We start from the raw sequence: 50,986 nt of genomic DNA on the forward strand, positions 1-50,986 counted from the left end.
CCTCAAGCTCTCCTGCTCAGATGCCTACCTCAGGGAAGTTGGGCTTCTTGTGGTTAGTGTCTGTTTAGGATTTGGGTGTTTTGTTTTCATTGTGGTGTCCTATGTGCAGATCTTCAGGGCTGTGCTGAGGATCCCCTCTGAGCAGGGACGGCACAAAGCCTTTTCCACGTGCCTCCCTCACCTGGCCGTGGTCTCTCTGTTTTTGAGCACTGCCACATTTGCCTACCTGAAGCCCCATTCCATCTCCTCCCCATCCCTTGATCTGGTGGTGGCAGTTCTGTACTCAGTGGTGTCTCCAACCGTGAACCCCCTCATCTACAGCATGAGGAACCAGGAGCTCAAGAATGCCCTGAGGAGAGTGATTCAATGGGTTCACCTTCAGACGCAGTAAGCTGACCAAATTTCCTCACAGGCTGTTCCTAGCTTTTCTCAGGGAAGGCTCGTGGTTTATTTGCTTTTCATCTGTGATGTTCATGTTCATACAAGATATTTAAGTATCCACAATTGAACAAGGGCTCTGCCAACCCAGGGGAGGCTGTGGGGACACAGCAAGTCATGAAAAGGAGACTGGAAGGTGATTCACATCTCCTTCAGTAAAAGCCCATGGATGGTTCAACGTGCACACTGGAAAACATCTTGAGCCATGAGAAATGCCATGAGCTCCTTCCACAGCCTTCAACCCCTGGGAAGGAGCTCCGGGGCAGTGCTGCCCATCCAGCTGTATCTGCTTTCCCTCCTGACCAGCACAGACAGGGTGGAGTCACACCATGATCCCAGAGCTGACTTGCTCTGCAGAGCACCACTGCCAGCTTGGGGCCCTGTGAGGAGCACATGGAAGGGGTCAGGAGCACCAGGCCGTCTCAGAGGAGAGAGGATGGAGAGAAATCAGACAGGAGCTAACCAGGGCTGCAACTTGCCTTTGGAGAGAAAAATGCCAGCGTTCAGCTAATTCAAGACAATTCCCAGACTGAGGGTACTCTAAAGCATGCTCATGGTGCAGAGGCATGAGTCTTCCTGTGTTGGTGCTCCACCAAGCCTGGGAAGTTTTTGGAGAAGGATTGCTGTCCACCACTTGCCATCTCCTAGTGCCATCGTCCCTCCTGAAGGTTGGCACCCAGTGCTCCTGGCAGCCCCCCTGCAGCCAGAACAGCTCTCCACAGTCAGGGCAACACTCACTGCTTCTCGTGGGGTCAGGGGTCTCTTCAGGGCTGCAGCCACTGGCACTGCCTGTTGGCAACTCCCAGACTGAGGGCTGAGCTTCCCGAAGTGCCACAGTTCGTGGTACCTCCTGCTGGGCTTTGTGCCACTGGTCACAACCCCCTGAGCTTGGCTGTTCAATCAGTTCTCAATCCACTTCTCTTTCCACTTATCTAACCTATACTTCATCGGCGTGTTTAGGAGGATGCTAGAGGAGACAGGCTGAAAGCACCCCAGATCCTCCTTCTTGCCCTTCTTTGAGATAGGACTGACATTGGCTTCCTTCCAGTCCTCAGAAACCTCTCCCAGTAACCATGACCTTTACAAGACAATCCAGAGTGGCCTTGCAGTGACATCAGCCAGCTCCCTCAGCTCTCGTGGGTGCAAGCCCTCAGTTCCCATAGACTTAGCTATGTCCCGCTTGTTTAAATGTTTCCTAACTTGAGACTCCTGCATCAAGGGTAGGTCCTCCATGCTCCTGCCTTCCCTCTGGTCTCAGGGTCCTGAGGTGCCTGAAGCCAGTCCTAGCAGTAAGGACTGAGCTGAGGAAGACATTGACTAGCTCAGGCTTTTCCATATCCCGGAATATATACCATGTACATTTTCCTTAGTCTTCCTTTTGCTCTTTATGCAGATGTAGACACAATTTTTGTTGTCCTTCAAGTCACTAGCCAGATTCAAACTGGGCTTTGGCTTTCCTAACCCCATCTCTGCATGCTTGGGAAGTCCTCATTGATGTCCTCCAGAAGCCTTCTGGATGGTTTGTGCCCTGCTATATTGCCCCTCAGGCAGCTACCATGGTGGTTCAATTCCAAGACCAGGAGGACCAGGGTGTGAGAACATGAGACTTCTTCCAGTGGCCTGAAGAAGGTCTCATCCACAGCTTCCTGATCAAGCAGTCAATAACAGATATGCACAAAAAGATCATCCATGTCGGTGTTGTGGTTTAACGCGGACGGCAGCTAAAACAACCACACACTCCGTCGCCCTCCCCGAGTAGGATGGGGAACAGAATTGAAAAGGAAAGAAAAGTAGAGCTTGTGGATTGAGATAAAGACAGTTTAATAGGACAGAAAAGGAAAATAATAGTAGTAGTAGTAGTAGTAATAGTAGTAGTAGTAGTAATAATAATAATAAAGAATATAAAAAACAAGTGATGAACAGCACAATTTCTCACCAGCTGAAGCAGATGTTCAGCAAGTTCCCCACCTCCCGGACAACCCTCCAGTTTGATACGGAGCATGATGTCATAGGGTACGGAATACCCCTTTGGTCAGTTTGGGTCAGCTGTCCTGGCTGTGTCCCCCCCCACCTTCTCGTTGTCAGGCCAGTATAAGAAGCTGAGAAGTCCTTGACTGCTTGGCGGCAACTAAAACCATCCGTGTGTTACCAACATTGTTCTCATCCTAAATCCATAACACAGCACTATCCCAGCTGCTAGGAAGAAAATTAACTCCATCCCTGCCGAAACCAAGGCAGTTGGTCTGCCTGGCTAATCCTCACCCACAAACTCTCAACAGGCTCATCATCAATCCCAAGGCAGAGCTCCAAGCTTTCCCACTGCAATTGCATATAATTAGTGTCTCCTCTTTATTCATTATCTGTCATGTCCTTTAATTCTTCTTGCTGTGATCTTCTCAGAGGTACCACAAGTCAGGTGAGCCATCTGCACGCACACAGTAACTGCAGAAACAATGAAGCTTCACTCCAAATGGACCTTGAGAAACTCTGGGATTTGACTAACAAAAACCTCAAGAACTTTTCCAAAGAGAAGGGATCTTCTCCTTCTGATCAGGTTGAGGGAGGTGATTGTCCCCCGTTACTCAGCTCTGGTGAGACCCCACCTGGAGTACTGTGTCCAGCTCTGGGGTCCCAAGTACAGGAAAGACACGGAGCTGTTGGAGCAAGTCCAGAGGAGGGCCACAAAGATGATCAGAGGGCTGAAGCACCTCTCCTTTGAGGACAGGCTGAGAGAAGACCTCAAAGGTCATCTAGTTCCAACCCCCCTGCCATGGGCAGGGACACCCTCCACTAGACCAGGTTGCCCAAAGCCTCATCCAACCTGGCCTTGAACACTTCCAGGGAGGGGGCCTCCACAACTTTTCTGGGCAGCCTGGTCCAGTGCCTCACTACCTTCACAGTAAAGAATTTCTTTCTAATATCTAATCTAAATCTCCCCTCTTTTAGTTTAAACCCATTGCCCCTTGTCCTGTCACTACACTCCCTGATAAACAGTCCCTCTCCAGCTTTCCTGTAGGCCCCTTTGGGTACTGAAAGGCCACAATTAGGTCTCCTTGGAGCCTTCTCTTCTCCAGGCTGAACAATCCCAACTCTCTCAGCCTGTCCTCATAGGAAAGGTGCTCCAGCCCTCTGATCATCTTCATGGACCTCCTCTGGACTCTCTCCAACAGCTCCATGTCTTTCTTGTCCTGAGGACCCCAGAGCTGGATGCGGTACTCCAGGTGGGGTCTCACAAGAGCGGAGTAGAAGGGCAGAATCACCTCCTGCTGGCCACGCTATATTTTGATGCAGCCTAGGACACGGTTGCTTTCTCTGTCGCAAGCGCACATTGCCAGCTCATGTTGAGCTTCTCATCAATCAACACTCCCAAGTCCTTCTCCTCAGGGCTGCTCTCAACCCATTCTCTGCCCAGCCTGCAGTTGTGGTTGGGATTGCACTGACCCACGTGCAGGACCTTGCACTTGGCCTTGTTGAACGTCATGCGGTTCACATGGGCCCATCTCTCCTGCCTGTCAAGGTCCCTCTGGATGGCATCCCTTCCCTCCAGTGTGTCGACCACACCACACAGCTTGGTGTCATCGGCAAACTTGCTGAGGCTACACTCGATCCCGCTGTCCATGTCGCCAACAAAGATGTTAAACAGTGCTGGTCCCAGTACCGACCCCTGAGGAACGCCACTTGTCACTGATCTCCACTTGGATATCGACCCATTGACCACAACTCTTTGAGTGTGATCGTCCAGCCAATTCCTTATCCACCGAGTAGTCCATCCATCGAATCCACGTCTCTCCAATTTAGAGACAAGGATGTCGTGCAGGACAGTGTCAAATGCTTTGCACATATCCACGTAGATGACGTCACTCTCTCTTCCCTTATCCACCAATGCTGTAACCCCATCATAGAAGGTCACCAAGTTTGTCAGGCACGATTTGCCCTTAGTAAAGCCATGTTGGCTGTCACCAATCACCTCCTTATTTTCCATGTGCCTGAGCACAGTCTCCAGGAGGATCTGCTCCATGATCTTGCCAGGCACAGAGATGAGACTGACCGGCCTGTAGTTCCCTGGGTCTGTCTTTTTTGCCTTTTTAAAAACGGGGGTTATGGTTCCCCTTTTCCCCTTTTCCAGCCAGTGGGAACTGCACCGGACTTCTCAAATATGATGGAGAGTGGCTTAGCCATTTAATCTGCCAGTTTCCTCAGGACCCATGGATGCATCTCATCAGGTCCTATGGACTTGTGCACCTTCATGTTCCTTAGATATTCTCGAACCTGATGTTCTCCTACAGTGGGCGGTTCTTCATTCTCCCAGTCCCTGCCTTTGCCTTGTGTGACCTGGCCAGCATGGCTCGAGCCCTTGCTGGTGAAGACTGAGGCAAAAAATTTGTTGAGTACCTCAGCCTTCTCCATATCCTGGCTAACCAGGCCTCCTGTTTCATTCTGGAAGGGGCCCACATTTTCCCTCGTCTTCCTTTTATCGCTAATGTACCTACAGCAACTTTTCTTGTTGTCCTTGATGTCCTTGGCCAGATTTAATTCTACCAGGGCTTTATGTTTCCTAAGCTGTTCCCTGGCTGCTTAGTTTCTCTGTATTCCTCCCAGGCTACCTGCCCTTGCTTCCACCCTCTGTAGGCTTCCTTTTTGTGTTTCACTTTGCCCAGGAGCTCCATGTTCCTCCATGCAGGCCTCTTGGGCTTTTTTGCCTGACTTCCTCTTTGTTGGGATGCATCGCTCCTGAGCTTGGAGGAGGTGACCCTTGAATACTAGCCAGCTCTCCTGGGCCCCTCTTCCCTCCAGGGCTTTGTCCCATGGCACTCTACCAAGCAGGTCCCTGAAGAGGCCAAAGTCTGCTCTCCTGAAGTCCAGGGGAGTGAGCTGGCTGTGCGCCCTCCTCGCCGCCCTGAGGATCTTGAACTCCACCATTTCATGGTCACGATTGGGTGTTCACTTTGCAGCGCCTCTCTGCCTGCAGTCATTTGCGCAGTGGGAAGGGGGGACGGGGGGTTAATGCAGCCCCTGCCCACCCCACGGGTACCTGAGTTGGGCTGGGGATGGCCACCGAGAGGATGGGGAGATGGGGCATCCCTCCAGCTGGTGAGTGCCTGTGGGAGATACCACCTTGATTAGCATGTAGATTTTATTCTGTCACTGCCATCAGAAATTGTACTACTTGAGGCACTTTTCATGTAAAACCAAGGAAGCTGCACTCAGAAGGCAAAGACCCCTCTTCATGGAACTGAGCATCTGTGACTACAATACACCTTCCCCCTCATGTAAACACAACAGCAGAGTAAAAACAGCGTTTAATATCCAAGCGGAGAGATTCAAAGTTTCCGAACTACAGGACATTCTCATTTTAGCACCAAATCATCAATTTCTCTTCACTTCTCTGCCAAACTTACCCCGGTGTTTCTTACTTGTCATGCTGCAGCACAGAAAGCCCGTGGAGTGGGTGGGGGGTCTCAGTGCAGCTACCGGAGCGAGTAGGGGTCTCGGCCCCCAGGCACTGGGGCGGGAATGGTGGGTGTCCTGAAAACAACCTGCTGGGGGGACCAGCAGCTTCTCGGGGGTGGTGGCATCCCTCTTGCAGGATGCCAAGGGGAAGCAGGGCAGGGTGGCAGCGATCCTCCCCACCTGGCTGCCAGTGAGTCCCATGGAGACTGCTGTGGAGAGTGCCTTGAAGGGTCATCCAGAGGGTCTTCCAGGGAGTGCCCTCAAGGGTCTTCTGGAGGTCATCTGCTAAGCCCCCCCGGCTCCCTCCAGCCTCATCCACCCCACATAGCCCCACTGGGCATCTGATGATGACAATGTGCCCACCAAGCGAGCCAGAACCCTGGGGGATGCTGCGGGTCAAAGTGCCCTATGCACCCCCGACTGCTGTCAATAGGTTATAGAGAAGGTGTGGAGCACGGATCCCTGCGACATGCGACCTGCACCTGCCCACTGCAGCCCCAGCCCTCTCCCATCTCTCTGTTTCTTAATTCATTAAAGGTTTGGTGTTCATTTCACAGCACCTCTGCCTGCCGTCATTTGTGCAGCGAGAGGCAGGGGCATTAACACAGCCCCTGCCGCATGTGTATATCTGACCCTCCACCTCTTCCCCAGTCCATGAGGAACCCCCCATGATTCTGGATGGAGACATTTAATCAGAACCTTAATTCCCAGATTCAGGGTAAACGAACTAGAAAGAGCTCGGTTGTGATTAACGGCTGCATGTGCATGGATCCTGGGGTAAGATCGGAATCTGCCACCAATTCATGACTGGGGAGAAATTGGAAAGGTAAAAGTGAGAAACCTCGTGGATCGAGATAAAGACAGTTTAACAGGTAAAGCAAAATCTGTGCATGCAAATAAAGCAAACCAAGGAATTCATTCACCACTTCCCATCAGCAGGCAGGTGTTCAGCCATCTCCAGGAAAGCAGGGCTCCATCATATGTAATGGTTACTTGGGAAGACAAACACCATCTCTCCAAAAGTCTCTCCCTTCCTTTTTCTTCCCCTAGCTTTATGTGCTGTGTATGATGTCATATGGTATGGAATATCCCTTTGGTCAGGTGGGGTCAGCTGTCCCAGCCACATCCCCTCCCAACTTGTTGTTCACACGCAACCTACTCGCTGGTGGGGTGGTGTCAGGATCAGGAAAGGCCTTGACTCCATGTAAGCCCTGCTCAGCAATAACAGATCCATCTCTGTATCATCAACACTGTCTTCAGCACAAATCCAAAACCCAGCCCCATCCTAGCTACTCTGAAGAAAATGAACTCTATCCCAGCCAAGACCAGCACAGGCAGCTTCCCCAGGCTGTCCAGTGACCACGGGCACAGGCCAGACCCTGCTCTGCTGGGCCTTCACGTCTGTCCCAGGAGGACTGGCTGTGCGAGGACACTGCTGTGTGCCCCCACCCTGCACACTCACACACTTTAGCTGCTCACTGGTGTTTTCATCTGTGGGCCACATTCCTGGGCATGTTCTTGAGAGTGACTTTGAAAGAAGACCAAAGCCTTCATGCACTGCCCTGAGGAGATCCCCTTTCATGATGGAACCACTCCCACGGAGGCCAGCTCTGTCACAGAAGTGCCCGTTGCCTGTCCCTGCCTGCGGTCACAGGACGACCACGCAGCAGGACTGTGACCGAGCTGCAGAGCAATCAGGCCTTCCACCAAAGCCAAGGGATCAGAAAGAGAGTGTGGAAGTGAAAAGAGAACAGCTCTGGGAGATCAAGTGCTTCCTGGCAGTGCTGCCACGCCAGGACTCTCTTCCCTGCCACCTCTGCACACAGAAACTGTCCCTGCACCTCAATAAAGCTCTTGGAGGAAGGATCTCAGAAAAAAACCCCACCTTGCTGCAAGGCCCTTTATTTTACTTAAACACACAGAGAGCATGGCTCCTCGTTTACACAGCCACTCGGTCAGAAAAGAAAAGCAGAGACTGAATTAGAGAGGGGATGACAACATCATTACAAGTAAAGCGCAACAACCACCAACAAAAAAATCCAGACAGGCTGGGCCTGTAATGAGTTAATTAATAGCTGTTATGCAGCAGAAGATGGGCAGTTTAGTGCTTCCGAATATCATGCAGTGATCAGTTTCCACACTGCATCCTTGAGCTCATGCTGTAGATGAGGGGGTTCATGGCTGGAGGTACCACCGAGTACAGAACTGACACCACGAGATCCAGGGTTGCATAGGAGACAGAGGGGGGCTTCAGGTCAGCAAACATGGCAGTGCTGATAAACAAGGAGACCACGGCCAGGTGAGGGAGGCACGTGGAAAAGGCTTTGTGCCATCCCTGCTCAGAGGGGATCCTCAGCACGGCCCTGAAGATCTGCACATAGGACACCACAATGAAAACAAAACACCCAAATCCTAAACAGACACTAACCACAAGAAGCCCAACTTCCCTGAGGTAGGCATCTGAGCAGGAGAGCTTGAGGATCTGGGGGATTTCACAGAAGAACTGGTCCCAGGATATATCCTTGGCAGAGAGGTATTAAAAATGTATTGGCCGTGTGCACACTGGCATAGAGAAACCCACTGCCCCAGGCAGCTGCTGCCATGTGGGCACAAGCTCTGCTGCCCAGGAGGGTCCCGTAGTGCAGGGGTTTGCAGATGGCAACGTAGCGGTCGTAGGCCATGATGGTGAGAAGACAATACTCCCCTATAATAAAGAAGAGAAAGAAAAAGAGCTGTGCAGCACATCCTGTGTAGGAGATGGCCCTGGTGTCCCAGAGGGAGTTGGCCATGGCTTTGGGGAGAGTGGTGGAGATGGATCCCAGGTCGAGGAGGGAGAGGTTGAGGAGGAAGAAGTACATGGGGGTGTGGAGGTGGTGGTCACAGGCTACGGCGGTGATGATGAGGCCGTTTCCCAGGAGGGCAGCCAGGTAGATGCCCAGGAAGAGCCAGAAGTGCAAGAGCTGCAGCTCCCGTGTGTCTGCGAATGCCAGGAGGAGGAACTCAGTGATGATGGAGCTGCTGTTGGACATTTCCTTCCTCTGGGCATGGGGACCTTTTCAAGGAGGAAAAGGCAGTGACAAGTTAGAGCACTCTTCTCTAGGAAAAATCCAAGCCATTTGTCATACACCCTTCCCCTTCTAGACAAACACACACAGTCTTGTTGTGTTCTAGGAGGTACTTCTGCAGCTCTATTGGTGGAACTCTGCTTGCTGCTGGCTGAATGTGCTGTGGGAGAAGGGCCTCTGCTTGCTGGCTGCCCAGGAGTCAGCCCTGCTCTGCAGCAGTGGGTTCATGGGAGCCATGGGGCCAGACCAGGTGTTTGTCAGATGAAACCTCTCCTCATGCAGAAGTGCTTGTCAGCATCTACACTCTCAGTGCTAAGGAACAGGGAAGGCAGATGGCAGTGTGAGAGGTCTGGGTTTTTTCATGGCACCCCTTATCTCCCCCGGGCAGCGTTCTTTGATGTCAGAAACCCTCAGCATTTCTGCTGCACTCAGGGAGAACAGAGTGAGACCTGCAAGGCAATTGCCGAATTGCCTGAGGCACAGTGCAGAGTCAGGGGAGTGGTCTGTCCCTCCATCTTGTTTGCAGCTAATTGCCTTGGGGGGGGGTTTGGGGGTGCTTTGCAAAGCTGCTGTAGCGGGGGGGCTGAGGGGTGGCTTCTGTGAGAAGCTGCCAGAAGCTCCCCCTGTGTCTATAGAGCCAATGCCAGCCCTCCAAGACATACCCCGCTGGCCAGAAAAACACTGGAAAGAGAGCTTTTGCACGGGAAGAAGAGAGAACTTAGAAAGAAACGAAAAACCACCAGTCAAGAAGAGAAGCTGTAAGAAAGCTCTAAGGCCAGCACAGAGATCCCTGCAGCCCGGAGGAAAGCTCCAAGCAGCTGTCCCCCTGCAGCCCATGGAGCCATGGTGAAGCATGTCCGATTTCCAGCCCGTGAAGGATAGGGGATGGGGGGTTCGATTCCCTGCAGCCCGTGGAGCCCCCCAGCCTGGGCCTGAAAGGAGGCCAGTGGGAAGGACTCCCCCCGCAAGGAGCTCACCCCCACCTGGAAGCTGCTCCAGGACAAGCTGACCCCTGGGGACCCCACCAGCGACTTTGACCCTGATGGGGACCACACGCTGAGCAGGCACTTTGCTCCTGAAGCTCCACCCCCCGTGATGAGAATCCTCCCCCGAGGATGAAAAGCGGCAGAAACAAACACTGTGAACTGACCACCCCCACTCCCCGTCCCCCCTGTGCCGCTGAGGGGGAAGGTTGAAGGCGGGCGAAGTTGAGCCCGAGAAGATGAGGGTGGGAGGGGTGGTTTAAAGAGTCGATTTAATTTTTATTTTCTCATTCCTCTCCTCTTTTTTAATAGTAATAAATTGATTCCCTCTCTAAGTAAGTTCTGTTTTGCTCGTGACAACAATTAGTGAGTGATCTCTCCCTGTCCTTATCTCGACCTACAAGCATTTCGTTATGCCTTTTCTCCCCTGTTTAGTGAATGAGGGCAGTGAGAGAGCGGCTCTGGTGGGCACCTGGCCCCCAGCCAGGCTCAACCCACCACAGCACCTTTCTGACATGGAGGGCGATCACGCTCCCATGTTACCCTTAAAAGCAGCTAGACACTGCTGGGAGCAGAGGGTACCACTGCAGGACACTAAATCTCTCACCTGTTCTCAAGGTATCTTCACCCCACTTCTAGCCCGGGACACTCATGCCTCTTTTCATTAACCCAACAGCATTTCCACGGTCATAGAGTCTTAGTATTCTGCACGGGCCTGTCAGATAAAACAGAGGTGCTATGCGACATCCTTGAGGACAACTCAAAGCTTGGAAGGACACCTCAAATATATAGCCCTAAATAAGTAAGTGCCCTAAAGATGGCGTCTCAGTAAGTAAGAGTCAGCTCATACTTGGGCTCTACAGGCTGCATTAAGCAGAGCTCCACAGGCGAGATGAAAGCTGGGACACTTGTTCCCACGGACACATTTGCGTGAATGGACCCACAAGATCAGCCCGTGACTCTGCAGCTGAACCTCCCATCCCCAGAGAGTCTGACAGCACCACCAGCATAACAACAGCAAGAACACAGACAAGTGGAGAAAGAAGGCAAAATACAGGGAGGGTCTGGCGCAGAGAGGCCAGGGCAGAGGCAGCCGGGCACTCAGGACAGCGTTACCCTGACCCAGCTGTGCACGCCACCTCCCAGACACCAACATTGCCGGGCAGCTGCTCTCAGCCCCGGTGCTCTGCAGAGGGAACTGGGCACGTGGCTGGAGAGCTGCCCCACGGCTCTGCTGAGCTCTGGCTGCAGAGGAGCTGGGTCATGCCTTGGAGCCCACGGCCCTGAGGGCAGAGGCTTTGCTGGGTGGGAGAGGAGGCAAGGGGGCTTGCTCAGAGGAAGGGGTCTGCATTGGAGGAGATGACACACCAGCCTTCACACCCTGCAGCCGTCCCCAAAACACTGGAGATGCCATGCCCTGTCCCTCTGATGGCTTGGCACAGAATTACTGCTCTGGAGAACATCCCACTCCTTTTCACCAGCCATGGGATATGCCAGCCCTAGGAGATCTCTCCAGAATACCCACGTGCATTGCCCTGCAGCCAAAGACTTACCATGTAAATTGGTGTGAAGGCTTCTCCTCCAGTGAGCTCTATACATCTTGCCATTGCTGACCGCCCTACACCTCTCTTCTCCTCGCTCCTCTGCCCTCGCTGCCTGCAGGCAGTGCCCTCAGCCCTGCTGCGCTTTGCAGAGGAGCTGCTCCTGGGCAGAGCTGTCTCTCTGCAGCGCTGCCCGCTTGCCATGAGCTCCCTCCATCCCAGGAGCCCAGCCCAGCTCAGCAGCAGAGGACCAGCCCAAGGCAGCACTTTCTCTGCCCCCTCTGGGCTCCCTCAGAGAATGTCCCTGGGTCTCCAGAGGAACCTGCTGTGAAACAGGCTGAAGGAATCACTGATGTTCCCTCCCTCGGCTGGGGAAGGACACCTCTTTCCAGCAGTGGCTTTTCTGTCAGAGACACACTTAGGTCTCAGCATCGCCTTTTTTTGTTCCGGTGTTAGAGCGGTCACCCAGACAGGGCCAGGGCAGCTGCTCAGCTTTATGGCCAAGCACAGGCCTGTCGTGCTACCTCAGATGCCAAAGCTGCCCAGCACAAGGGCGGCTGAGAAGGGCGTTTGAGGATCTCTCGCACAGCGATCCCCGTTCAGAGCTGGTAAATAACAGACACCTCTAACGGCATCTCAGACAGATTTGCTGCTGCTGAGCAAGTTACCGAACGCCAGCACTGCAGTGAGGCAATGTCTGTCCCGTGTCTACCCAGCAGATGCATGAGGCAGTGCAGGAGTACGGGGCACACCACGGCAGGGTCTCCGCTCCTGTGCCAACACTTTCAAATGCTGCTGGTTCTTCTCACCCCCATCCTTTGTTCACCTCCTTGATGATACAGGCACAGAACAGGTAAATGACTTTCACATGACTGCCCAGATGACAGGGTGTCCATAGGCAAGGACATGTTCAGCAGCAACTTGTCCTTCTTGGAGACCGTCTCCCCCTCCACCACAGGCCCTGGGGGCTGCAGAGACACTGCAGACGGGAAAGCCCTCTCCTGCCAGGACCGCACAGTCCAAACCTGTTTCTCTGTGGCACTGGGGAGCACAGGGTTTGCACTCTTTGTGGGCCCCTCATTTCAGCCTTACATTGCCACCTGCCATCCACACCAGCATGTCTCTGCTCTGAAGCAAAGTCTTTGCTTGCACAGGATCTTGGGCGCCAGAGCTGGTACAAGTCTGAGGTTGGCCCTGGTGGCACCAAGCTGAGGGGCTGCAGCCCCAGTGTGCACCAATGGCCTCAGCCTGGAGAACAGACAGGAGGAGCTGGAGCCCTGTGCGCTGTCACAGAGCTCTGAAATCAATGTAATACCTGCTGAGGTGTGGTGGCACAGGTCAGAACCCTTGAGGTGCTGCGATGGATGGATGCAGGCTCCTCAGAAGGGATGAGTTGGAAAGATCAGGAGGGGGATGCCCTCAGTGTGAGGGAGCTGCCTGGATGTGTGGCGGTCCTCCATGGGATGGGCAGCATATTGGGTGAGCTCTTGTGGGTGGGGGTCACAGGAGAGACCAGTTAGGGAGGCATTGTGGTGGGAGATTAACACCTGGAATCAGGTGAGGAAGAGGACAAAGCCTTATTTAAGAAATGTGAGGAAGTCCATTGACCCCACATCACCCCTGGGGACTCGACTCCCCCTGACACTCACGGGAAGGGGAAACTGCAGGGTGCAAACAGTCCCGGAGGTTTCTTCTGGTTCCTGGGGCCAGCTTCTTAGCACAGCTGCCAGGTGTGCCAACAGAGGTGATGCTCACCTGCACGTGGTACCTGCAAAGAGGGAAAAGTGGATCTGGGATGTGAAATGCAGTGTCAGTCTGAGCTGAGCTACGCTGTGGGCATACTGGTCTCCAGCCACAGCCATGGGCACAGCCATGCCTGGCCATGGACCTCCTTGGTTCTGACTCACAGACTCGCTTCCCAGCTTGATCCATTATGGATGCACAACAGCACAAGACCCTGTCCCTCAAGTGCCAGGCTCCGGCCGATACACAAAGGCCCAGCACAGCCATGTCACTGCAGTGCTTGTACAGCCGGGCCCTGGAGGTGCTCAGCATGCCAGGGCCAAACACTTTCAATCGAGTTTTGGGGTAAAATTGACTTGAATTGCACCTGTGAAATTCAGCCATATATGGACTGAAACAGTGGGAATGACCTCCTCCTCTCTCCTTCTTCTTCCTTTCTTCCCATCCCTCGGTCATATTTCAGAGGAGAGCAAATTAAAGGGGGTGATGCTTCTGGGTGCCAATGACTGAAAGCAGGGGAGTGAGGGAACGCATGGAAAAGGAACTAAAAGTTTTGCTAGTTCAAAGCTGTTGTTTTCAGATCCTACCCCTGAAGACTTGAATCTGCAGCAGAGAACCTCTCTTTCAGCAGTTAAGTTGAGATTCCCCCAGCTGTCCTGGCTGTGTCCCCTCCCAACATCTCGCCCACCCCCAGCCTACTCACTGGCGGGGCAGCCTGACAAACAGAAAAGGCCTGGACACTGAATAAACACAGTTCAGCAATAGCTAACACATCATTGTGTTGTCAAGGCTGTTTTCATCGCACATCCAAAACATACAACCATACGAGCTACCACCTACCCGTGGTCAGGCTGGTGGCACTTTTGGGGAGGATAGCTGAAAACCTCCCAGGATGGGGATCACAGAGACACGCTGGGTGTCCTGCTGCAGTGCAGCACACGCTCCTACGTTTTAGTAATTTTCCTGTTGCCCTGTGTGAAGCTCCCAAGAGGCCCCTCACACCTTTGTTGCCCTTGTCTGGATAACCAGTGGGGAAAGGGTTAAGAGAGGATGCTGTTCTTCTTGGAGAGTATGAGGAGGGTAAAAAAGATGAACTGGATGGCATCCACTGCTGTCCCTTCACTCGGAAAGACAATCCTTTCATCTCAGAAAGCAGCGCAGATGGTCAGGCATGATGTACCTGAGTAAATGCAGTCACCCTCTCCTTCAGAAACACAGAAATGGGATCCAAGAGGACACACTCTGGGACGCATTCCTCAACCAAAAGGAGGGTGAGAAGCCTTCAGGTCCCCAGCTCATCCCTGGGGCCTTTTTGGAAGATGCATGCAATGTTTGCTTTTTGCAAGTCCTCAGGGAGTTCCCCGGATGACCTGTCCAAAGTGACAGAGAGCAGTGTCACTGTGACTTCCTGGCCAGCACCCTTGGATGGAGTCCCTCTGGTCCCATGGACTGGTAAAGAGCTGAGTGTGCTCAGGTGAGCCCTGACTTGATCCCCACCCACTGCAGGTTGTTCTCCATGTGCCTCAAGGCACAAAGGCCTGGGATGATGAAGGCAGAGCCAAAGGCAGCATATTGTACCTCAGACATATTGACACTTGCCCTTGGTAAATTCTGCAGTGGCCCCACATGGTCTTTCTTTCTTCTTTAACTGTAACTTCAGTAGTAACAGCTCATCTTGGTGCCATTGAATTCCTTTATGAGAGTCAACTGACTATCTGTATGCACCACTGCTGTCCTTGCAGGAGGTTGTCCTGAAACACCAGCTGTGCTGGGCTCTGCTGCCTATCAGTACTGCTGCTCATGAGATCCCTCCTGAAGGTCCCCAGTCTGCCCTTCTGATGTCCCAAGGGCCCATATATGCAAAGGCTTTTGTTCATAGCAGAGACGCGCTAGGACTATGTGGTAGATGGCAATGTCAATGATGATATGAGCTGTAGACGTAGATGATGAGGTAGCTGACATGAGGTGCCCACAGAGCCAGCAAAACCTGCTGTCCTCACCAATGCCCGAGATAAGCAGGGCTGTGCTGTGCAGCCCTGACAGGAGACCATGAGATGTTATAGTCAGGGCAGACCTGGGAAATACAGCTGATGGGGAAGAGAAGGAGACATAGCCGTCCCTATGGCACATGCCTCCATTTGGTCAGAGGAACACCTCTATAGATTGCTCTGAACATAGAGATCATGGGACAGGATTGTTTGTACTGAATGTCAGCATCTGCTGTCATGTCTGTTGGCCAAAGGAATTCCCCAACAGCCTCCAAGGCGATGCCCTCACATGCCGCCCTGTCCCTCACAATTGTTCCATTACAGCTTGCTGCCACCTGCACGTGCCTTGGACCACCTGTGGCACCTCAAATGGCACCAGGTTTTAGCATCAGAAAAGTTCACTCCTGGCCTCTCTCTCCATTATTAACATGGCAGCTTAGATAAGGAGCTCAGACCTATTTGACTGAAAAAGGGGAAACATCAAATGCATTTTTAACAAGGGAAAAAAGGAAGACTCAGAGAACTACAGGCTGGTCAGTCTCACCTCTGTGCCTGGCAAGATCATGGAGCTGCCAAGGAGGTGACTGGTGACAGCCAACATGTCTTCACTAAGGGCAAATCGTGACTGACAGATTTGGTGGCATTCTGTGATGGGGTTACAGCATTGGTGGATAAGGGAAGAGTGGCTGACATCATCTACCTGGAACTGTGCAAGGCATTTGACACTATCCTGCACGACATCCTTGTCTCTACATTGGAGAGACATGGATTTGACAGGTGGACCACTCAGTGGATAAAGAGCTGGCTGGACGGTCGCACTCAAAGAGTTGTGGTCAATGGCTCAATGTCCAGGTGGAGATCAGCTACGAGTGGCATTCCTCAGGGGTCGGTACTGGGACCGGCACTGTTTAACATCTTTGTTGGCGACATGGATGGTGAGATCGAGTGCACCCTCAGAGAGTTTATTGACAACACCAAGCTGTGTGGTGTGGTCAACACGCTGGAGGGAAGGGATTCCATCCAGAGGGACCTTGACAGGCTTGAGAGGTGGTCCCATGAAAAACTCATGAAGTTCAACAAGGCCAAGTGCAAGGTCCTGCATGTGGGTCAGGGCAATTCCAAGCACAGCTACAGGCTGGGCAGGGAATGGATTGAGAGCAGCCCTGAGGAGAAGGACTTGGGAGTGTTGATTGATGAGAAGCTCAACATGAGCTGGCAGTGTGCGCTAGCAGCCCAGAAAGCCAACTGTGTCCTGGGCTGCATCACCAGCAGCGTGACCAGCAGGTCAAGGGAGGTGATTCGGCCCCGCTACTCTATTCTTGTGAGACCCCACCGGCAGTACTGTGTCCAGCTCTGGGGTCCTCAGTACAGGAAAAACATGAAGCTGTTGGAGTGAGTCCAGAGGAGGCCATGAAGATGATCAGAGAGCTACCTAAAGGGGCTACAGGAAAGCTGGAGAGGGACTGTTTATCAGGGAGTGTAGTGACAGGACAAGGGGTAATGGGTTTAAACTAAAAGAGGGGAGATTTACATTAGATATTAGGAAGAAATTCTTCACTGTAGAGGGTGGAGAGGCCCTGGAAGAGGTTGCCCAGAGAAGCTGTGGAAACCCCCTCCCTGGAAATGTTCAAGGCCAGGTTGCATGGGGCTTTGGGCAACCTGGCCTAGTGGAGGGTGTGCCTGCCCATGGCAGGGGGCTTGGAACTAGATGCTCTTTCAGGTCCCTTCTGACCAAAGCCATTCTGTTATTCCATGATTTTTTTGCAGCTGAGCTGAGGCAAGAGGAATCCCACCTCCAGTGGGTCTGTGGGTTGCACTGGAGAAGCTGAATCCCCTCTGGCCTCAGGAATACTGATGAGAGCTGAGATGCCTTCATTGACTTGGTTCCATCCCTGCCCTGCACAGAAGGAAATGATCCCCTGCCTGTCACTGCCTGTGTGTCCTGCCTGACAATGGGGCAGGAATGGGGGTTTCCAGAGGGGAACATTGACACCTCCTGCAGATCTGCACACCCCGGAAGAGCAATTCCCACCGCAGGAATCAGCCTGTCCAGTGCTTAGGGAGGGACACTGGGTGATTACTTCAGTCTGCTTCAAATTCTGCTCCCCAGGAGAGACCCTGCTGCCTTTCATGAGCTGTCAGCCCTGGAGGCCCAGGGACACCTCGAGGGAGTCGGGGAGGGTGGGGAGGGGGCAGAGAAAGTGACACCTTGGGCTGTTGTGCTGCTGCTGAGCTGGGCTGGGCTCCTGGGATGGAGGGAGCTCATGGCAAGCGGGCAGCGCTGCAGAGAGACAGCTCTGCCCAGGAGCAGCTCCTCTGCAAAGCGCAGCAGGGCTGAGGGCACTGCCGGCAGGCAGCGAGGGCAGAGGAGTGAGGAGAAGAGAGGAAAGAGGCAGTCTGGGGTGTGAGAATGTTGCGAAGTAACAGGAGGAGAAATCTCCACAGCACTTGGCACGGTAGGTCTGTGGCAGCAGGACAAAGCAGCTGCAGTTCCTGGAGAGACCTCCAAAAGCTGGCACATGCCACAGCCTGTGGGATCTATCAGGAGGACGCTCACAACGTCTCTGGTGTGGAGGAGGAGGAGGACGTGCTGCAGAGCAGGGCTTCCCTGCCACAGCGTCAGAGGCACAGGGCATGACGGCTGCCTTCTGCCAGGAACGGCCGCAGGGGTGTGCAGGTGGGTGTGCAGCCAGGGGTGCCCAGGGCTGTCCTTCCGAGCAGGGTCCCTGCACCCCAGGGGCTGTGTGCTGGCACAGGGACTCTGCCGCCTGCCAGGGTCACCCTCAGCCTGCCCGGGGAGCTCCCCATGGCGCTGTGGGGAGCAGCTGTGGGTGGAAGGAGCGACCTCTGTCAGGGCAGGGTCCTTCTGCTGTCGAGAGGGTGCTGCGTGGGTCAGGGTTGCTCACAGCTCCAGGGTAGCCCTGGGGATTTCCAAGGGGTCTTTTCAAGATGGTTTTCCCTGTAAGGGAAGGTGTCTGTCTTTTGAGGTTTCTCATCTTGGTCGGCTGGTTGGGCAGTGGGACATTTCCAAGGGGGCTTTTGAATCCAGAGGTCAAAGGAGGGTCTCCTGTATGGCTAAGGAGCTTTCCTCATCTGTGATTCAGTGTGCAGCTGTGGGGGCTACAGACAGCACCAGCATCACCTTTCCAGTCTCATCAGGCTTTGTGTGACCTTCTCTGTAGCCCCTGCACACACAGAGAGGCTGCAGGGCAGAGCTGGGCACACAGGGGCTGGCATGGGGTCTGTGAGCAGAGAAGAGATGTGGGGCCAGAGAAAGAGCTCCTGGCAGGGACAGCTCCAGGCAGGAGAGATGGGCAGGAAAGGAAGGAACTGCTCATGGAAACCCTGTTGCAGGGGAGACAGGGGCACCTCCCGGCCACCCCTTGCAGTGCAGATGCCTTCCCTGAGAAACCCCCTTCATCCCTCCCACCCAGCACATCCTTGGCCCTCATGGACATTGGGGTCTAGGGTGGGAGTCACCTCTCTGTCCAGCAGACCAGCAGAAGAGGCGAAGGGCATCCCTCCTGCCACATATTTATTTCCCGCTGACCAGCAATCGGATGGAAGGCAACTGTCCTGCAGTATCAGTCTCTGGGAGGTGACATGCACAGCTGGGTCAGGGTAACGCTTTCCCGAGTGCCCGGCTGTCTCTGCCCTGGCCTCTCTCAGCCAGACCCTCCCTGTGCTTTTCCTTGTTTCTCCCTGTGATTGTTTTAAAGTTACCTTTTTATTGCGGTCAGACTCCCTGGGGGTGGGAGGTTCAGCTGCAGAGTCACGGGCTGATCTTGTTCATCCATTCATGTGGGCATGTCCTTGGGAACAAGTGTCCCAGCTTTCCTCTGACGTCTGGGGCTGTGGGCAATGGAGTCTGTGGGGCTGGAGAATGAGCTGGATTTCCCTTAATCAGATGCTGTCGTTAGGACACTTGGCTAAGTCCTTGGGGGGTCCCTCCAAGGTGTGAGCTGCCCTCCAGGATGCAAGCCTGCCCCATAGCACCTTTGTGTTATCTGAAAGCCCCATGGAGAAATGCCGAGATGCTACAACCAAGGAAAAGCTGTTGGGTTGGTGAAATGAGCCGCGTTTCTTCTTGTCTAGAAGTGGGGTGCTGAGACCTTGAGAAAGGGTGAGACAATTTGTGGTCTGCGCTGGATGCCTCTGCTCTCAGCAGTGTCTGGTTGTATGACATAACCTAAGAGTGTGGTCACTCTCCACCTCATGAAGGTACAAGCTGGGAACAAGACGGAGGGACAGACCAGCTCCCCTCACTCTGCTCTAAGCCACAGGCAATCCTCTTGCCTCGCACGACTCACTCTGTGCTCCCTGAGTGCAGCAGAAATGCTGAGGGTTTCTGACATCCCAGAACACCTCCCGAATGTCTCAAACTGCCTTCTGCCATCCTAGTTCCTTAGTCCGCAGAGTGCAGATGCTGACGGGCCCTTTTTCGTTAGGAGTGGATTCACCTGACAAAGCCAAACACCAGGACTGGCCCCTGTCCCCACCGTTCCCATGAACCCACTGCTGCAGAGCAGGGCTGACTCCTCGGCAGCCAGCGGGCAGAGGCTCTGCTCCTCACAGCAAAATCAGGCAGCACCAACCAGAGCTGCACCCATGGAAGTGTAGGAGGTCTCCTGGGAAATGAGAAGGGCTGTATGCAGTAGGGGCAGAGTCTATGGGTAATGGATTTCATTTTGCTCAGAGAAGTCTCCGCTAACTGACTGTGTTTTCCTCCTTGAACAGTTCCCCATGCCCAGAGTGAACAAATGTCCAACAGCAGCTCCATCACCCAGTTCCTCCTCCTGTCATTTGGAGACACACGGGAGCTGCAGCTCTTGCACTTCTGGCTCTTCCTGGGCATCTACCTGGCTGCCCTCCTGGGAAACGGCCTCATCATCACTGCCATAGCCTGTGACCACCACCTCCACACCCCCATGTACTTCTTCCTCCTCAACCTCTCCCTCCTCGACCTGGGATCCATCTCCACCACTCTCCCCAAAGCCATGGCCAATTCCCTCTGGGACACCAGGACCATTTCCTTCTCAGGATGTGCTGCACAGCTCTTTCTGTTTCTTTTTTTCACTTCAGCAGAGTATTTTCTCCTCACCGTCATGGCCTATGACCGCTACGTGGCCATCTGCAAACCCCTGCACTACGGGACCCTCCTGGGCAGCAGAGCTTGTGCCCACATGGCAGCAGCTGCCTGGGGCAGTGGGTTTCTCTATGCTCTGCTGCACACAGCCAATACATTTTCCCCACCCCTCTGCCACGGCAATGCTGTGGACCAGTTCTTCTGTGAAATCCCCCAGATCCTCAAGCTCTCCTGCTCAGATGCCTACCTCAGGGAAGCTGGGCTTCTTGTGGTTAGCGTCTGTTTAGCATTTGGGTGTTTTGTTTTCATTGTGGTGTCCTATGTTCAGATCTTCAGGGCTGTGCTGAGGATCCCCTCTGAGCAGGGACAGCACAAAGCCTTTTCCACGTGCCTCCCTCACCTGGCCGTGGTCTCCCTGTTTATCAGCACTGGATCATTTGCCCACCTGAAGCCCCTGTCTGTCTCCTCCACAACCCTGGATCTCGTGGTGGCAGTTCTGTACTCGGTGGTACCTCCATCTGTGAACCCCCTCATCTACAGCATGAGGAACAAGGAGCTCAAGGATGCAGTGTGGAAACTGATGACCGGATGTTATTCAAAAGCAAAAAACTGCCCCTCTTCTGCACAGCATTTATTTATGATGTAACTTATTACAGGTCCAGTCTGTTGTCTGCATTTTTTGCTTTTTGGGGTGGTGTTTTACTTGTAATGATGTTGTCATCCCCTCTCTAATTCACTGTCTGCTTTCTTTTCTGACTGAGTGGCTGTGTATATGGAGAGCCTTGCTCTCTCTGTGTTACAATTAAAAAAAAAAAAATAAAAGGGTCCTGCAGTGCCTTTCTGAGATCCTTCCACAAACGAGAAAATTTTGACCATTAACTTCATTGTGCAGGTAGGATTTCAGGAAAGGCAAAGGTCACCTGGGAAAGTCAAGAGTGAAAAGATGAGCTTTGATCACCTGTTAGAGACCCGTTAGAGATGACCTTTAGGCTGAACAACTGAAATGCCAGCCTGCTGCTGCTGCTGAACAGGGAGGGTGATTTAATAACAGCAGGCACAGGTGGGGCTGAGGGACTCAATGCCTTCTGTGCCTGAGTCTTTACTGAAAAGGTCTCCAGGCCTCTGTGCTCAGGGAAATGGTTCAAGGAGGAGAAGAGCATCTATGGGCAAGAACCTCCTGAACTCCAGCAAGGGCAAGTGGCAGTTTCTGCCCCTGCAGGGGACTCACCCTGGCAATGGCACAGCCTGGGGGCTGCCTGGCTGGGAGCAGCCCTGTGGGAAAGGTCTCGGTGGGCAGGGAGCTGGACGGGAGGCGGCCGTGTGCCCTGGCAGCAAGGGAGGCCACCAGCATCCTGGGCTGTCAGAGCAGGAGCACGGCCAGGAAATTGGGGGAAGGGATTTTCCAGGTTACTGCATCCCGATTTCAGATCCCCAGTAGAGGAAGGACGTTGGCAAGCTGTAGCAGGTTGAGCAAAGGGCCCTCAAGAATGTCAGGACGCTGCCTATGAGGAGAGGTTGAGGGAGCTGGGCTTGTCCTGCCTGGAGAAGGGAAGTTCTTGCAGAAGCATTGCACCATTCCCAGGAAGTCCGATTCGGGCTTATGTGCGTGGTACGAGACGTAAGGACAAGAGGCAATGGCCCGAAACAAGAGAGGGTCAGGCTGCATATAGGGAGAGAGTTTTCCAGCATGAGGATAGTCAAATGCTGGAAGCCATTTCCCAGGGAGTGTGCACCGTCTCTGCCCCAGAAAGCAAACAGGATGTGTTTCGATAAAGCTGTGAGTAGTTTGGTCTGAACCTTCTTTGAGCAGGAGGTTCAGACACCTCCCGAGGTGCCTTCCAGCATGAATGAGACACCTGAAGGAGGCTGTGACCCCATGGGAAGCCTGCGCTGGAGTAGGCTCCTGGCAGAACCTGTGACCCCATGGAGAGAGGAGCCCACGTTGTAGCAGTTTTTCTGGCAGGACTTGTGACCCCACGGGGGACCCATGCTGGAGCAGTCTGCTCCTGAAGGACTGCACCCTGATGAAGGCACCCACGCTGGAGCAGGTCATGAAGAAATGCGGCCCATGGGAAGGACCCACATTGGAGAAGTTCATGAAGGACTGTCCCTCGTGGGAAGGACCCCCCGTTGGAGCAGGGGAAAAATGTGAGGAGGATGGAGCAGCAGAGACAACGTGCAATGAACTGACTGCAACCCCCATTCCCTATCCCCCCGTGCCACTTGGAGAGAGAAGGCAGAGAAATCAGGAGTGAAGTCGAGCCCAGGAAGGGGGGAGGGCTGGGGGGAAGTGTTCTGAGATTTGGTTTTGTTTCTCATTATCCCACTCTGATCTGATTGGTAATAAATGACATTAATTCTCTGAGTTGAGTCTCTTTTGCCTGTGATGGTAATTGGTGAGTGATCTCCCTGTCCTCATCTTCACCCACGAGGAGGGGGAGTGATAGAGGGGCTTGGTGGGCAGGTGCCTTCCAGCCAGGGTCAGCGCACCACAGAAGCAGAACATTTCCTTCTCTTTAAATTGTTTCCTTAGTTTCTTTGTTGCTTCATTTTAATTTTGGACATTTTCTGAACCGTTCTGCCATAATCAGGCCTCTAACATTAACAACAATATATCTGTGTCTCATGTGGAGTTCAGTGCCCTAAAACCTCCCTGCCCAGGACTCTCCTTGCCACTGCTCGCCCTTTCACACAGCCAGTCACACTCTGAGGGGCTGAGCTCTCTCGACTGTTACAGAGAAGAACGGTGACCATCTTCAGTGAAACGCTCTGCTTCTCCATGGCCAACATATCTGTGTTTCCAGCACTTCTGGAAGGAGTCCCTAAATCAGCAAGACCCACTGCCTTCACATTCCCTCGGGGGTATGTGGATTGGCGCTCTATTTTAGGTGAAGAAAGGGACGAGGTTGTCCTTACCCAACACCAGGCACCTCAATGCAGATGTCTAGACTTGCCTTTGGAGTAAATGGAGAGAAAGAAGTTGTCTCAGCCGAGATGCCTGGAGATTTCCTGGTGACCAGCTAATGCTCCAGAAGGGAGCCCTGGGTCACATTTCCAAGCACCTTATGGGCACTTCTGTAAGCCAGGGCAGCTCAGACAGCAACGGCCTCTCTATGTGGGCAAATGAATCCAGACCTGAATGTAGGTCTTAGTCTCAAGTTGAAACCTACTTAAAAATTATTCTAAAAATACCTGAAAACAATCTTCCTTTTCAGAATGTCAGCTATTTGGGCTCAGTTCTTTTTTCTTTTCTTTTTTTTTTTTTTAATTTAGGAGGACCACATGAGTACACTACAGTAATTTCCCTCTGCCAGCATATTCATATGCAGTTGTTTATCAAAATACTTTTCCTACCAGTGCTCTGAGTGGAGAAATTTTGTTCTGAAAATATACTATATCTATATCGACATATTTCCCATCTCTTCTTCAGCCTCTCTGCCCTCTCTCTTTCCTCTACCTGTTTTGTCTTTATAGAGAACTCCAGGTAAAGATTTATTGAGTAATTAAATGTGGGAGATATTTCTGGGCATCATCTAGTTCCCCTCCACACCCCTTACTCAATGGAGGGCTCCCACCACTTCAGTGTCATCCACGAACATGCTGAGACTGAACTCTGTCCCATTGTCCAGGCCATCACTAAAGGGGTCAGACAGCATTGCCCCCGGCACTTCTCAGTGAGGGATGCCTCTAGAAACTGGCCATTGGTTGGACTTTCTAACAATGATTGTTATGTCATTCCCCCCCGCCATTGCCATGACATTTCAAAGACAAAGGACAGCGGCCTTGCGATGACACCAGCCATTTCCCCCAGACCCCTCGGGTGCATCCCCTCTGGTCCCATGCACTCGCCTGTGTCCAACTGGCACTAGTGCTCCCCAGCTGCATCTTGCTCTCACATGGGTGAAGCTTTGCTGCCACAGAGGCTGCTAGGAGACTCAAGGACCAGGGAGACCTGGGGAAAGATCCTACCAGGAAAGGAGTAGGGACGTGTGGCAATGTGATCCTCAGCCTCTTCCATGTCTCTGCAAGGCCTTTTTGGACTCACTGGAGGTTAAAGTAATTGAGTCTTGCTTGGATGTATCTGCACCTCACTGTCGGGAGGGTATCTCGGGCCAAGTTAGCCTCAGAACCCCACTTGGGACTTCATCTTGGAGGGGGTTTCGTTTGGAAGGCAGAGCCCAGGAGTGAGGAGTTCACCCTCATGGTGAAATCTTTGTCTTTATCTCCAGGCTGAACGCTCATTGGTTTTTTCCTCCCAACATGCACCATCATTAAGAGCCTGGCTCCGCATTCTGCATGACCTAATTGTAGGTACGAGCAGGCTGGGATGAGGGCCCTCCCAGCCTTCCCTGCTCTGGGCTGGACAAGCCCAGTTCCCTCAGCCTCTCCTCACAGCAAAGTGCTTCAGGCCCGGGTTGTCCTGAGGGCCCTTTGCTAAACCCACTCCAGCTTGGCAATATCGTTCCTGAATTGGGGGTCTGAAATGTGGATGGAGTATTCCAGAGAATTCTTTGCCCTCAGTCTTCTGGCCATGCTCCTGGTTGTACAGCTGGTGGCCTCCCTTGCTGCCAGGGCACAACGGCTGCCTTCTGTCCAGCTCGCTGACCACCAAGAGCTTTCCCACAGGGCTGGTCTCATCCAGGCAGGTCCCAGGCTGTGCCATTGCCAGGGTGAGTCCCCTGCAGGGGCAGAAACTGGCATTTGTCCTTCTGGGATCTCATGAGGCTCCTGCCAATACGTGCCGTCCTTCTCCATGAACCCCTTCATTGAGCACAGAGACCTTGACAGTAAAAACTCAAGCAAAAAAGGCATTGAGTCCCTGAACCCCATCCGTGTCTCCTCTTCATGAGATCACTGTCCTCGTTCAGCAGTGGGCTGAACTACTCTCCTACTTGAGACAGCCTCTTCCAGGTCCTGGAACCTACCCAACCCTGTCCGCATCCCATGTGAGGTTTAGCAGACATCCCTGCTCCAGGTCTGCCAGGGTCTGGACAAGGAGAGATGTCAAGCAGGTCTGGTTATTCCCCCCGTACAGGCACTGAGCCCAGCAGGAGGAAGGAAATGGCCGTGCAGCACAACTCACCCATAGACCTGTGCAGAGCGGGCAGTGCTGGAAGTGGCCGATTGCGGTTTAACCTGGCAGGCAGCTAAAGACACAACACAGCTGTTTGCTCACTGCCCCCACCCAGTGGGATGGGGGAGAGAATCAGGAAAAAAAGGTAAAATTTCTGGGTTGGATAAAGACAGTTTAATATGACAGAAAAAGTAAGCAAATAATAACAACAACAACAACAATAAAAAACAATATACAAACCAAGTGATGTGCAGCACAATTGCGCACAAGCCCCAGACCACAGAGGCCCAGCTAGTTCCCGAGCCGTGGTCCCAGCTGTCGGCCAGCTTCCCCCATTTATAAAATAAGCATGATGTCACATGGTATGGAATATCCCTTTGGCCAGTTTGGGTCAGCTGTCCTGGCCATGTCCCCTTCCCAGCTCCTTGGGCACCACCAGCCTCCTCACTGGCAGGCCAGTATGGGAAGCTGAAAAGTCCTTGCCTTGGTGTAAACATTGCCTAGCAACAACCAAAACATGTGTGTCTTATTAGCATTATTCTCATCCTAAATCCCAAACACAGTACTATGCCAGCTACTAGAAAGAAAATTAATTCCATGCTAGCCGACTCCAGGACACAGATTAGTGAGGCCACCAGTGAAAGCTCACTCTGGTCGCATTCTCTAACACATCGCCACATGCCCACCTCCCCTCAGCCCATGGAGAAACCAAGCACAGCAGCACGGGCTCGTGGGGGCAATTTCTTCAGCCTGTTCCTGACCTCAGCTTTGGAAGAAGAACCCAGCCTCCAGACCCTGGCGTTGAGAAAATGCCTTTTTATTACAGAGACGTGAGAAGGGAGGCCCGCTGGGCCATTGTGCCAGACACATGTGCAAAGACATGTGGGTCAGAAAGACTGCGTTTCTGCCTCTGGAGAAGTGGCATAGATGCATACGTTCCTTGGAAAATATAATTATCCTAGATAAAACAACCAAAGCACAGTGGGTTCCCCCGATATATTGGAAATACCTTGTGAAGACACACAGGCAGCTTATTGCTTCTGAAAGACTACTGATTGAAACAGCTTCTTCAGTGCGTCTTTGAGTTGCTGGTTCCTCATGCTGTAGATGAGGGGGTTCACAGATGGAGGTAAAACCGAGTACAGAAGTGACACCATGAGATTCAGGATCGCAGAGGAGACAGACGGGGGCTTCAGGTAGGTGAATATGCCAGTGCTGACATACAAGGAAACCACGGCCAGGTGACGGAGGCACATGGAAAAGGCTTTGTGCCGTCCCTGCTCAGAGGGGATCCTCAGCACGGCCCTGAAGATCTGCACATAGGACACCACAATGAAAACAAAACACCCAAAGGCTAAACAGACACTAACCACAAGAAGCCCAGCTTCCCTGAGGTAGGCATCTGAGCAGGAGAGCTTGAGGATCTGGGGGATTTCACAGAAGAACTGGTCCACAGCATTGCCATGGCAGAGGGGTGGGGAAAATGTATTGGCTGTGTGCAGCAGAGCAGTGAGAAACCCACTGCCCCAGGCAGCTGCTGCCATGTGGGCACAAGCTCTGCTGCCCAGGAGGGTCCCGTAGTGCAGGGGTTTGCAGATGGCAACGTAGCGGTCATAGGCCATGATGGTGAGGAGACAATACTCTGCTGAAACGAAAAAAACAAACAGAAAGAGCTGTGCAGCACATCCTGCGTAGGAGATGGTCCTGGTGTCCCAGAGGGAATTGGCCATGGCTTTGGGGAGAGTGGTGGAGATGGAGCCCAGGTCAAGGAGGGAGAGGTTGAGGAGGAAGAAGTACATGGGGGTGCGGAGGCGGTGGTCACAGGCTATGGCGGTGATGATGAGGCCGTTTCCCAGGAGGGCAGCCAGGTAGATGCCCAGGAAGAGCCCGAAGTGCAAGAGCTGCAGCTCCCGTGTGTCTGCGAATGCCAGCAGGAGGAACTCAGTGATGGAGCTATGGTTGAACATTTGCTTCCTCTGGGTGTCATTACCTGTAGAGGAGGAGAAGGCAGTACTGAGGTAGGCTGGACTGCTCCAAGCAATAGATATTACAAGTCTCATTGCAACCCCACATTATGACTCTTTCTTTTTCTGGAAGACCTCTCTGCAGCTCTCTTACTTGAGCTCTGGGTTTTGCTGGCTGAGGGTGCCATTGGGAGCAAGGACTCTGTAATGGGCTCCTGAGGAGTCCTTCCTGCCGTGCAGTGAGAGGGAACTAGGAATGCAGGGGGATGTCCAATTAAATGCACTCATGATATATCAAAAATCTTTTCAGCATTGTGGTTTGCAATTTGCCCAAGTGCAGAAGAGGGCTGAGGGGATTTGGGGTTGTTTCTCTTCTTCTAGTTGCAAGTGGAGTGGTTTGGGATGGAGGAAATCCCTGACATTTCTAAGGCACTCCAAGTGAAATCTTGTGGGTCCTGCGAGGCAAAGGGACTTTCCCCCACAGTGCTGAGAGAGGAGAGCTGCTCTGCCCATCAGCCCTGTTCTCAGCTGCCCTGTGCTGGCAGCTTGGAGCTGGAGGATGATCACCCCAGGTGTTCCTCTGAAAAGAAACAGGGTGCTGCTGAGAGCAAAGAAATCCAGGTTCACCGAGCAGATTGAGAGAGTCCTCACCTCTTCTCAGGGTACCTGAGGAGGATCTCATCTCTCCCCTTCCAAACAGGAACACACAGAGATCATTCCATCTGCCCACGTTCAGCTGCCCAGAAGCATTTCTACAGCCTTAGCACTGAGGTGTCTTCTCCATGGGGATCCTTGCGAGCACAGAGATACTATGGGAGAGCTGTGCCCTTCTGGAGGGCACCCTGCAGCCCAGCAGGACACCCCAGGGAAACAGCTGAAGGTCCTGAGGTTGCCCGGAGGAGACTTGGGCACTTTGCTGCCATAGACACATCTGCATAGCAGGACCCGAAGGGTCGCTGTCCCAACAGGAGATGAACCTGCCACCGCAGCCCCCACCCCCTTCCGCACCGAGAAGGCAAATCCAAGGGTGAGCAGAAGGGCAGCACAGGCAGGAGGGGTGGGCAGTGACATGCCACCATGCTGCTGCCAAGGGAGGAGGGACACACCAAGACTGCTGGACATCAGGGGTTTGTCCTTCTCTGGGCTCTGGCTGCTCCAGAGGCAATGCACGCCCGAGAGCCCATGGGCTTGAGGGCAGAGGCTCTGCTGAGGCTGGGAAAGGAGACCAGGGAGGAGTTGCTCAGGGGAAGGTGTCTGCAGTGCAGGGACAGCAGGGAGGTGCCCACATCCCCCTCCCCAGCGTTTCGGGCAGCAGCTCCCTCTCACTCCCTGCCCGTGTCTCTGCTGCTTGGAGCTGCTCCTGCCAGGAGCCGCCACCTCCCTGTCCCCAGCCCAACTCCCTGTCAGTGCTCACAAACCCCATCCCTCCTGCTGTGTGCTCACCTCTGCCTGCAAACACCTCCCAGGGGCAGGGCACTGCCCAGGGGCCTCTCTGCCTCTGCAGGGGCTAAAGACCAGATCTCAGAAACCTGATGGGGCTGCGAAGGGCAAGTTGTTGCTGCTGCGTTGGCTGGAGGCAGCTGGGAACAGCGCTTTGAGGTGCTTCTCCCAGACTTACTTGTCTCTCAGGCTAAGAGTCTAGGAGTCGCAAAGCCTTCTTCTAAGCAGAAACAGGAAGTTTGATCTCCAGTGCCAACCCCAGACAACCAGACAAAGATTCAGGAAAGCCCTTCTCTTTCCAGGAGCCACTAACCTGATGGGCTTCTTGAGAAGTCCCCTTAGAAATGTCCCGAGGGAGAGCTGAAGCTGTGAGAAGCCCTGACCCATGCAGCACTCTCTCGACAGCAGAAGGACCGTACCCTGCCCTGCCATGCTGGGGCTTTCTCCTTCCACCCACAGCTTTCCCTTTCCCTTTCCCTTTCCCTTTCCCTTTCCCTTTCCCTTTCCCTTTCCCTTTCCCTTTCCCTTTCCCTTTCCCTTTCCCTTTCCCTGGCAGGCAGCAGAGTCCCTGCGCCAGCACACAGTCCCCGGGGGTGCAGGGACCCTGCTCGGAAGGACAGACCTGGACAACCCTGGTTGCACAGCCACCTTCACAGCCCTGCAGCCATCGTCAAGACAAGGGAGCTGTCTTGCCTTGTGCCTCTGATGGTGCAGCAGGGAAGCCCTGCTCTGGAGCACGTCCTCCTCCTCCACACCTGAGAAAAGCAAGGAGAGCCATCCTGACAGATCCTATGAGAGGTGGCATGGGCCAGGTCTGGTACAGGCTTCCAGGCACTCATCTGCATTGCCCTGCAGCCAGAGACTTACCGTGTCAAGGGCTGGGAAGATTTCTCCCCTGGTGAGCTCTCACTTGTCCTCCCAGCCCAGACTGCCTTTAACTTCTCTCGTTCCTCTTGTGTGCTCTCAGTGCCTGCAGGCAGTGCCCTCAGCCCTGCTGCGCTTTGCAGAGGAGCTGCTCCTGGGCAGAGCTGTCTCTCTGCAGTGCTGCCCGCTTGCCATGAGCTCCCTCCATCCCAGGAGCCCAGCCCAGCTCAGCAGCAGAGGACCAGCCCAAGGCAGCACTTTCTCTGCCCCCTCTGGGCTCCCTCAGAGAATGTCCCTGGGGCTCCAGAGGAACCTGCTGTGAAAAAACCTGAAGTCATTACCGATATACAAAATTAATAACATTAATAACAAAATTAATGTGTGGGCACTGCTGAATTTTGCCAGAGAAGATGCAGATCTGTCTGAGGTGCTCTTTGTCCTCTTTGCCTCTGTCTTCACCAACAAGGTCTCCAAGGACTTTGTGCCTTGAAGCAGGACTCTGGAGGAGAAAGACCAGCAGTGGATGTGGACCAAGCCAGGGGTTACTTGATCAAGTATTAACAGTCCACAGAACTGGCAGGGCTGTATCCAAGGGTGTTGAGGGAGCCAGCTGATATCATAGTGAGGTCAGCCTGTGTTGTCTGTGTGGCACAGAGCGTGCCTTTGGATTTGGTTTCTGTGTATCTGAAAGAGAGGGTGACTGGATGAACCCAGGGCAGATCACGCTTGACTGTCCTCATTCCTTGCTAAGATGAAAGGACTGCATTTCTTGATACGGGAGCAGCAGCGGGGTTCATTTACCTGGAGTTCCTTAGGGCTTTCAACACCATTTCCCACCATATCCTTGTCTCCATGTTAGGACATTTCTGATTGCCCGATCCTCTATCAAAACAGCAATGTGAGCAATTGCATGACACTACAGGTGATGAAAGGGGGCACTTATTTCATGGATTTGCTGCCCAAGGAAGAAAATACCCCAGGAACCATCTCAGGAACTCCACAGAGAGTACAAAATAAGCAAAGGGCTGCATCACAGGAACCCCACACAGCCCTGATGACATCCTTTTGCTCTGCACACCTGCTAATCCTTTCCCCATTGGCCGTGATTTTCTTATTTTGGACCCTCCTGTGGTGGGTCGAGGATCGGGCATCTGCCCACGTACCAAAACAGCTTGTGCCTTTCACTGTTGCCCAAGTAGAAAGGATTCAGCTGAAGCTGAGGGTGAGAATTCACTCATGGGCACCCAGGAATTTCAACTTTATTAACTTCCTGTCTTCTAAAAGCCTGAACAAGTGGTCAGAAGAGAAAGATGAAATGAGAGAGGATACTCACTGTTTTTTCAGTCCATACACAGCTGGATTTTGTCTTCATAGATAAGGTTTAATTCAGGTTATTTTTGCTACCAAGTGTGGTTTTTGAAAGTGTTCTGATATTGTGTGATTCCCTTTTTAGGTGCTAAAGACTGTCTAGAAAAGCACCGTCAAACGTAAATAGCTGTACGGAGTGCTTTCCCTAATGTTGACAACATGAAGGGGAAGGGACAAAAGTTCCATTCAGGCTGGAAGTGGCCTTGCAAGATGTCTATAGACCAACATTGTGCTCAAAGCAGGGTCACACCAGGTTGCTCGTGGCTTTATCCAGATGTCTCTTTGAAACTTCCAGGGATGGAGGCAGTCTACACTCTCTTCAAAAGGTCTTCCCAGGTCTGATTTGCCTCATGTGTCAAAAATTTCTCCCTATATCGAGCCTGAGCCTCTCTTGTTGCCCATTGCCTCTTGTCCTTGTGCCTCGCACCGCAATGTCTTCTTGGAAACTGCACCGAGGCAGTGCAAGGCTGTTCCATCCTCCCCCAAAAGCCCTCCGTTCTCCAGTCTGAACAAGTCCAGCTCCCTCAGCCCCTCCTAACAGGGCAGGTGCTCTAGCCATGACCATCTTTCTGGCCCTCCACTGAACTGGCTCCAGTTGGCCAATGTCTCTCTGGCATTACAGTGCATCAAAACATGCTAAAGTGTTCTGGATGCGGTCTAACGTGTGCTGAGTAGAGGAAGATGATAATCACTGCCACTGACTGTGCTCCTGCTCATACAGCCCAGGGTGCTGTTGGCCTTTGCTGAACGGCTCATGGTTTGCCTACTGTAACCCAAAGACCACCACAGCCTTTCCTGCAGAGCTGCTTCCTATACCTCGGCAGTCACAGGCCTCTGGCTTTGCAGGGGCTCAGTCCACCTCACGAGCAGGACTTTGGATTTGTCCTGACTGCATATCGCGAGGTTACCTCTGTGCCTCCAGCCTGTCTAGGTCCCTTGGGACGGCAGCCCTGTCCCCCAGTGTAGTGTCTGCTCTCCTCAAAGCGCTCTGTCATCTAGAAATCATATGAAAAAATACTCTCTCATCTTCTCTGCATCATTAAAAAGGCATTAAATGGGACAGATTGCAGGACAGACACCTGCAGGACCCTGTTAGATAGACACATCCAGGCACAGTAGCACGCCTTGACCACACCCATCCAAGCCTGAAAGTCCAACTGTCTTTCTGACCATCTACCTGTTCATCTATGTAGACCATAATGACCTTACTGGGACACCAGAACAGCGTGGGGAATGATGCTGAAAGCCTTGCTGACTTTGAGGTAAGGGGCAAGCGCTGCTCTGCCCCGCATCCACCAATCCTGTCCTTCCATCACAGAAAGCAAAAAAGATGGGCAGGCACAGTCTACCATGGGTAAATCCAGTCACCTTCTCTTAATGCTCCCCAGAAATGGGATCCAAGTGCACGTGCTCTGGGGACAGCCTTTAGTTCCCCTGCTCATCCTTTGGGTCTTTTTCAGAAAGTACATGCAGCGTTTGGGTGCTGCCAGTTGGCAGGGACTTCCCCCAGTCTCCATGTCCTTTCCAAGATGATGGAGAGTGGCCTCCCTGTGGCATCGGCCTGCGCTCTCAGCTCCCTGGGATGCTGCCCCTTCACTCCCACAGACTGGTAAGGATTGAGCTTCCTCAGGTAACTCCTGACTTAATCCAAATTCGCCAACAGTTGTTCTCCTCCAGAGTCCTGCTCCAGGTAGAAAAGCCTCAGAGACCTTTCTGGAGGAGACGAAGGCAAGAAGGACACAGAGAACTCAGATCTATCAACACCTGCTCTTACTAAATTCAGCAGTGGCCACTCGTTCTCTTTGTTTCTTAACTGTTCCTGAAGCAGCAGCAGCAGCAGCTCCTTTTGGTGTCCCTGTAGCCCTTGCAAGGGTCTACACTGGGAAGCTTTAGCTTCCAGGAAACCATCCCTACTTCTAAATCCCTCCTTGAGTCCCAGCATCCACCTCTTGGATGCTTTCTTTTTTCTATGGAGCTTCTTCATGAGGTCCCTTTTTAGCCAAGTTTCTGTCCTGAGATACCCGGTTGTTTTCCTGTGTGTTAATGCGGACAGTTGTTTTGTGTGGAATGTGGTGTCCTGAAAGACCAGAAGTTCAGTGCAGCTCTGCTGCCCTTGAGTGCTGCTGCTGCTGCTGTGGGATTGCCCCCAAAAGTCCCCTGAGGAGGCTAAAATCGTCTCCTCTAGAGACCCAGCATCTCTACTTTGCTGCAGTCCTTTCTCATTCCCCTTGTGAGCTGAGATTTCATGGTCACTACAGCCCAGGCTCACACTCATTTTCACAGCCCTGATCAGCCCTCCCTCTGCAGGGACTGGATTCGGGTCAGCATCACCTTGGTTGGCCTACCTTGGACCTGTACAAAGAAGTTGTCCCAGGAGACCCAGAAGCCTGCTAGACAATATGCACCCTGCTGTGCACCCCTTCCAGTGAGCGCCAGAGTCATTAAAGTCCCCAGTAAGACCTGGCGTCATTCATCTGGAGACTTCCTTGGGTTGCTTAATTAATGAAGGCGTAGTCCACTTCCTTACCCCGGTTGCAGGTTCTTCATCTCCCACCAGGATGCCACACTAAGTGGCCTGTCCTCTCACCCTCACCCACAAGGCTCACACAACCTGTTGCACATCCCGTAGAGGAGCACCATACGTATAACAAGCTCCTTCAGACGGAGGTCATCCCCCACCCCTTCTTCCCGGCCTGCCTCTCCTGAAAAGCCCATACGCACCATGGCAGCACCACTGTGAGCTGTCCCACCACCCCTCACCATTTACTCCATCAATGCCAAGAGTCTATAGTGGCACTTGGGACTCCAGCTCTCCAGCGGTCTGTGCCCCAGGCTGAGGCCACTGATGCACGTTTGGGCTGCAGCACCTCAGCCGTGGCACCAGGGAGAAGCTCAGACTTGTCACAGGCAAACCCAGGACCAAGTACCCAAGACCCATGCTTTGCATGAGACCAGAGACATGCTGGAGGAGATGGCAGATGTCAGCGTGAAGGCATAGAAAGAGGCAAATCTTCTCTCCCCGAGGCCAGAGGCAAGCAGGGCTGGTCTCTGCTGTCCTGGCAGGAGAGGGCTTTGCTCTCCGTGGTGTCTCTGCAGCCCCTGAGAGCCTGTGGTGGAGGTGAAGCTGATCTCAAGGAAGGACAGATGCTGCTGAAAATGTCTTTGGGTGTGGACATCCTGTGATCCAGGAAAACTCTGAAAATCCTTGGACGGTTCCTTGCTTGTATCATCAAGTGAGTGAATAAGAGGTCGTCTTTAAGAAGAACCAGCAGACTTTGGAAGCAGGCAAATGAGTGGAGATCCCAGTGGGATGTGCTTCCTGTGCATGAACTTCTGCATCAACTGGATGGAGCTGGGTCAGACCCCGTCTCATTGCAGTGGTGGGATTCAGTAGCTGGCCAACAGAAACTGATGCAATCGGACATGCGATTTGGAGTGTCTGTCTCACACCCACTCTGGACGCAGATGCCTTTCCTGTAGGTCCCGTGCGGTCCCTGCCAGCCACATGCACTTGTGCTGGAGGGCCCCGGCATCTCACATCATAGCACTGCAGGCCTGTGTTTGGCTGTTGAGTAGCTGCCCTGAATTGGCTTGGGCAACGTAGGGATGTCCATGAGACATCTGCCATTACAGTCAAAGGTGATCTAGTATCTACAGCTGATGCAGAAGATGGCTGATGGCTATGGCAAAGACTCCTTCTGGCCCCCTGACTACCTCAGTAGGCTGCCCTGGACGTAAGGAGTAGGGAAAAGTTCAGTTGTCCAAAATGTGGGCATCTGCTGTTGGCCAAAGGTATTCCCCTCTAAGCTCCAAGACCATGCCTCCAGATACTGCCCTGTCTCTATGAACGGCTCCATTGGAGCTTGCAGCTCCCTGCACATATCTTGGACCACGCCTGACACCTCAGATGTCACCAGGTGTTTGAGTCTGAACAGGTGACTCCTGGCCTCCATCTCCAGTAATTCCCATGGGAACTGAGACAAGCAGCTCCCAGGCAGCAGGTGCCTATTTGGTGCCCACCTGACCTGAGGCAAGAAGAATCCCACCTCCTGAGGCTTTGTGGGAGCCATAGGTGAGAGCTGAGTCCCCTTCCAGCCCCAGGACTGCAAACCAAGGATGAGATGCCTCAACTGAGTCAGCTGAGTCCCTTCCCTCAGCAGGGGTAAAGGAGAGCCCTCGCTGTCCCTACCTGGGTGTCCCGTCTAATGCCGACACAAGGAAAGGAGATTCTTATGCCCAACGCTTTTTTTATTAGGAGGAAAGACTCTGCCGGAAAGTGTTTCTCCCCAGCTGTGGGAGGGAACATCAGTGATTCCTTCAGCCTGTTTCACAGCAGGTTCCTCTGGAGACCCAGCGACACCTTAAGAGAGCCCGGGGGGCGTGGGGGGGCAGAGGAAGTGCTGCCTTGGGCTGGTCCTCTGCTGCTGAGCTGGGCTGGGCTCCTGGGATGGAGGGAGCTCATGGCAAGCGGGCAGCGCTGCAGAGAGACAGCTCTGCCCAGGAGCAGCTCCTCTGCAAAGCGCAGCAGGGCTGAGGGCACTGCCTGCAGGCACTGAGAGCAGACAAGAGGAACGAGAGAAGGTGAAAGACTTCTGGTGTGGGAGCTCACCGGGGAAAGAAATCTTCCCAGCCCTTGACACGGTAAGTCTCTGGCTGCAGGGCAATGCAGACGAGTGCCTGGAAGTGTCTCCTAGACCTGGCCCATGCCACAACTGATAGGACCTGTCAGGATGGCTCTCCTGGCTTTTCAGGTGTGGAGGAGAAGGATCTGCTCCAGAGCAGGGCTTCCCTGCTGCATCCTCAGAGGGACAGGGCATGATGGGTCCCTCCTCCCAGCGATGGCTGCAGGGGTGCCAGGCTGGGTGTGGGGCTGCCCTGGGCTCCAGGCAGGGTCCTTGCAGCCCAAGGGGGCTCTGTGCCAGGACAGGGACTGTGCTGCCTGCGAGGAGCAGCACTCAGGTTTTCTGGGGAGCTCCCCACGGTGCTGTGGGGAGAAGGTCTGGGTGCAAGGAGCGACACCCGGCAGGGCATGACAGGGCAGGGTCCTTCTGCTGTTCAGAGGCTGCTGCATGGATCAGGGCCGCTCACAGCTCCAGATCCTCCCAGGGCTGGAGGGTCCAGGCAGGGGCTATCTGGAAACAAAGGTGCTTCCCTCAGGCTTCAATTTCATGCTTTGGGGGTATGAAGGGAAACGGAGCTGCTCACATTTGAGAAGTGACTGAGATTCTTAACCATTACGTGGCATGATCAGAAGGTCTTCTAGGAACCTCAGAAAATGCATTCGCCTACCCCTCAGCCTGCAGGCATCACCAGCATCACCTTGGCTGGCAACATCACGGTTCGTCTGACCTGCTCTTTACCCGTCGGAAGCAGGGAGATGTCTCTAGGCGGTGCCCTCCCGGGGAGAGTTTTCTGTAGGGCAACACTGAGTGCACCAACGGTGGGATGGGGTCTCTCAGAATTTCCTGTGAGGAAAACATTGTGGGGCAAAGCAGCAGGTTGAAAAGGACCAGGAAGCCGAGGGGTGGGCAGGGAAGAAGATGAAACTGAGAAGGCAATGTCATGGGAAGGAGAATTGGGAAAGTTCCCTGTCACCCCCTCCAGTGCAGACCCCTTCCTCTGAGCAAGCCCCCTTGCCTCCTGTCTGACCCAGCAAAGTCTCTGCCCTCGTGGCCGTGGGGCACAAGGCATCAGCTGCCCCCTCTGCAGCCAGAGCTCCAGCAGAGCAGCGGTGCCTCTCTCCAGCCCTGTGCCCATTTTTCTCTGCGCAGCACAGGGGCTGAGCGTGACTGCCTTGCAGCATCGCTGTCTGGGAGGCTGCCTGCACGGCTGGTGAAGGTGACGACTGTCTTAAGTGCCTTTCCTTCTGTTTGTGGTGCTGCTCCTCCTCTTCCCGCCTGTCTGTGCTGCTCCTGCTCCTGCTCGTGGGCTCTGTGGGGTTGGGGGAGTTTCAGACAGTGACCCTTGAAGCCCTGCTAGGCAGGGGTCTGCATGGGAGTGAGGTGCCCCAGCCCCCTTCGAACCCACGGGGGCAGATGCGTCCCCCAGAGCGACTCCGGGATCACTTCAGCACTTGTCTGAGCTGCTCCTTAGCCCCTGCACACACAGAGATTTCTCTGGCCGGTGCCCTGCTGCCAGGAGGGGTCTGTAGGGAAGAGCCGAGCACACAGCGGGTGGGATGAGAGCTGTGAGCACTGGCAGGGAGGAGACTTGGGGGCAGAGAAACGGGTCCCAGCAGGGACAGCTCCAGGCAGTGGTGACATGGGCAGGGAGTGAGAGGGAGCTGCTCCCAGAAATGCCACGGAGGGGGCATTTGGCATCTCCCTGCCATGCCCTGCAGTGCAGACACTTTCCCCAGAGCAACTCCCTGGTCTCCTCTCCCACCCAGCAGATATTCCCACCCTTAATGTCACAGGGACTTGATCATGCGTTTCCTTCCCAGCGGCCCAACCACCGAAGAGGAGAAACACTCAAGCGTCCAGCTGTGTCTCCCTCTCCTGACTCCCTTGGCAGGAGTACTTTGGCATTTTCCCCTCTTGTCCCTGCTGCCCTTGTTCTTCCCCGTTAATCGCTGGTGTGAGGGGCGAGGACTAGGGTGCAGCTCAGACACCAGTGCTGCATGTTGTCTCATGCAGATGGATCCATGGAGGAAAAGCATCCGCGTCCTCTCCTAATGTTTGGGGCTCTGGGCACTGCAGTGTATGGGGCCGGGAGTGAGCTTACTCTTCCTGCAGGACCCCTCATATTTATGACATTCAGGTATTTTCTTGGGGGGAATGGGTGGGAGTGGGTCCTGCTTGGCTGCAGGCTGCCCTCCAAAAGGGCCTAGCTCTCCCAGGGCATCTCTGTGTCACCTAGCAGTCCCATGGAGAAGACAGGCAGCTGCAATGAGCCCTCTGTGTCCCTGCCTAGGAGGGGAGAGCTGAGATCCTCCAGTGTCCAGTTTCTTCTCAGAGGAACATCTGGGTGCAATCGTCCTCCAGCTCAAAGAGGTGCCAGCGCAGGCCAGCCAAGACCAGGGCTGATGGACAGATCGACTCTCTTCACTCCGCATTGAGGAGCAGTTCCTTTGTCTCTCAGAACCCACAAGGTTTCCCCTGGAGCGCAGAAGAAATGCCAAGGGTTTATGCCTTTAAAAAATCCCTCGGGTGTGGATAGGCAAACAACAAAGTAAGCAAACGGAAATGCCCACAGCTCTACTCTGCAGTCTGGTGTACTGGGACCAACAATCAATTACGAGTGGACTTAACCTGATATCACCCTATGTTCCTGTTTAGCTCTTGCTGTAAGCGGGACAAAGTCCTCCAGAGCCCCCAGAAGAGCTCCCTGCTCCTATGGCACCCACAAGCAGCACCAACCTGAATGTAGCAAAGACACCTGCCAAAGGTCTTCCTGAAAGGGGTAAAGCACTTTGGGAGGTTTCTATGAGAAATGGAGTAGGTTAAGCTCTACTCTAACTCTTCCCTGTCTTTTCCTCCATGCACAGACCTCTGTGAGCAGCAGCCGCAGATGGCCAACGGCAGCTCCATCACCCAGTTCCTCCTCCTGGCATTCGCAGACACATGGGAGCTGCAGCTCTTGCACTTCGGGCTCTTCCTGGGCATCTACCTGGCTGCCCTCCTGGGAAACGGCCTCATCATCACTGCCATAGCCTGTGACCACCACCTCCACACCCCCATGTACTTCTTCCTCCTCAACCTCTCCCTCCTCGACCTGGGATCCATCTCCACCACTCTCCCCAAAGCCATGGCCAATTCCCTCTGGGACACCAGGGCAATTTCCTATGCAGGATGTGCTGCACAGCTCTTTCTGTTTCTTTTTTTCATTTCAGCAGAGTATTCTCTTCTCACTGTCATGGCCTACGACCGCTACGTTGCCATCTGCAAACCCCTGCACTACGGGACCCTCCTGGGCAGCAGAGCTTGTGCCCACATGGCAGCAGCTGCCTGGGGCAGTGGGTTTCTCACTGCTCTGCTGCACACGGCCAATACATTTTCCCTACGCCTCTGCCACGGCAATGCTGTGGACCAGTTCTTCTGTGAAATCCCCCAGATCCTCAAGCTCTCCTGCTCAGATGCCTACCTCAGGGAAGTTGGGCTTCTTGTGGTTAGTGCCTGTTTAGCCTTTGGGTGTTTTGTTTTCATTGTGGTGTCCTATGTGCAGATCTTCAGGGCTGTGCTGAGGATCCCCTCTGAGCAGGGACGGCACAAAGTCTTTTCCACGTGCCTCCCTCACCTGGCCGTGGTCTCCTTGTTTATCAGCACTGCCATGTTTGCCTACCTGAAGCCCCCCTCCATCTCCTCCCCATCTCTGGACCTGGTGGTGGCTGTTCTGTACTCAGCGGTGCCTCCAGCCATGAACCCCCTCATCTACAGCATGAGGAACAATGAGATCAAGTATGCCCTCAGGAAACTAATGACTGGATGCTTTCCAGAAACAGTAAACTGCCTGTTTACTTCTTCAGAATATTCATAATATATCTCATTACAGGCCCAGCCAGTCTTCTGGAAGTTTTTTTTATGATCATTTTGGTCTTGGGGGAAGGGGGTTTGTGGGGGGGCGTGTGAAGTTTGGGTTATTTGTTTTTTGTGTTACTTATCTGAATGCTTTCCACAAAGAAATGTCTTTATTTGACCCATTTCTAATTCACAATCTATCCAGCTTTTGTGTGACCTGGAGGCTGTGCAAATGAGGAGTCATACCCTCTGGGTGTTTAAACAAAATAAAGTGCCCTGCATTGACTCTTTTTTCTGAGGTCCTTCCTCCAAGACCTGCTCTGCAGCTGCGGGGAGCCTGTGTGCAGAGGGGAAGAAGAAAAGAGTGTCAGTGCAGCCGCACTGCCAGGGAGCACCAGCACTTGGTCTTTCCCAAGCTGTTCTCCTTCCATTTCCATGCTCTCCTGAGCCCTTTTTTGGTGGAAGGCCTGGGGGCTCATGAAGCTTGGTTACAGTCGTGCTGTGTGGCGGTCCTGTGACCGCAGGCAGGGAGAGGCAACGGGCACTTCTGATACAGAGCTGGCCTCCATAGCAGCATTTCCATCATACAAGGGGGTCTTCTCAGGGCAGTGCCCGAAGGCTTAGGTGTTCAGAAGCTGGTCTCAAGAACATGCCCAAAGAATAGACTCTGCAGAGACTTGTTGCTTTGCTTGTTTCTCTGTGGGCTCAGTAGGATGAGATCAAGGTCCCAGTGTGGTCTGCTAGGGACTGACGTCTGGTACCGGTGTTGCTTGTTGGTGGCCAACACCCATGCGGATGGGGAATGGTTCCCAACTCACCTGCCTGGGGCTCTACAGCAGTTCACAGGGCTGCTGGCAAGTGAATGTTTTTCTGGAGGGACTCAGGAGCTGCCAGAAGAGCACAGGGGATCTGCAGGGACAGCGTGTGCCGGGGAGTCAGCGGTGGATGGAGCCCCACTGAGCGTGAGCCTGTCCAAGGTGGAGACCAGAGGTAAAGTGCCAAATCTGGGTGTGAACAGGAAAGTCCGAGCTCTGCAACGCAGGAGACACAACGGGCACAAGGAAAGCAGTCTGGTGAGTGATGCGTTATCACCCTCAGTGAAATGTCATAGGCTGGATGCATTGCAGCACCAAAATGCATCTCATGGCCTTGGAAGTGAGGCAGGGTACCTCTGCACACCCTCCATGGCCTCAGAAGAACTTGTGTGGGAGGCAGTCAATGGCAGTGACAGCCCTGAGCTAGGTCTGCCACGCAGCCCGACCGGCACCGGCCCTGCAGAGTCAGCCCGTGGCGCCGGGCACCGCAGCCCACGCGCTCTGCAGAGCAGCACCACCAGCTCAGGGGCTGCGGGGAGCATGAGGAGAGGGTGCGGGAATGGCCGGCCAGGCCAACACAGACATGCTCACCTGGGGAAAGGCTCTGTGGGGAAATGGAATGTCCTGGGAGAAGAGCAGGGCACCACGTGTGTGCAAGGCAAGAGAAATCCTTCGACCGGGCAGGCTGCCCTATCCTTAGGGCCGCAGGAGCTGCCTGAGGAGCCGCAGGGCCAGGACTCTGTGCTGTCCTGGGGAGTGGGACTGGCACGGGGGGCTGCAGGCTGTCTGGGGTGGGGATCTTGTCAGCATGCCAGCCAGAGACACAGTCATCGACCTCCATTTCCTGCTGTGGGACCAGTCCCAACCTGGGCTGCTGTGCTGGGCTGTGCTGGGGCAAGGGCAGGCAGATGGGGAGAGCTGGGGAGGGGCTGGGATGGGAAGTGCCAGGGAGAGGAAAACACCAGTGATCAGCTACAGTGCATGAGTGCGGAGGTTGGGGGCACAGGGCAGTGTCCTTGCACAGCCAGGCCTCCTGAGAGAGAGAAGGAGGACCGGCAGAGCAGAGTCTGCTCTGGGCCCTTATTCGCTGGACATGCCGGGGAAATTGCCCCAGGGCAGCCATCACAGAGCAGCCAATAACAAGCACCATTTCCAGCACTGGCCTCTCAGCCCAGCTCAGAGAGGCTGTTCTTCCCTCCCCAGAGGGACATTGAATGACAAGGTCAGAAGTCCAAGTTTGCATGCTTCAGACGAGACATAAGCATGCACAGTGTGTGTGTGTGGGGAGATGAACCCACAAATGCCATCAGCTATTCCAATGGCCTCACCATCACCACCATAGCCTGCAACCAGTGCCTTCAGACCCCCATGTACTTCTTCCTCCTCGACCTGGGCTCTGTCTCCACTGCTCTTCCATCATGGCATCATCGATCCATGGCCAATTACCTCTGAGACAAGAGTGCAATTTCTTTCTTGGGATGCGCTGCTCAAATATTTTGGTTTCTCTTTTTAGTTGTAGCAGTGTTTTCTTCTCACTGTCATGGCCTATGACCGCTACATTGCCATCTGCAATCCCCTGCACTACGGGACCCTCCTGGGCAGCAGAGCTTGTGCCCACATGGCAGCAGCTGCCTGGGGCAGTGGGTTTCTCTATGCCAGTGTGCACACGGCCAATACATTTTTAATACCTCTCTGCCAAGGATATACCCTGGACCAGTTCTTCTGTGAAATCCCCCAGATCCTCAAGCTCTCCTGCTCAGATGCCTACCTCAGGGAAGCTGGCCTTCTTGTGGTTAGTGGTTTTCTTGTTTGGGGATGTTTTGTTTTCATTGTGGTGTCCTATGTGCAGATCTTCAGGGCCGTGCTGAGGATCCCCTCTGAGCAGGGACGGCACAAAGCCTTTTCCACGTGCCTCCCTCACCTGGCCGTGGTCTCCCTGTTTATCAACACTATGATGATGGCCTACCTGAAGTCCCATTCCATCTCCTCCCCATTCCTGTATCTGGCGATGGCAGTTCTGTTCATGGTTCTACACCCAACAGTGAACCCCCTCATCTACAGCATGAGGAACCTGGAGCTCAAGGATGCCCTGAGGAAACTGATTAGATGGTATTTAACAGCCAGAGACTGTGTACCTTCCTCTGCAAATCACTCCCAATATATATCTTGACAGTCTAAGCCTGTCTTTCCTTCTCTTCGTTTATTCTTTTTTATTTTCTCTCTTTTTTTCCTTTTCCACTTTTGATGATGCTGTCTGCAAAGAAATGTCTTTATTCATCCCCTCTGTCCTAGGTATCCACCTGTCTTGTGTGACCCACAGTGTCTGTGTAAATGAGGAGCCAGACTCTCTCTGCATTTAAGCAAAATAAATTAACCAGCAGCATCTTTTTGTCTGAAGTCAACCCTTAGGGGGGCAGGAATGAATGAGAAATCAAAGCACTTTTGTGCCGGGGTTTAATCCCAAGCAGCAACCAAGCCCTACACAGCCGTTCGCTCACTCCAACCACGGCAGCATGGGGGAGAAAATCATAAGGGTAAAAGTGCAAAGACTTGTGGGTTGAGATAAAGACAGTTTAATAGGTAAAAGTCGTGCATGCAAGCAAAGTAAAATAAGGAACTCCTTCACCATTTCCCATCAGCAGGCAGGTGTTCAGCCATCTGCAGGAAAGCAGGGCTCCATCACGTGTAACGGTTACTTGGGAAGACAAATGCCATCACTCTGAACGTCCCCTTCTACCTTTTAAAGTAAAGTGTTAATTCCAGGCATTCACAGGAAAACGAGGACTCTGCGATCACAGGAGAGGCAGCAGGAACCCCGCTGGCACAGGGAAGGGAGACTGGAGAGCTGTTAGCTGAGGAGCTCCAGCGCCAGGATTGCCATGCTGTCCTGGAGAGTGGGGCTGGTGGGGGCAGAGAAGGGGGCAAATGCAGTCAGCATGGAGGGTCACCTACAGTAGGAACAGAGGAGAGCCAGAGGGTGAGTGGCCTCTGTTTCCTCATGCCCTTGCGGCCAGGTCAAGCCCTGGGACCGATGGGGAGCCGGAACCCCCTGCTCTGCCCCCCAGGACCTGCTGTGCCCTTCAGAGGGGCTGGGGCTGTGGGCTGAGTGCCCAGAGCTCTGCAGCACCCTGCCGTGGGCACTGCCGTGGGCCAGCCCAGACTTGGCCACTGTACTGGGAAGAGGCGAGGAGAATTAGGGATTGCTGGGGAGGGGTTGGGCTGGGTCGAAATGTGCCCAGGAGAGAACAAACACAGTGTAGAGCTAAGCTGTGTGAGTGTGCAGGGTGGGGGCACGCGGCAGGGTGCAGATCACGGTGCAGAGCCAAGGGGCACGGTGAAGGAAGCAAGGAGCAAAGGTGCAGAAGAGAGGGGCCCAGTCTGTGCCTTTTTCCCTGGACGCCCTAGGGACGCTGCCCCGGCAGGGCAATTTTCCCTGGCTGCCCCACACACTGGCCATTTCCATCTCTGGCCATACACCTCAGTCCTGAGGAGGGACCTTTGCTGCATGGCCACCTCTGTCCTCCTCCGGGCCTTCATGATACCCAACTCCACTGCCATTATTAATAAAAAGAAAACGAGTTTCCTACTGACACTCATTACAATCCAAGTCCCATAGCTCTTGACACAGCTGGTCTCTCAGCCAAGCCCATTCTCAGGCAGGTCCAGCTAGATCAGGGGTTCATGGTCTTGTCTCAAGAGATATTGAAAAAAATCCATTGTTTGAGATCCCACCAACTGGCCTGGGTCTTTCTTCTAGTGTTTGACTCCGAGGGATTTCTCAAAAAAAACCCCCAACTCTTTCCACTTTTCCTTGTCCATGATGGTCTCCAGGCCCCAACCATCCTTCTTGCCTTTGCAGGACTTGCTCCAATCTGTCAAGGTCTTTCTTGTGCTGGGGAGCTGCAAACTGGACACAGCACTCCTGATGTGGTGGTTCTGTAGTGGCTTAGCCTTGGCCGGCAGCCAGACACCCACTCAGATGCTCATTCACAGCCCCAACTCAAAAAGACAAAGGGAGACAATAAGATAGATTAGCTCACAGGTCAAGATAAAGACCGGAAGATCACTTACTAATTACTGTCATTGGCAAAGAAGAGCTGACTTGGGGAAAATCAATTTAATTTATTGTCAATTAAACAGACTTTTGATATGACAAAAATATGAAAGACCATTCCCCCTTCATTCCCAATTCTTCTACCTGCCCCAACCCTGAGAGGTGAAGGGGGATGGTGAATGAGGGGTTACGGTCAGCACAGAACCTCTCTGCCACTCCTTCTTCTTCACACTTTTTCACAGAGATGTGATGTCAATGGAAGAAGAGCCGAGGTGGGGATGGACACCTCCCAGGGCTTTTGTGGTAGGTGGAGATAGAACATATTTAGGAGAGACCAGCAGGGAAGATGAGAAGTGGGGGATGCCCTGTGGGATGTCAGGGCAGCTCAGATAAATGGACATTCTCTATGGAACACGCAACAGGTTAAATGGAGGCGTGGGGGGGTGTGTGCGTCAGCTTCTAAATGGGCCATCCAGTCTTCTGCTCACCTGGATGGGGTACTCCCAAAAGAGGAAGAACTGGTCAGAGCTGTGAAGACCAGTGTCAGCCTGGTCTGCAGTGACCATGTGGTCTCCCACATCCCCAGGGACGAGGGGAAGGAGATTAGCAGAGCACAGACCCTGCACATGAGGGAATGAGACTTTGGCCTCCTGCGGGCACTGGCAGGTGGGATGCCACGGGGGCAGTGTCAGGGCCCTGAGAGCATCCATCGGCCTTCATGGCCCTGACCAGCATAACCTGCAGCCTCCACCTGCATCCCTGTCCATGGGCCCAGGAGCCCATTGAAGCCCACTTTCAGCCCCAGCTTGATCTGCACTGCAGGTGTATGGGTCTCCAGTCACAGCCATAGACACAGCCTGGGCTGTCCATGGACCTTGTCGATTCAGACTTGCAGATTCACTTCCTAGCTGGATTCTTTGTGGGGTGTACAATGAAATGACACCATCGCCCTCCAGCTGCCAGACCACAGCTGATTCATGGAGGCCTAGGGCCTTTCTGCTGCCTTTCTTCTCATCACTTGGTCAGGTTTTGGCAGGAGAGCAAGGAAAAGCAGGTGAGGAAAAGCAGGGTGCCAACGATTGAAAGCAGAGAGCAGAGCCTTCACATGTGAAATGATCTAAAGGCTATACCAGTTCAAAAGTGTTTTCTTCAGCTCCTTCCTATGAGGCATTGAATCTGTAGCAGGAACGTGGAAGCTCTGAGATGCCTCCATATCCCTCTCTTTGAGCAATGAGGTTGATAGTACCCAAGTCAGAGGCTTTCTTTCAATTCTGTTTATAGTCTAAAGCACTCCATGGGCTGGAGATATGCCAGGGAACTTGCATAAGGAACCCACTCCTTGGAAAAGAAGGTGCATGTTCCCAGGAATCTCAGGAGGCATGGCCTACCGATAGCGGTGTTCAGGGAACTGGTCAAATGCCTCGTCTCCAGTTCTGTGATGGTGACCTGGTTTGTGTGTAAATTCTCTCTGTGGATGCTGACATTTCCTGAGCAACCTGGTCTGATCTCAGAGCTGGCCCTGCTTTGAGCTGGGCATTGCACTTGAGACCTCCAGAGCTCCCTTCCACCCTGAATTATCCTATGATGTAGAGAGCCTCACCTCCAGCTTAATCTCTTCCTGTACAGCACGTGCCAAGGAACAAGCTCTTGGAAGGCTTGGCAGGAGGAGACTGCTGGGGGACTCTAGTCCATCCTCCACGTAGCTGTGACTTTGCAGAGCTGAAACCTGAAGAGCTCCAAAGGTGGAGGTCACAGCAGTGCTCCTTCTAGTCCATGTTATTTTTTCTAAGGCTCAGCCCAAAACTCCCAAGAGGCACTTTGTGGCTGTTTCCTCTGTCAGTTCATTGGCCACTGCAGAAGAGAGCTCGGCTCCCTCATCTCTCAAGGTAGGTAGGTGCAGGCTCTTATGAGGTTGCCCAATGCCTTCCCTTCAGCCAGCTAGAGACGCCCAGTTCCCTCAGACTCTCCTACAGCTCAGGCTTTAGGCTCCTCACTCCATTTTGGCAGACCTCCCCCGGACACTCTCCATTTTCTCCATTTTCCTTTTGGAATGTGAAGCCCACTGGCTCCTACGGCAGCCATCATGACTCACAGGCCCTTCTCCTCCAAGCACCCCTTAGCCTGCGTGGTCACTGCCCATGCTGCTGCACGGAGTTGTTCTGCAGCTTTTCCTTCTAAATCTTCAAGTTTCGGCTGGCCAAATCCCCAGGTGTGTCAAGGTCCCTCTGGAATGAACCTCCAACATTGAAAGTACCTGTGCTGATGTTCATCCTGAGCCATGGTGCCTCTAACAAGGTGATAACTCAGGTAGCTACAGGACACTACAGATGAGAAAAAGAGTACTAGTGTAGTGTAGTTGCTAATCAAGGCAGAAAGCACCGTTATAACCACCTCAGAAACACCAAATAAGGGTTCAAAGGGAGCACGTGCAGGGCCTGTGAGGAAATGGATAAAAGGGGTTGTCTTTTTGCATGGGAGGGGATAAGGAGTAGGACTGGAGAGGTGGGAAGGGAGTGACAAGGGAATGAATGGTGAAGCAAAGGAAATGGTCAGGACAGTTTGGGGATACCTGTCAAGCAGGCCTGCACCTGAGCAGCAGTGCCTGGAGCAAGGCATGAGAGCTGCAGCTGCTCTGACTAAACTAAGAACCTGACTTACTTCCATGGTCACAGGGAACCTGAGAACTTTCCCTGCTGTCATCAAATGCAGACCTTGAGGACAAGAAACTGCTGCATCTTTTTGGTTTCGACTTTCTTAAATGGGATTTCAGGAGGTGTCTGTTCTGGCCTTCTGCTCGCAGCAGAATCAGATGTGGAGTCAGGCCACATTGCTCAAGGCTTTATCCATTGGGGGCTGGAAAACACCCAAGGGCAGAGACGGCACAACGTCTGTGTGAAACCTGTTCCAATGCTTGGATGTCCTCATGGAGAAAAAGATTTTCCTTATCCCTGTGCTGAACCTTCCTTATTTCATCATCTAACTATTGTCTATTATACAATGACCCTTTCTAAAGTCACCTTTTCAGCAGACTGTCTAGACAAAGGCCCTTTCCATTGTGCTCCAGTTTTCTCCTCTCCCTGCTCTTTGTTCATTCACATTCCTGTCACCCACCCCAAGCTGCTGCTTTGACATCAGGGAGTTAAAAGCTTGCCCTGTCATTAAGTAGTCTAATTGTCTCTTTAGCCAACTCTTTAGTTATGTTTATATCTATATATCTATATATCTACTGACCTACCTACCTACCTATCTAAAACATTTCTCATAAGATTATCCCTTGTAGAAATGCAACGTCATTAGAGGCAGCTTGTAGTAAGCATATGCTGCAGAGTGTGTTTTAATGTCGATGAAACTTTATCGTGCTTGACTTTTCTTTGCTTGCAAATAGGCAAAAAAAATCTGTGCCTGTGTGCAGCCATTTCTCTAAGGAAAGCAAGTGCGGGTTGGTACAAAGGAGCTGTAACATCCAGCTGCAGAATTCAGTGGAGAAGTCTGATGTAAGGGAAAGTCCCCAGTGGCCAATGAGAGAAATGGTGGGGCTGGGGAGCTGAGGTGGAGGTTGTCCATGCTGTGTCAGACCTCAAGGGACTGCTTTTCCTCCTGTCCAGGCGTCCTTAGGAGAGACCCTGGAGCAAGATCTGCTGGGGAATGCTGCCATCACCTCTTCTCTAAACTGAAAAGTAGTAAAATACACCCTTGGAAATAAAACCTCCTCTTTATTAGAAGTTCTTTGAAATCTTTCTCCACAACTACACTAGGAAACAGCTCCAATTATCTGTACAACTCTTGAAGACTTGAAGAAAATCACAGGGAGAGAGATGGCTCGTTAGGGCTTACTTGATTTTAATGAGTCCCATGGTGTATTTGGTGCTGAGTAACGAACCTCAGGTACTGAGAGGAGATTGCACAAACCTCTCAAAGACTCAGTGTAAAAGGAAAAAACCCAGAGTACCTTGAAGCATTGAGTCCCACTGAGCACCATGACCAGCAAAGGCTCCCCGAGGACTCGTTAGAAGGGATAATTGGAGGCCATGATTGCAGGCAGGCAAAGGTAATGTGCAGGCAGCTGAGATGCAGAGGAAGCCCTGCTTTTGTTTGATGAAGCAGAAGGGCCAAGGCCTGACCCCCAGCCCCTGGGAAGGCAGATCCTGTCCTTCACGCCTTGCTCAGGGCTCTTCCTGGGGCAGTGGGATGTGGGGGGTGTCATGCTGAGTGAAGGACAACGGGATGGCAGTTCCCAGCCTTACTGGGGGTGTGCAAGGAGGCAACGAGGCCCCCCCAGTGCCTTAGGACAACATGTCTCCTCACAGGCCTTGGTGGCAGAGATGATTGCCAAGGGGACATGGACTTGGGTTCTCTTGGCGACTTCCAGCCTTGCCAGCTCCCTTTGCCATCTCCACCACACGTTGTCCTACGCTGTCCCACAGCTGCTTCTTTTCCCTCCACACTGTAGACACCCATCTCACTTCCTCACCTTGCTCTCACCCTGGCATTTCCATACATTCACGGACATCTGTCCACCCTCACGCTCTGTTCCTTGAAACACAAAGATGGACTGATCTCGTACTCCTTCAGGATGACTTCTTGTACCACAGCACTACCCTTGGAGTGACAGTTCTTCCTCCTCATGTCCAGTCTCCTTCTTCCACGCTGCACTGTGTGGCAGTGTTTCTCTCTCCTGTTGTTTCCTACCTCCAAGGAAAGTCCACCATCTGAGAAACAACCCTTCAGGCAGGCATCCCAACCCACCAGTCTTCTTGAGGCCTTTCAGCTGAGCAGACAGAAGTAACCTCACCATGATCTCCCAAGGCTACTAGCCTTTCAGGTTCTCAGATGATAGACACGACCAAGCCGTGTGCCTGCTGCTGTCCCATCATGTTCTCAGGCAGAACAGGCATGACCACCAAGATATAAGCCCCCTTCCTGGAGGGAGCCTAGGTCCTTTGGCAGATGGGATCTCACAGACAATGTGCCAACCAGGTGCCTTCTGCTGGCCTGTCAGAGATGCTGGCAGATGTGAGCTTTAAAGCGCATGTCCCAGCCATGGGCTAAGGTCTGGCCTATCAGCTATTTCAGAATGAAGTGACCTCAGAGTCCCTTTCTCAGCCACGTTCCTGCTGCTGGCCTATCACCTCCAGAGGCAGAACTGACCTCACCTCCCCATTTGCTTCCTACTGGATTATGAGGTACTTATACACAATTGACCACATCATACCATGCCCAACCATCACCCTCTTTGTGGCCCAGTACCTGAGCAGGTAAAAGTAAGCTGCTTTCATCAAATTTATCCAGTAGATTTCCTACCAACAATTTGAGTGGAGAAATGTTCCTCAGAGGAACTGCTGTTTTCTACCGCTGCATTTTCTATCTCTACTTCGGCCTCTTTGTTTTGTCTTCTTCCTCTGTCGATTCTGTCTCCAAAAGCTCTCCAAGGGAGAGACTCATGGAATCATCAAATAACTCAGGTTGGAAGAGAGCCCTGAAGTTCATCTTGTCCGGCTATCCTGCTCAAGGCAGGGTTAACCTGATGAGGTCGCTCAGAGGCTCTGCCCAGTTTGGCATCATCCACAAAGGAGCTGAAAATGCCCTCTGTCACATATACAGGGAGTTAATAAAGACATTCAACATGGTTGGCCCAATCCGACTGTATAGAGACTATGGAGACCATGTCAAAGCCCTTGCTAAGGTCCAGGTACGAAACATGCCCTTCTTGCCCCTACCCATGTGGGTTCGGCAGTCCCTTCCTTCTCCTTCAAGTGCCTGTAAATCCCTGCAGGTGTATTTGGCCCATCACCTTCTCAGGGACTAAGGTGAGGTTGACCAGCCTGTAATTCTCCCAATCCTCCCTCTTGCCCTTCTTGAAGAAATGTTTGATGTCTGCCTTTTCTGAGGATCCCAAAACCTCTCTGATTGCTCTGACACGTTTGAGGGCACAATCCAGAAAGGGTGACGTGAGCAGAGAGGAGTACTGGTAAATGGTACAGACCATGGTACATCCAGGAGTTAGTGATCAGTGTCACAGAAACCTGAGCAGACCCAGGCCTCTACTATGCTCTACGTACAGCTTGGCCTTCAGGCCGTGTTGTGCTGAGCTTATCCCTGGGATGCAGAATTAATTTCATTGTAATGAGAAGCGTGCAGGAAGCTCCCACCTGGTAGCGGTGATTAGACCTTCTGCATGTCCTTACCTTTATCTAAAACTGCAACAATGATTTCACATGTGAAGAGCCTCTTTTGGGGGTGGTAGAAATGATGACTTGAATTTTGTTGCTTATGAGAAAACACTGACAGTGATCACAGGAGTGTTGTGGTTTAACCCCAGCTGCCAACTAAGCACCACCAGCTGCTTGCTCACTCCCTGCTCCAGTGGGATGGGGGAGACACTCGGAAGGGTAAAAGTGAGAAAAGTGGTGGGTTGAGGTAAAGGCATTTCAATAGCTAACACAAAAGCTGCGCAAACAAACAAAGTAAAACAAGGAATTAATTCACCACTTCCCATCAGCAGGCAGGTGTTCGACTGTCTCCAGGAAAGCAGGGCTCCATCACATGTAATGGTTACTTGGGAAGACAAATGCCGTAACTCCAAAACATCCCCCTCTTCCTTCTTCTTCCCAGCTTTATATAACGTTAAGCACGATGTCATATGACATGGAATATCC

General features: G+C 53.0%; 3 protein-coding genes across 3 annotated transcripts; 2 read left to right on the top strand and 1 right to left on the bottom strand.

Annotated features, from left to right (window-relative positions):
• The first annotated feature begins 19,969 nt into the window (after nt 1-19,969).
• LOC129200533 (olfactory receptor 14A16-like) lies at nt 19,970-20,941 on the top strand. The gene has a single exon (XM_054811844.1). The coding sequence runs from the start codon at nt 19,970-19,972 to the stop codon at nt 20,939-20,941; it is 972 nt and encodes a 323-aa protein (XP_054667819.1).
• A 5,459-nt stretch (nt 20,942-26,400) lies between these two features.
• LOC129200531 (olfactory receptor 14A16-like) lies at nt 26,401-27,336 on the bottom strand. The gene has a single exon (XM_054811841.1). The coding sequence runs from the start codon at nt 27,334-27,336 to the stop codon at nt 26,401-26,403; it is 936 nt and encodes a 311-aa protein (XP_054667816.1).
• Nucleotides 27,337-38,484: 11,148 nt separating this feature from the next.
• LOC129200532 (olfactory receptor 14A16-like) lies at nt 38,485-39,480 on the top strand. Its single transcript, XM_054811842.1, has one exon. The coding sequence runs from the start codon at nt 38,515-38,517 to the stop codon at nt 39,478-39,480; it is 966 nt and encodes a 321-aa protein (XP_054667817.1). The 5' UTR covers nt 38,485-38,514.
• Nucleotides 39,481-50,986: the final 11,506 nt, after the last annotated feature.

Source organism: Grus americana, unplaced genomic scaffold (assembly GCF_028858705.1).
Source record: "Grus americana isolate bGruAme1 unplaced genomic scaffold, bGruAme1.mat scaffold_272, whole genome shotgun sequence".
Taxonomy (NCBI): domain Eukaryota; kingdom Metazoa; phylum Chordata; class Aves; order Gruiformes; family Gruidae; genus Grus; species Grus americana.

Coding starts and splice junctions, on each gene's coding strand:
- LOC129200531 (XM_054811841.1), bottom strand. CDS start 27,336: ATGTTCAACCATAGCTCCATCACTGAGTTCCTCCTGCTGGCATTCGCA.
- LOC129200532 (XM_054811842.1), top strand. CDS start 38,515: ATGGCCAACGGCAGCTCCATCACCCAGTTCCTCCTCCTGGCATTCGCA.
- LOC129200533 (XM_054811844.1), top strand. CDS start 19,970: ATGTCCAACAGCAGCTCCATCACCCAGTTCCTCCTCCTGTCATTTGGA.